This window comes from Stegostoma tigrinum, chromosome 5, assembly GCF_030684315.1.
Source record: "Stegostoma tigrinum isolate sSteTig4 chromosome 5, sSteTig4.hap1, whole genome shotgun sequence".
In the NCBI taxonomy this organism is placed as follows: domain Eukaryota; kingdom Metazoa; phylum Chordata; class Chondrichthyes; order Orectolobiformes; family Stegostomatidae; genus Stegostoma; species Stegostoma tigrinum.
In genome coordinates, this window is record NC_081358.1 from 77,482,310 (window position 1) to 77,554,398 (window position 72,089).

The 72,089-nt window shown below is 42.2% G+C and overlaps 1 long non-coding RNA gene across 1 annotated transcript; it reads right to left on the bottom strand.

Moving 5' to 3' along the window:
- Window positions 1–18,883: 18,883 nt before the first annotated feature.
- LOC125451441 (uncharacterized) lies at window positions 18,884–49,192 on the bottom strand. The gene is made up of 4 exons (XR_007247299.2): window positions 48,733–49,192; window positions 24,878–24,938; window positions 24,393–24,454; window positions 18,884–19,380 (listed from the first exon to the last, which is right to left on the bottom strand). It is a non-coding gene; the product is annotated as an uncharacterized LOC125451441 (long non-coding RNA).
- Window positions 49,193–72,089: the final 22,897 nt, after the last annotated feature.

Sequence of the window (72,089 nt, forward strand, 5' to 3'; positions counted from 1 at the left end):
CTTCCCTGGACTGACCTATCCCCTCCCTACCTCCCCACCTATACTCTCTCCACCTATCTTCTTTTCTCTCCATCTTCGGTCCGCCTCCGCCTCTTTCCCTATTTATTCCAGAACCCTCACCCCATCCCCCTCTCTGATGAAGGGTCTAGGCCCAAAACATCAGCTTTTGTGCTCCTGAGATGCTGCTTGGCCTGCTGTGTTCATCCAGCCTCACATTTTATTATCTTGGAATTCTCTAGCATCTGTAGTTCCCATTATCTCTCCTATGCTTGTTACCTAGTGGGTTCTACCACAAGCTGCTCCAAAAAAAAATCCAGCAGACATTCTGCAAATTCCTTTTCTTGGGATGCTCTTTCAACCTAATTTTCCAAGTCAACCTGTATGATGAAGTCCACTATGATTGCTGCAACAGTGCCTTTCATACATGCCTTCTCTATCTCCTGATTTATTTTCTGCCCAACATCCTAAATACTGCTAGGAGGCCTCGACATAACTCCCATCAGCGTCTTTTTTTCTATTGTGATTCCTCAACTCTACCCACACAGAGCTTACACCTTCCAACTCTATATCACTGCTTGCTATCAACTTAATTTAGATTCTTACCAACAAGCAACCCTACCCCCTTTGCTTATCTACTTGTCCTTTCAATACTTTGCATATCCTGGGATATTTAGTTCCCAGCCCTAATCTCCTTGTAGCTACGTCTCTGTGATACCCACATCATACCCACCAATTTCAATCTACTCTACAAGCTCATTTCCCTTGTCTCGTATATTGTGTACATTTAAGTATAACACTCTCAGTTGACTGCCCTCTTTCTCAAAGCTGTCCCCTTAATTGCTGAGGCTGAAGTTAGATTCCTGATCCTTTCCATACTCTTAGTCCTATTTCTTGTTCTGGAAACTTTAATAACATCAGCTGAGCCCTCTCCCACTTTAACACTTTTGACAATTTTCCATGAAACTTCCACAGCCCTAGTTATGCAATTCACCGGGACTTTGGTCCCAACATGATTCAGGTGAAGTCCATCCCATCGAATTGCCCCGTCATTCCCCAGTAACTGGTGCTAATATCCCATTGGCAATTCGATTGACAATTTGAAATTCAAATCCATTTCTCCCGCACTCGTCTTTGAGAGATGACATTCCTCTTTAATCTTGTTTACTTTGTGCCAATTAACTCATGGCTCAAGGAGTAATCCAGAGATCATTTCCTATTTGGTTCTGCTTTTAAATTTCTCCTTCGCTGCTCATATTTCCTCAGCAAAGCCTCTTTGCTCTTTCTACCTGAATCATTGATAACTACATGGACCATGACAACTGGATCTTTCATCTCCCATCCCAAATTCCACTGCAGCCTAGATAAGATATCCTGAACACAGGTACCAGTCAGACAACACAGCTTTTGGACTCTCACTCCTTGTCACAGAGAACAGTGTTGATTAACCTGGCTATATTATCCCCAAATATAACTACATTTCTCTTTTCTCTCTCCTCCTGAATGGCTCCCTATACCATGGTGCTATGGTCAGTTTGCTCTTCTTCCATACAATTCCATCTCTCATCCACTAAGGGAGCAAGAATATCAAATTTGTGAGATAAACTAAAGGTATGAAGCTCATTAGCTCTGAGATTTGTTCAAGCAACCAACACTACCTACAGATGAGGTCACTACAAACCACAATGGGGTCCGCCAGCTTCCACAACAAGCAGATACAACACATCACCTGACTCTGCCCCTCTGCTTTATCCATGTAGTTCTTTAGTTCTTCTGTAATATTTGGTCAAATTAGTAGCTAGTGCCAAACTATGAACTTACTGTTTGCCAGTGATGCCACTCTCCCTCTTATTCTAGGTCTTTCATTCTGGGCCTCAATTGATCCTACAAAAATGCCTTACAAGCTACGAGCCAAAACAGCAAAGAAAATGCATCTCCTCCCTTCTGCAACAAATTCCTAATATGTGTCCAATTTCCCCAAACTTCATACTTATTCAGGTATGATGCACACCAGATGTTCTCTCTCCTTCCTCACTGTGTGGAGCTTACTGGATACACACGTTTTCAATAGGCCCTTGCTTAATTTGAGGCAAAATGAGGTGAAGTGAGGTGAGGTCAGCTGAGGTGAGCTGACCTGATGTGAGATGAAGTGAGGTGAGCTGAGCTGAGATGCAGTGAAGTGGGCCCAGCTGAGCTGAGCTGAAGTGATAGCCTGGTCATATGGTGACAACAAGCAAAACAAACGTCATTTACAAAATACCTTGCAAGAACTGTGACAAACACTACATTAGACAAACAGACAGAAAGCTAGCCACCAGGATACATGAACATCAACTAGCCACAAAAAGACATGACCCACTATCACTAGTATCCTTACATACAGATGAGGAAGGACACCACCTTGATTGGGACAGCACATCCATCTTTGGACAAGCCAAACAGAGACACGCACGAGAATTCCTAGAAGCATGGCATTCCAACCAGAACTCCATCAATAAACACATTGATTTGGAGCCCATCTACCATCCTCTGAGAAAAAGAACCGGAAATGACATCACCAATGCAGGAAATGACATCACCAACCCAAGGAAACCTATACAGATAAATAGAAAGCGGGACATAACACCAGCACTTCACCAGAGGCTCACTGATGATGTTACCTAGTATGGTGATGAAACATCTGAAAACGAACCTTCCGGCTCAGTGAGCAAACTCACATCCTGAGGAGAGGCGAGGCAAGGCGACGCAACTCACACTACTTAAGCATTAATTGTAACCAACACCTATTGAGGCCCTGTTCAGGCTTCAGCTGATTGACCAGTAATACACCTTAGTCAGCTGAGTCAGATAATTCACCATCTTATTTGCTTTTTAACTAGACTACAGAGTTTTAAACGTCTAAAATGGAGAAAGAAAACAAAGTCAATGCTCCTCAACAATTATAAAATGGAGTCTCCTTGCGAGGGCAATGTCAGTCATTGTGTACTAGATGTAATCATTTTTGTACTTCTAGCCTTCACAGCCCATCTTTTATATTGTTAAAGTTTCTCACCTGGTCCGTCAGAGACTTTTAACATTACTCACAGAGGTCTGATCTGTTTGTGTTTTCACTGACCCTTTAACCAAGAATGCTCGGTAATGTATAATTTGTAAGTGTCAGGTACAATTAATCTTTAGTTCTTTTGAGTCTGCGCTGCTTCTTCCCCACTTCTTACAAGATCTGAATTAAAGTTTCAGCCTGAAATGCTGTTTCTCCCTTGTTGGTCTCACATCAGTGTCTGCTTACTGGTTTTTGTTCAAGTACCTGCAGTTGCTGACTGTGTAGATGGTTCTTAAGGTGATAATATCTTTAAAACTGGCAATTTCTTTTCCTGCATCCAGCATATTTCCCTCATTTTAGCGTGTTGTAGTATAAGCAGCAAAGTTCATCACTGATTACGCGTGTTATTGGCTTATGGTTGTAGAGGAATATCCACTGGTCAATCTTAACAATGAAGGTTCAGCTTAACAAAATGTAGTTTACTGCATGGTATTATTTAGGCACAAGTTGCATTAGCTGGTTATTAAGGTCATTATAATGATATTAAATATCAGAAGACATAGATGAGACATCTTTTCCCTTCAAGGTCAGAGATAATCTGTCTATTTCCCAACCCAAGACTGTGTGACATAATCAGATTTGGTAGTGGTTAATACCAACATTATCAATATTTTTAACATTAAGCCTTTAAGAATCATTATCTTATATAACAGCCTTCAGCCTCAGGGTGAAAGAACATGATGGCCATGAAGCCAAGTTCACAAATGATTGGCAGTTACTGTATGTTCTATGAAACTTTCTAAATCATTTTGGGAGAATGGGTGGAGTGAATAAATGTGAGGACATTCTGAAATTATGTTTTTCATTTTGCTCAATCCCTGGAATTCTAACAATTTGTAGAAAAGCAGCCCATGCATGTTCTTCAAATGCATTAAGTCCTCAGTTATTGCTCTTCCAATGTAAATCAGATCCAGCAGCACTAAATATTTGAAGTTGGATGACCAAGGTATGAGAAGAGCCATTATTACATCTATTAGAGCAAGTTGACCTATGTTTTGAGACTCTCATACGACTGACTGTGAAAATACTATTTGTTCTGCAGTAGCATGTGTTTGGTTAATTCTTCACGCCTGATGGGAAATGTGCAGTGAAGCATATTTTCCATCAGCAGCTATATGCCTCTTATAGAGAATGTTAAGGACACTTCAATGACCTCTTGTTCTCCAAATAACTCCTGTCTGAAGGCAAGACTAATAGCAATAATAGTATCAATCCTCATTTTTGAAGTCAACAGCCATCAACACAGTCTGTTCCGTGCTGCCTTCTCCATACCAAAATAATGCCGTTTGTCAATCCGTATCATTTATTCCTTCCCCATTCATGTACCCATCCAGGTACCTCTTAAATATCTTCAATGTGCCCGCTTCCACCATCTCTTCTGGTAGTGCAATCCAGGCTGCCACCACTCTGCGTGGAAAAACTTCTCTTGCACACCTCCCTTAAACTTTCCCCCTCTGACCTTGAATGTGTGCACCCTTGTAACTGAAACTTCAACACTGGGAAAAAAACCCATTGACTTTCCACCCTATCTATGCCTCTCTTAATTTTGTAACCTCTAACAGGTCTCCTCTCAGTCGTTGACTGAAAACAATCCTAGTCTTTTTAACCTTTCCTCTTAGTCAATGCCCTGGAAACCAGGTGACATCCTGGTGAACCTTCTCTGTACTCTATGCAAAGCTTCCTCATCCTTCTGGTCGTATGGTGACCACAACCGCTCGTAATATTCCAAAAGCAGCCTAACGAGGGTTTTATATAGCTACAACAAGTTTTGCCAACTCCTACACTCCACGCCCTGGGTGATAAAGGCAAGCATGCCATATGCCTTCTTAATCACCTTGGCTACCTGTGTTGCCACTTTCAGGGAAACCACTGTGACTTTAACATTATAATATCAGACGTTATTATACTTTCAGCTGAGATGTTCAAATCAAGGATTCACCTTGTCCACAAAATGGTGATAAAAGATCACATGAGCCTTTTTCTTAGCACAGCAGGGAAGTTTCCCAATGGCCCCAGCCAATACTTCTCCCTAAATAAGAATCACTAAATTATTGGTCATTGCCTGGTCATTATTATATTGCTGTTTGTGGAACCTTACAATCCTACAGGGATTCTCCAAGTCACAGTCAATCTGACCTCTAAATTCCATAAAGGGCATGGAAAATTTTCAAATTTGTGAGCTCTAGTGGTAAAGTGGACACATTGGGTGGAATTTCCCAAGGTTCTGAATGTCATGGGCCATGGTGAGAAATTTGGAAAAATTAGATGAGAACAAAAATCAAGAAGCTTCATTTTCCAACCAAGTCTGAAACGTGGAGATGATATTTTCACTAGTGAGTGGTACTCTACTTGAGGGGATTATCTAACATTAACACTCTCATTACTGCCCAACCTTGCTTTGTTAACTTGCAGGCTCCCATTCTCCCACACACTGCCTAGAAACCATATGTCAACAATTCCTGAAATGAAAGTCTGAACAGGTACCCGACTACACCAGTTTACTGCTTGCTCCTCCAGACCTCCAGCCCCTCCACCTCCAACCTACTCCTGCTGGCCTCACATCCCTTCACTCACTTATGGACCAATGTTTCCTGCAATGAGACAATGGGTGAGATTGAGTATAATGGAAGTGGATACAAAAGCAGTTGATGGTGGTGTGAGCTGTCTCCCAGTGAGTTAATCAATAATGCAAAGGGCAGGGAGGGGCAGTCGTTTTGTAAAATAATAGGGGTGAGAGGTTGTATGGGCATTATGCATGCAATATTGAGAGTTGTAGTCCATGAGCTTTGTTGAGAAATGTGAGCAGTGGCAGAGTTAGGGTGAGTGGTGAGCTTATAAGTGTGAGATTGCAAAAGAAGTTGGTGTCACTTACCCTTGCAAAGTGCTGAAGATTATTGACTTTCTTCCTGCACTGCTAGTCATTCTGTTCCCCAAGGATAGGGCACTAACTCATGCTACTGTGTGTGATCAGGCTGATCGGGTCTGATGACCTAATCTCCTGCAGTGATCAGAAAGAAAAAGAAAAGCCCTCTTCTCGACCAGCACCTCCAGGTCTTTGATTGAAAAACAAAAACTGAGTTTTCCTTTCTTTCCCAAAATGATCTACACCGGCATCTATCTGACAAAATGGAAAATTGTTCAGGTATGTCCTGTACATAGAATGCGGGACAAATCCAACCCGGCAAATTACTGCCTCATCAGTCTCCTCTCGACCGTAAGTAAAGTGACAAAAGGCATCATCAACTGTGCTATCAAGCAACACCTGCGCAGCAATAACCTGCTCACTGACACCCATTTTAGACTCTGCCAGGGCCACTCAGCTCCTGATCTCATTACAGCCTTGGTTCAAACATGGACATGAGCTGAATTCCAGAAGTGAGGCGAGAGTAAAAGCCCTTGACATCAAGGCTGCATTCAACCAAATGTGCCATCAAGAAGCCCAGGCAAAACTGGAATAAATGGGTATCAGGGCAAACTCTCTGCTGGTTGGAGTCATAGCTGGCACATAGGAAGATGGTCGTGGTTGTTGGAGGTTAGTCACCTCTACAGGTGTTCCTCAGGAAAGCGTCCTAGTCCAAACCATCTTCAGTTGCTTCATCGATGATCTTCCCACCATTATAATTCAGAAGGGGGCATATTCGCTGATGTTTGGACAATATTCTCCACCATTCATAAGTCATCTGGTACTGCAGCAGTCCATGTTTAAATGTAACAAGATCTAGACAATATCCATGCTTGGGCTGACACCTGGCAAGTAACATTCACACAACACAAATGTTTTGAAATGACCATTTCCAATAAGAGACAACCTAATCATCGTTGCTTGACATTCAATAGTGTTATCATTACAGAACGCCCCATTATCAACACACCTGTGATTACCATTGATCAGAAACTTAACTGGACTGACCACAGAAACACAGTGGCTACAACAGCATGTCAGAGGCTATGAATACTGTGATGAGTAATTCACCTCTTGACCCCCAAGCCTGTGCACCATCTAAAAAGCACAAGACAGGAGCGTGACGGAATATTCCCCTTTTGCCTGGATGTGCAATCCTTTTGTAAAGACTCAGAAGAACCTGTTTGCTTAATAGTGAGGTGAAGAGTGAATAGGTGATTGAGAAAAGTCGCTCTGAGCCACGGCAGACAAGTTGTCACAAATTTCATTCAATGAACCTCTCACTGAAAGTGAGAAACTATACTATTTACTTCTGTTTCTCTCCGCAAATGCTGCCTGACTTGCTGGGGATTGCTAATGTTTTCCATTATTATTTTGGATTTGAAGCATGTGCAGTATTTTAGTCTTGTACCAATGTTCAAAATGTTCTGACAAAGCGAAATGCTGCAGACCCCGCAGAAGAGAGAGTGGGAAAAGAAACAGAAGTGAATAGGACTGGTTTGGCGAGGCCAAAAGAAGTGGTAATCAGTCTTGAATAAAATCACAATCAGCAAATAAAAAAGAAACAAAATGGATACAGAGATTGTAATCTGTAATTGTTGAACTCAGTGTTGACTCCAGAAGGCAATAATGTGCCGAATCAAAAGATGAAATGCTTTAAAGTTATCGAAGCCTGGTAGCTCGGGTTATGGATGAGGTTGTAGACTTGCTCGCTGAGCCGGTATGTTTGACTGCAGACATTTAGTCATGCTGCTAGGTAACATTGTCAGTCCACCTCCAGTGAAGCATTGGTGTTCTGCCCGTCTTGTTATTTATATGCCTCAGTTTGTTGGGGTGTTTGGTATCACTTCCCATTCTGTTTCCCAATGATTTGTACATAGGGTCTAATTCAATGTGCTTGTTGATAGAGTTCTGGTCGGCATACCAGGCTTCCAGGAATTCCTTGGCATGTGTCTGTCTGGGATGTGTGATTATCAAAATGTTGTCCCAATTGAATTTGTGTCCCTCATTGTCTTTGTGTAGGAAGACAAGTGAGAACTGGCCACATCTTTTGGTGGATAGTTGGTGTTCACATACCTGCATAGCCAATTTTCTTTCAGTTTGGCCTGCGTAGTGTTTCTCACAGTCCTTCCATGGTATTTTGTATTTCACTTGCTGGTTTTGCTGGTTTTGGGTACGGGAACCTTTACGTTCACCAGTAGCTGTCGTAGGGAGGTTGTTGGTTTGTGGAGCACCCTGATACCTCAGGGTCTGAGTAGTCCTGTGGTCATCTTTGAAATGTCCTTGATGTACAATAGGGTGATTAGTGAATCTGGTCATGTTGTGTCTTCCTGTTGTGGTCTGTCTCAGAGGTAACAGCGGATTGTGCTTTTCAGGTATCCATTTCATTTGAAGACTTCGTGTAGGTACTCCTGTTCTGCTTTATGTAGTTCCAGGTTGCTGCAATGTGTTGTAGCTCTTTTAAATAGTGTCCTGATGCAGCTCCGTTTGCGGGCGTTGGGGTGGTTGCTAGCGTAATTCAGTAATTGGTCTATATGTGTGGCCTTTCTACATACACTAGTCTGGAGTTCCCTGTTTTTGCATTCTGCCATTATGCCCAGGAAGGGTAGTCAGTTGTTGTTCTCCTCTTCTTTTGTGAATTTTATTCCAGTGAGGACGTTGTTTATGTGTTGGTGGGTTTCTTCTGGTTTTGTGCATTTGATAATCATGAAGGTGTCATCTACATATCGGACCCAAAGTTTGGGTTGTACAGTGGGGACCGCCGTCAATTCTAATGAAGTGCTGTTTATCAACCTTAGATTGAGCTACATTGGAATGCTGCAGGATGTTGTGGACAGATAGATGAGCATGAGACCAAGGTGGAATATTAAAAAGACAGGCAACAGAAGTTTGATGGCACTTTTTTGGACTGATTGCTGGTGTCTGCAGAGCGGTCATACAACCTGCATTTGAAATCCCCAGTGTAGATCAGAATACATGGTGACAAGTGGACTGGAGTGGCACAGGATGAGCTATCCCTTTCAACTACTGAAATAGGAGAAGAGAGTACAGCAAGCTGTGTGGTAACACCATGCTCGAGGTGGCAGAAAATTGCAAAGGATGATCCATTGAATATGAAGACTGCTGATGATGACACTGAGGAAAAGGGGATTATTATCTTGATCCGAGAAAAGAAAACAGGTCAGAGCTGCAGTCTGAAAAATAGACTGATGTAGTGAAGGTCCATGACAACCATAGTGAGGAGGGTAAGGACAAAAGAAATGTGGGAGAATCCAGAACTACAATCATGGTTTAAAAGTAAGGACGTGTTCATTTGAAACAAAGATGAGGAAATAACTTTTCTCTCAGAAGGATGAGAGTCTTTAGAATTCCTTTCCTCAAAAGGCAGAGGATACAGAATCTCTAAATGTTTTTAAGGCAGGGATAGTTAGATTCTTGGTTGTCAAGGCAATGGAAGATTATCAGGGATATGAGTTGAGGTTAAAAACAGAACATACATGATCCTACCGAAAAGTTTAGCAGGCTTGAAAGGCTAAACGGCCTAATTTTATTCCTTGCTCATATGCTCATAGACATATGAAGCACTGAAATGGATGATTGCAATCGAGGCAGGAAAGCTGAGAGAATGTGATGAGGGAGTAAAAAATTGGATAGCCATGTCGTATAGGAGGTGGTTAGGCCAAGAACTGAAAAATGGTAACATGACAGAATGCATTAGACCAAAAACAGCTGCAGATGGAAAGAGACTGATTAAAGAAGAGATACAACAGAGTTGAAATGTGAGGAAATCAGCTCAATAAGGCAAGGAACAGAACCAGGGCAGTCCTATTTGTGAACTGAGGGAAGGAAGTAGAACTGACATTTTCACTGTTGGGAGGAGTCCATGGAAGGACGAGGAGGTGAAGTTAGTCGCAGTACTGGAAAAGAAATGATTTGTTGTTTGTTGGTAGGGTCATGGTCCAGGTACATTCTAGGAAAGAATCAGAGAATTGCCTTTAATCATCTGCTAGGTAGACATTGCTCCAGCAGCGAGCAGGTGGACTACCCTTGTCAACAGATTTGATGATAATGTTAGGATTGGACCTAGAGAATAGAATGCAGAAAGTTCAAAGGGAGACGAAATCTTTTTGACTATTTTTCCATAAAATTGACAGAAAAATCTGTGCAATCTTGTATTTTAAATTATATCAAATTCCTACAAATTAAAAGAATGAATAAACTGCCAATAAGCGAAATTTTACATTGATTTCTCATAATCTGTATATAATAATCAACTCAGTATCCTCTCTCTGTAATAAGTACAAAGCTTTACATCCATTTTGTAGGAAGGTTTTAGACATTTTCTAACTGTGAACAATATAGCAGCTATAAATAGAATTTGAACAGAGAAGCTGCTGAGGTAGAAAAACCCAGAAAAATTCAAAATGGGACCGGAACAATACAGCATGTTCTTCATTTTAGCTATTGCTTGCCTCTTTTTACATCCATTATTACAGCACTAATATTTCAAAAACTGCAGTTTTATATCTTCTTCTTCTGTATGATTGAGCTGATAAAATTAATACTTTTCCCTTGGCCTAATGGCTCAGTGCATCACATAGCATGATATTGAACAGTAGCAGAAGAAAAATTACTAGTTTAATTTGCTCCATGTACTGATTTAGCAGAGCTCAGCCAGAGCAGCTGCAGTCGCATTGCTCATGGGAGCAAAATATTTATCTGGGATTTCCACTAGTGATTATTAACCAATGGTCTACGCTGTAAAGCTTACATGTAACTGTCAAGTAAAGACAGGGTCAGGTTCAATTTTAGAAAAGTCTGCTGTCACTCACACATGAGAACTTACACAGGACTAATGGTCTATTAGGCAAGGTTCTAGGTAGGGATTTATGGTTTTCTTTAGAAAATATCAGTTCAAGAAAGAGAATGAGAAAGTTTTGTTTACAGATAAAATGAATATTGTAAAAAAATGACAATAAAATCATCCCATTTTGCAGAACAGAGCATAGCTGTTTGCGTGAATGTAACTTGCCTAGGTTTATTAGTCCACGGGTGCTTGTATAAACAACTTCATCCTTTAAAAAATTAGCCCTAATTGGTAACAACAGCTATGTAGGCCCAGAGACCACTGAAGAATCCTGAATGGAGCAGGTTCAGATTCCAATTTCACAAAGGGTCCTGAAAAAGATATTGAACCCTCAATTACTGTCTAAAGGACTTAACATCAGTTTTATTGGTAACCAAAACTGCTTCAAAAATCGCCATATTGAGCCAGAGAAGTTTCTGGTATTCAGGAAGTTGTTCCCTGAAATAAAATACCGTTACACCAATTTTATGAGTACAAAATGTTCACAAGATTGCTAAATGACACCAGGATGCATCCGTCTGGGCTTGTTGGCCCATAACTTCTTCGGTTTACTCACAAATACTTCCATAGACATCATAAATTCACCATGAACATTTTTCTCTTATAGTCCTGGCTTACAGGTATTTCTGGGATTTCTTATTCTTGTTTCTTTGATTCTACTACACATATCCTCTTTCCTCATTAGGAGGATAGATGTATCCTTCTAGATTTTGCAAGGACATAATCAGGTTTTTTTAAAATCAGCTTTACTGCACGAGAAGTAGAATTATAGAAGTAGGATTGCACCACTCAAAATTCCACATAGACAAATGGCAGCACATAAAATTGCACAAGGTTCATTTACCATTGGGCAACTATTCAAGAAATGACATCACTCAAATTGCTGGTCACAGCTACATCATTATCTTAATCTATTTAGCTCTATTTAATATTCAACAGAAGGTTGCTTCATCTTCACATTGATGACTCAGTCATATTAAAAGTATTTAGCTAATTTATATTTTCAATTGGAGCTTTTTTAGGGGAATTAGGAGAAAACTGATCCCATCTTCTAGGGCAAGGAGGGAGGATTAAGAGAGTTGGCAAAAGTGAATAAGAACAACAAATAAGATAATCATGTGTAAATCATGAAATCCTCATTGGTATCAGTCAAAGCAATCAACACCATCCAAACATTCAGACCTGGAATTTTCCACCCGTAGTGGGTGCGCAAAGGTAGGAAATTGCCTGTCTTGCTACACCCATCTGAGTGAGAAAGTATCCTAAATGGTGGGATGATTGTTTTGGAGTCACTGGTGCAGGATGGAGTCAGGACTACAGGCCCCACACCTAGATCCGTAGCACCCACAAGAGATGCTAACTCTCAAAACAGCTGTCTAAAAGAACATCCTCTGTTCTCTGTCCTTTGTTCCAGGTTTTTTCTTAGATATTAGCTGTGTAATCCTCACCTGACACTGTAACAATCTCATCTACTCCCCACGTCCCTATATGCTAGTTCATGCCAACCCATGACCCTCCTATTCACAAGGCCCCTTATAGGCCCCAAATAAACAAATAAAATATGACATATGTGTAGAAGTAGTCCATCCACCATTCAATAACATTATAAAGAATCCCTGCAGTGCAAAAGGAGGCCATTCAGCCCATCTGTTTGTGTTTTGAGTCCCATATTTCCAACAAACCCTAATACCATTTGATTCCTTTGCTCATCAATAGTCTATCTAACTCTGCCTTCAAAATATGTAATGAATCCACTACCTTCACTTTTAAAATCAGACAGTTCCAAAGTCTGATCATACGCAGAGATAAAACAATCCTCATTCCTGTCCTGCTAGTGGATCCTCAATTTGAAAACAATGCCCCTAGTTCTGGGTTAATCCACAAGAGGGAATATTCTTTCCATGGCTAAATTATGAAGACCAATCAACATCCTATACACTTCAATTAAGTCACCCTTCACCCTTCTAAACCCCCGGAAATAAGCCTAGCCTGCCCAACCTAAATGACAACACATTCGTTCCAGGTTTTAATTGAGTAAATATCCTTCAAACTACTTCTAATACAGATATATTCTTCCTTAAATGTTGAGACCAAAGCTGCACAATACTTGAGACGTGCTTCACCAAAATCCTGCATAACTGAGGCAAATTCCTGTCATAATAAAAGAAAGCATCCTATTAGCCTTCTTGATTACCTACATATTAATTTTTGTGACTCATACACTGGAACACATAAACCCCTCTGCACCTTAGAATTCTGCAGTCATTCTCCATTTAAAGAATAACTGGTTTTTCATTCATCTTGTCAAAGTGGACAACTTTACATTATCCACTTTATACTCTATATGTCCAACCTTTGCCAATTCACTCAATATCAATACGCATCTGCATGTTCTTAATCTCAATCACAATGTACTCTCCTACTAATCATGGTGTTACCAGCAAATTTAGCTCCCGTGCCTTTTACTCCCCGTTTCAAATCATTGATGTAACTTGTGAAAAATTGAGTACCCAGCTCCAAGTCATGTGGGACTTGTCACATCCTGCCAAGCAAACAAAAGACCCATTGATGCTTACTCGCTGCTTTCTTCCAGCCAGCCTAATTGCAATCCATTCCATTATTATACATATTAATTTTAGAGGCTCATGATCACACTACCTAACATTGATAGTTCAAAATATATTGCAATTTCTAATAGTTTATTACATTTGAGAAGAATCATTAGCTTAAAAATGATACATTGGTTAGTTAGATAAAGCAAGTACCACAAGTGGATAAGATCTAAGCTCTGTAGTCCTGCTACATCCAGTTCTCCAAATGATGGAGGGCAATTAAACAACCCACAGGAGATGGAGACTTTACAAATATCCTCATCTTCAATGATGCAAGAGCCCAGCACATCACTGCAAAAGATAAGACTGATTCACAGCAATCTTCAGCATGACACACCGAGTGGATTGCTCCATCCTGGCCTCCTTCACTGATCCCCGAAGTCATAGATACTAATCATCAGCCAATTCAAGTCACTTCACATGACATCAAAAAATGGTTAGAGGTACGGGACACTGCAAAGGCTATAGGCCCGGATGACATTCCATCAATAATGCTGAAGACTTGTGCTTCAAAACTTGTCTCTCCCCTGGCCAAGCTCTTCCAGAACATATACAACACTGGCATCTACCTGAAAAGGTGAAAATTACCCAAGTATGTCTTTGCATAAGAAGCAGGACAAATCCAACCTAGCCAATTACCTCCCCTTTGGTCTACTGTCAATCATCAGTAAAGTGATGGAAGGTGTCATCCACAATGCTAAGAAGCAGCACCTGCTCAGCAATAACCTGCTCAGTGATGCCCAGTTTGGGTTCTGCCAGGACCACTCAGCTCCTGACCACATTACAGCCTTGGTTCAAACATGAACGAAAGAGGTGAATTCCAGAGGTGAGCTGAGGTGAGAATGACAGCCCTTGACATCAAAGCCACCTTTAACAGATTGTGGTATCAAGGAGCCCGAGCAGAACTGGAATCAATGGTAGTCAAAAAGCAGACTCTTCACTGGCTGGAGTCATATCTGGCACATAGAAAGATGAGACAACATGGTGTAGAGCTGGATGAACACAGCAGACCAAGCAGCATCAAATGAGCAGGAAAACTGACATTTTGGGTCTAGACTCTTCTTCAGAAAATGGAAGGCATAGGAAGACGGTAGTGGTTGTTGGAAGTCTGTCATCTCAGCTCCAGGACATGTCTGCAAGAGTCCCTCAGTGTAGTGTCGTAGGCTTAGTCATTTCCAGCTGCTTCATCAATAACCTTCCCTCCATCATAAAGTCAGAAGTGGGGATGTTCATTAATGACTACACAATGTTAAACGCCAATCGCAATTCCTGAGGGACTGAACCAATCCATGTTCAAATGCAACAAGATCTGGGCAATATTCAGGCTTGGGCTTATGAGTAACATGCATGCCATATAAATGACAGGCAATGACTAATTCCAATAAAAAATAATCTAATGACTGCCCCTTTCATTCAATGGTGTTACTATCACTGAACCCCCTTACTATCAACATCCAGAGGGTTACCATTGACCAGAAACTCAACCAAGCTCACCATTTAAATGTAGTAGCTACAACAGCATGTCAGAAGCTAGGAATATTGTGGTGAGTAAATCACATCCTGACTCCCCAAAGCCTGTCCACCATTTAAATGGCACAAGCCAGGAGTGTAACGGAATATTCCTATTGCCTGGATGGGTGCAGCTCCATTAACACTCAAGAAGCTTGACACCATCCAGGACAATGCAACATGCTTGATTGGCACTACATCACAAGCATCCACTCCCTCCACCAATGATGCTCATTAGTAGCCATGTGTACCAGCCACAGGATGCACTGCTGAAATTCACCACCTTCCAAATTCACAACATCGCCAATCCAGAAGGACAAGGACAACAGATACATAGGAACACCACCAGCTGCAAGTTCCCTTCCAAGTTACTCACCATCCTGACTTGGAAATATATCACCATTTCTTCACTATTGTTGGGTCAAAATCTTGGAATTCCCTCCCAAAGTGTATTGTGGGTCTATCGATAGAACATGGACTACAGCAGTTCAAGTAGGCAGTTCACCACCACCTTCTACAGGGCAACTAGTAACGGGCAATAAATGCTGGCCAGCCAGCGATGCCCACATTCCATGGATGAAGAGGAAAAATAGATGTTAGGTTCACTGATATCAGAGAACAAACAGGCTGTTAGTATGGAATGTTTCATTCATTAAAGGTGAGGGCGGCCTCCTGCTTTCTTCCTCTCCCACTTCTGGTCTATCTTCCAACTACCTGCTGAGGGCTGCTCCATGAAGCTCTACGAAGAAGAATCCACCTCTGCCTCAGCCTGGTTCCTCCAGTGCAGAAATGGCTTACTCTATTTTTGGTCCCTACGCAGGTCCTCCAGCACAGATTTAACTTAGCCCAGTGTGGTTATTTTAGTGCGGAATCTGTGTCATAAGCTCTCTTGGCCCCCGTGTGACTCTTCTAGCACAGAATTCGCATACCATCTGCAGGCTTCCTCCAGGGTCTCCTATTCTGCGTACTCCTCTCCTAGCCTGGCACTTATTATTAGATCAGATTTCTACAGGTAGGTAACTTACATTCTGTCAATCAATTGTCGAACTTTTCTTGTCAAAGACCATAGGGCAGTCACTCATGACATTGGATGATCATTGTTCCTTTGCCATGCCTCATCTGAGGGTTAGTTTACTCTTCTTTCTAAGTTCATTTTCAAAAACTGCTCACTGATAATAGAATGTGTTTGGTACCAAATGATTTGTTGACACAGGATTAATGTGCATTTTGACACCTGTGTTTTTTCGTAATTCTTTGCTTTGTTTCGATATGATAGAATTTTGCAAAGTTAATAAATGCGGTAAAAGCTTTTAAATGTAACCCCATGGTACTCAGTAAATACTAGAAAAACTCTGTTTTTAAGGGACTCTGATATTGAGCTCAACAATGAGCTTCTATTTTCTGTAATAACCTGAGATGTGACATCTTATCAAATGCCTTCTGAAAGTCCAAGTGCAATATGTCTACAGGCTGCCCTTTATCTGTAGCACACATCACTCCTTCAAAAAACTCTCAAAGTGACTTCTCTTTGATAGAACTATGCCCAAACTATTTGACATCTACTCAGTTACTTTGAGCTTTTCTATATGTGTGGTTATAATTTCTTTCATTTGTAACATGTGAATGTAACAGCTTGCCTATGACAAACATCACAATAACTGGCCTATATTCCCTGCTTTCTGTCTCTATCTCTTCCTAAGTAGAAAGGGGATTGTTGCTACTTTTCAGTCTGATGGAACCTTTTTTAAATTGACACTGATGCATCAAGTATTTTATTAGCAATCTCTTTTAGGGCAGTCAGATGATGTCCAATAGGCCCTGAGACATTTCCATCTGCTGCTCCAACAGTTTGCTTCATAATCCTTCCATTGGTTTCATACTACTTCCTTAATGATTGCAGTTTCATTAAATTACACTCTTCCTTCTACCACCGGGTTTATAGTGATTACTAGAATGTATTTTTATATTCTCTATAAAATTAATGCAAATATAGAAGCAAAGCATGTGATTTGATTTACTATTGTCACATGTACCAAGATGCAGTGAAAAGTGTTATTTTGCGTGCTAACCAGACAAATCATAAGTTACACAAGTATATCAGGGTGCCAGAACAGAATGCAGAATACAACGTTACAGTTACAGAGAAGGTGCACAAAACAATCATATGAGAGTTCCATTCATAAATCAGATAACAGCAGGGAAGAAGCTGTTCTTAAATCTGTTGGTACATTTCATTCAGCATTTCCTTCTTATCTACTAAATTCACCATTCTCACTCTCTAGAGAATCAAAATTCACTTTACTTACACTTCTTTTTAAGTTCCTGTAGAAATACTTGCCATCTTTAAATGTGTTAATTTTTTTAGATTTCTTCTTCCTGCTATACCATTTTCTGACTGTGCCATTATTCTCTGGAGTTTAGAAGAAAGAGTAAGGTGCATTCACAAATGTCATCAGTACCCTGAAACTTTACGATTAAGATTGGGTAGATTTGGTTTTGGAATTAAGGCAGCCTATGTTGAACAATTACTATTTGTTTTGTAGATTGTCTCCAGACTTCTGGATAATTTGCTGGATGCCAGTTGCAATATTGCTTTTAGGAAAATTTAGAACATGGCACAGCTGCCAATGACCCCAGTTTTCACTGAGATCAGACTTGTGACTGTTCAACTCAAGAAGTTGAAAGCATGCCTATCATGAAGATAAACTATGATGGTAAATTTCTGAGGTCAGCCAAATTTGAGGTGGGTATTCCACAAGCCTTTATGGTTGAGGGAAGCTTTACTGATGTGGAAAAAGACTAAATTGTCATTGGTCATTGTCAATATGCCGTAAACTGACTACTCTGCAAGATCGGGGCTTTGGCCCCAAATATTCACAATCTTTTTCACAGGTTTTTAAGTGGAGACTAATTGTAACTTTTCCAAATATGAAGCTGAAACTTGGTGGGGAATATAAGTTAAGTGGGGGATGCAAAGAGGTTTCTAGGGGATTCAGACTGTGCAAGTGCACGACAGTAAAAGGAATATAACGTGGTGTCTATGAGGTGTCCACTTTGGTAGGAGAATCAGATGTGCAAAATGGGCCTAGGTGTGTTATATCTCGGTGTTGATGTCCAAAGGGACCTAGGTATGCTTATTCATACATCACTGGTGGGTGAAAACTGTAAATTTCCCGGGCACTGGAAGAAGGCAATTGAGGAAAAACTTTGCAAAGATCTTCCCTGCAGCAGATAGCAAGGGGTTTGCTCTATAGTTACCACAATTGGACTGGTTAAATTCCTGAATATAATCACAATCAGTGCATCTGTGATCACCCACCATGTGTTCTTCTCAGGTGAGAGATATGACTACATCTGCAGTTTATTGCAGAATTTCAGCAAGAATTGAAGCTCAGTATGGCCTATAGCACAACGTTTCACAATGAGGAGTATTACAGCATTTGGTGGAAAAGCATCAGTTTATAGGCTAAATCAAACAGAAAGGGAAATCAGAAGTTTCAGCCAGATGCAATTCATTTATTGAATTATTGTTGCAGTATTAGAAGTTGTGATAAGGGTGTATAATACATTATTATTTGGAAATGTGGATTTTGAAGCACATCTAAAATAAATTTGTGATTTCATTTCTGAACGGGTAACTTTTTTTTAGAACCCAGAAAGTCGTTTGAAACAGTGAGCTAAACATATCATTTCTAAGATACCATTTGAACTAAGTACCTAGCCAGATTCATGTGGTGTTAATTGATAACAAATATACAATGCTGTGTTTTATGAATTATAGAACAGAATAGAAATTAGAATAGAAATTTATTGTCACATGTATTTTTACATGGAGAATACAGTAAAACACTTGTAAGTCCCCATACCTGTATTAATGACAGAGGTCACACATAATAATAAATGTAATATTAAAACAAAATTCATCACAGCTCAGTTAATGGCTCCTGGGCTATGGGAAAGCAGAATAAGGAATGCTGGAGTACCCTGAAGATGCTGCTGGGAGGGGACCACCATTCCGAGACATGCCAGGACATGATTGCCATGCTGGGCCACTGGAATACTGGGCTGGAAGCCTCTGCCAAAGAAGACCATCATGCCAGGCTGCTGGAACTTGCCTCGTTGCTGAGCCAGGAGAAGCCTCTTGTTCCCCATCTGACGATCCTCCAGACGCTGCTGCCAATTCACTGTCTCTCCTTTTCACTGATGCTTCTGATCCTTCAAGTGTCAGGACCTAGCTGCGGTCCAGCCTACAAGCCCAGGCCAGTGGAGTCAGCCTAGGGCCTGTTCCTTGCTAGACAGGAGAGCCCGGCCTGGGGTGGAGGCACGTCCGACTTGTCCTGGTGTTTCTGCCACTGCCACTATAGGGCTCCTCCTTCATCTACCACTTTCCAAGCTTTAAAGAAAAGAAAACGAAGAGAAAACAAAAATAACAGAAAGTTACACAAAAGTAAAAAGAAAAAAAGAGAAAATAAAGCCGTTTGGAATGGAAGTGCCCTAGGCTTATCTCCCCTACTCCATTGCCTTTTTTGTGTACTTTATATAAAATGATGTATAAAACAAAAAACACTTCTTTTATACAGGTATTTCTGCTTTAATGTGTGTTTCGTTAATGCGAATTGGTTGTAATGCAATTGATGAAAAGTGGACACTCTTTGGAAAACGCAAACTTTCTGCTGTACAGGTATAGTGATTTTCTATAAAACAAGGTCATGCAATAATGCAACTATCGTGTCATAGAAGAACTACCTGTATTATATGCAGAGATAGTAGGAACTGCAGATGCTGGAGAATCTGAGACAACAAGGTGTAGAGCTGGATGAACACAGCAGGCCAAGCAGTATCAGAGGAGCAGGAAAGCTGACATTTCAGGCCTAGACCCTTCTTCAAAAAAGGGGGAAGGGGAAGGGGATTCTGAAATAAATAGGGACAGAAGGGAGTGCAGACAGAAGATGGATAAGGGAGAAGATATGTGGAGAGGAGACAGAGAGGCCAGGGAGGTGGGGGTGGAGCCAGTAAAGGTGAGTGTAGGTGGAGAGTTAGGGAAAGCATATGTCAGTCCAGGGAGGACGGATAGGTCAGGTGGGCGGGATGAGGCTAGTAGGTAGGAGATGGGAGTGGGGCTTGAGATGGGAGGAGGGGATAGATGGGAGGAAGGACAGGTTAGGGAGGCGGGGATGAGCTGGGCTGGTTTGGGGATGGGGTTGGGGGAGGGGAGATATTGAAGCTTGTGAAGTCCACATTGCTAGCATTGGGCTGCAGGGTTCCCAAGCAAAATTTGAGGTGCTGTTCCTGCAACCTTCGGGTGGCATCTTTGTGGCACTGTAGGAGGCCCAGGATGGACATATTGTCTACGGAATGGGAGAGGGAGTTGAAATGGTTTGCGACTGGGAGGTGCAGTTGTTTATTGCGAAACGTAGGTGTTCGACAAAGCGGTCCCCAAGCCTCCGCTTGGTTTCCCCATTGTGGCCTCCACTACATCAGGAACAGCAGATACAGTATACCACATTAGCTGATGTGCAGGTGAACATTTGTTTGATGTGGAAAGTCTTCTTAGAGCTGCGATGGCATTGAGGGGTGAGGTGTAAGGGCAGGTGTAACACTTCCTGCGGTTGCAGGGAAAAGTGCCGGGTGTGGTGGGGCTGGAGGGGAGTGTGGAGCGGACATGGGAGTCATGGAGAATGGTCTTTCCGGAAAGCAGGTAAGGCCTGACTGTTCGCCCTCAGTAAGGGGGAGGCCTGGGTAGATGGTGAAGACCCGGCAGGGCTAGGTAAAGAGCCCAGTAAAAGGCTCATCTTTGTCTCCCTCCACCTGAACAGCAACAAATACTGCTCATGCTTGGACGTTGAACAGTTTTTCTACTGCATCCACCTCCGTGCTTACTTCTTTAACCGTGAGCCTAACCCTCCCTCTACTGACCCCTTCTCCTGCCTCCAACACACCGCTTCATCCTGGATACCACCCTAAGGCCTCCTACCCTCCCTCAACCTCTTCATCTCCAACTGCCGTCGAGACATCAATCGCCTCAACCTCTCCACCTCTCTCACCCACTCCAACCTCTCCCACAGAACGTGCAGCCCTCTGCTCCAATCCCAACCTTACTATAAAGCCCAGGGACAAGGGAGGCACAGTTGTAGTATGGTGCACTGACCTCTACATTGCTAAGGCCAGGCGCCAACTCTCCGAAACCACCTCCTACCACCCCCCTTGATCATGACCACACCCCCAAAAGCCAAACCATCATCTCCCAAACCATCCACAACCTCATCACTTCAGGTGACATTCCACCCACAGCCTCCAAACTCATAGTTCGCCAAACCTGCACCGCCCACTTCTACCTCCTTCCCAAAATCCACAAACCTGACTGCCCTGGTTGATCTGGTCCTGCCCCACCGAACTTATCTCTACTTATCTCGACTCCATTTTCTCCCCCTTGGTCCAGCAACTCCCCACCTACGTCCATGACATCACCCACACCCTCCAGCTCCTCCAAAACTTTTGATTCCCTGGTCCACAACTCCTCACCTTTATCTGGATGTCCAGTCCCTATATACTTGCATTCCCCATACAGATGGCCTAAAGGCCGTCCGCTTTTTCCTGTCTCACAGGCCCAACCAGTTCGCCTCCACTGACACCCTTATCTGCTTAGCTGAACTCGTCCTTACCCTTAACAACTTCTCCTTCCATTCCTCCACTTCCTACAGACAAAGGGGGTGGCCATGGGTACCCGCATAGGCCCAAGCTATGCCTGCCTCTTTGTAGGTTACATGGAACAATCCCTCTTCCGTACCTACACTGGCCCTAAACCCCACCTCCTCCTCTGTTACATCGAAGACTGCATCAGTACCACCCCATGCTCCCACGAGGAGCTCAAACAGTTCATTCACTTCATCAACACCTTCCACCCAACCTTAAGTTCACCTGGAGCATCTCTGATACCTCTCTCCCCTTCCTGGACCTCTGTTTCCATTGCTGGCAACCAACTGGAAACGATGTCTATTTCAAGCCCACCGAATCCCACAGCCACCTAGAATACAATTCTTCCCAATCACCTTCCTGCAAAAACGCCATCCCCTATTCCCAATTCCTTCGCCTCTGCCACATCTGCTCCTAGGGTGAGGCATTCCACTCCCGAACATCTCAGATGTCCTCATTATTCAAGGACCGCAACCTACCTTCCACAATGGTCGAGAACACCCTCAACTGTGTCTCCTGCATTTCCCACAACTCATCCCTTACACACCTTCCCCACAACAACAACCAAAACAGAATCCCTCTCACCCTCACGTACCACCCCACCAATCTCCAGATCCAAAGCATCATCCTCAGACACTCCCGCCATCTGCAAACTGACCCCACTATCAAAGACATTTTTCCTTACCCACCCTTTTCTGCCTTCCAGAGGGACCACTCTCTCCATGACTCCCATGTCCACTCCACACTCCCCTCCAGCCACACTACACCCAACACTTTTCCCTGCAACTGCAGGAAGTGCCACACCTGCCCCTACACCTCCCCCCTCACCCCCATTCCAGGCCCCAAGAAGACCTTTCACATCAAGCAGATGTTCACCTGCACATCTGCTAATGTGGTATACTGTATCTGCTATTCCCGTTGTGGCCTCCTAAAAATCAGGGAAGCCAAGCAGAGGCTTGGGGTTAAAATTGTATCAGGGATAATGGGAACTGCAGATGCTGGAGAATCCAAGATAACAAAGTGTGGAGCTGGATGAACACAGCAGGCCAAGCAACATCTTAGAAGCATAAAAGCTGACGTTTCAGGCCTAACCCTTCATCTGAAATGGTGGATGGGGAGTCTCCCACATTTCCCGCAACTCATCCCTCATACCCCATCCCCGCAATAACTGCCAAAAGAGAATTCCCCTTGTCCTCTCATACCACACTCCTAACCTCCAGATCCAACACATCATCCTCCGACACGTCCATCATCTACAATCTGACCCCATCACCAAAGACATTTTTCCATCCTCACCCTTGTATGCTTTCCGGAGGGACCACTCTGTCCATGACTCCCCTGTCCGCTCCACACTCCCCTCCAATCCCACCACGCCCGGCACTTTCCCCTGCAACCGCAGGAAGTGCTACATCTGCCCCTACACCTCCTCCCTCACCCCCATCCCAGGCCCCAAGAAGACTTTCCACATCAAGCAGATGTTCACCTGCACATCTGCCAATATGGTACACTGCATCTGCTGTATCCGGTATGGCTTCCTCTACATCGGGGAAACCAAGCGGAGGCTCGGGGATCGCTTTGCAGAACACCTACACTCGGTTCGCAATAAACAACTGCACCTCCCAGTCATGAACCATTTCAACTCCCCCTCGCATTCCTTAGACGACGTGTCTATCCTGGGTCTCCTGCAGTGCCACAACGATGCTACCCAATGGTTGCAGGAACAGCAACTCATATTTCGCTTGGTGGCACGGCGGCTCAATGGTTAGCACTGTTGCCTCACAGCACCAGGTATCCGGGTTCGATTCTAGCCTCAGGCGAGTGTCTGTGTGGAGTTTGCACATTCTCATCTGTCTGCGTGGATTTTCTCCAGGTGCTCTGGTTTCCTCCACAGTCCAAAGATGTGCCGGTTATGATGGATTGGCTATGCCCATAAATTGCCTGTTGTGTCCAGGGATGTTTGGGTTAGATATGGGAAATGCAGGTGTAGAGGAATGGGTCTGGGTGGGATGCTCTTCGGAGGGGTGGTGTGGACTTGTTGGGCCGAACGGCCTGTTTCCACACTGTAGGGATTCTGTGATCTAACCCTGCAGCCCGATGATATCAATGTGGACTTCACAAGCTTCAAAATCTCCCCTCCACTGACAGCATCTCAAAACCAGCCTAGCTCATTCCCGCCTCCCTAACCTGTCCTCCCACCTATCCCCTCGTTGCACCTCAAGCCCCACCCCATCTCCTACCTACTAGCCTCATCCTGCCTCCTTGATCTCTCCGTCCTCCCTAACTCCCCACCTACACTCACCCTTACAGGCTCCACCCCCACCTCTCTAGCCTGTCTGTCTCCTCTCCAATTATCTTCTCCCTTATCCATCTTCTATCTGCATCCCCCACTCCCTATTTATTACAGCAAGTAGGAAATATTCCATCACACTCCTGATTTGTGCCTTGCAGATGATGGACAGACTTTGAGGAGTTAGTAGATTAGTTACTCATTGTAATATTCCTAAGCGTCTGCCCTGCTCCTGTGTACTCTGTATGTATATGGGTAGTCCAGTTTAGTTTCTTTGTGAATGGTAACTCCCCGCGTGTCGATTATGGGGGTTTTGGTGATGCTAATGCTGTTGAATGATCTCCTTTTTTCCTATTGATTCCAGTTTTGCCTGAGCTCCTAATGTTATGTTTGGCCAATAATAAGGGCAGTCACTCTCACCTCACCTCTCAATTTCAGCTCTTTTTTCCAGGTTTTGTCTACTGTCTCTGTACAGTATTGGCATGGGCTGGGATCAGAGCAAAGTAGAAGAAAACAAATTAGTAGTGCTCTCACTGAGCTACACACACCTTTCTGCCAAAAATCACCCTTAATCCTGGAAATATTTTATTTAATTTCTTCAAAATGCTCCAGGTCCCTTTTATTCAGCCTTTTCATCACAGGTGTTAATATTTATTGAGTTTAAAGAATATTTGATTCATTACAGCTTTCAGAACAATCAGCACTCATCATAATACTATTATTAAGTGAAAGGTTTTATTTCCAAAAGTATATGGAACGGTTTTAAAGGTAGCAAAATTTTTGAAGACGTATGCAGTTGTAATATGTTACTCAGGAATGCATGGATGTAGACAGCGTAATATTTTTTCAAGAAACAACAGAATTATTTCTGGGGACAAAGGGGATTGAGTAATACATTTAGGAAACTTACTCAGGGTAATCCTTGGGGTGAATAGTCCCGTAATGAACCTTCTTCATTCACACCAAGTTCGCTGACAACAGAAGGGAGGATGGCAAAAGGAAACAATAAAAGATTAGGAAAGGCGAGGTCTTTCTGCGCTGTGTGGACTCCAAAACTAAGTCCAAAACAATTATAAAGGCAATAAAAAACTAAGTTATCAAGGATTCTGAAAAAATTAGTGGATTATTTTACTGGCACATTAATAACTATTGATTTACCAATATAACAATATGGTTCCTAAGAGTTAATACAATAACCTCAGGTCATGACAGTGAAATGGTATAAATACAAAATAATTACTATACTGGCTATTTTGTACAAGTGTGTCAAACATAAAATTTTGAAAAACCCGTGGTGGTGCCTGAGCATGGTGACTCTTTGTGAGGTGTCCTCAGCAGATTATAGCCTCACATCTTTTCTAATTGTTCTCCACTTTTAAATTTCAATTGTGAGTCCATCAGAATGACTAATAATGTTTTATTAAATCTACTTACAGGCTGGCAATCTTTCAACCTGTGGAAGCAACACCCCTGCCGCAACCCCAGCCCAACTGGATCTGACCCAACGATGATCAGAACCTCCTGGAGCACTCGACTGTGTGAACTGACAGGGCACAACTGCTGATGCTGGGACTGTGACCATGGCAATAAAATGAACAGCCATTTTCCAGCTTCTCAAAGTCCTGACCTGAATGTCAAATCGGTGATCAGATTCCATGGAGTAGACCTGACGTCCTACCTGACATTGGCGAGACCTGACCAGACAGAGAACAAGATTCTCCAGAGCACCGGAGGCTTCAACTAATGCTTAGGGCTTCACTGGATGCACCCACTTACCTCCCAGAACGGCAGACCATCTGCATCAACCCCTGGGCCTGACCAGAAGCAACCACTAACTGGCAAACATGGGAGATGCACTAGTCTGCAAGTGAGATTGAAATAACATGGTTTCAAGAACCAGCCCCACCAGCACCAACCCCCCATCCCAACATACTCTGAGGATCTGGTACAGGAAGTTATCCAGTGCTGGTGTATGGTAATGAATGAACTTCTAAGACACTGCTCAGAGTCAGCAGACTGGACAATATTCAAGAACTCAGCAGCCAACCTAAATGAATATGCCTCTACCGTCACAAACTTCATCAGAAAGTCTGTACAAGCCTGTATGCCAAAGAAGTTGATCCGAATGTTCCCAACTAGAAACCACGAATGAAGCAGGAGATCCACTCCTTATGGAAGTCAGGGTCTGAGGCATTCAAGTTAGGTGACTCTGACCTATACAGGAAATCTAGATACGACCTTCACAAAGCCATCACAGATGCCAAGAAATAATCCCAGATTAGAGCCCCAGACTAACCATGCAAACACATCAGTTGTGGCAAGTCTTACATGATATAACAGGCTACAAAGTGAAGTTGAACAGAATTGCTGGCAACAATGCATCCCTCCCCAGTGCTCGTTTTGAACAGAGAGCTGACTCCTCAGCTTTCTGACGCATAGGCTGCAGTGAGGATAGGTAACTGCATCTCCTCCACACTAACACGAAACACTGGAGCTGCCAAAGGATGCGTCGTCAGCCCCCTGCTGTACACCCTGAACACCTACGACTGTGTTGCCAAATTCTGAATGAACACCATCTACAAATTCACTGATGACACCACCGTAGTGGGACAGATATCTAACAATGACAAGTCAAAATACAGAAGGGAGGCAGAGGGTGTGGTGATGTGGTGCAAAGAAAACAATCTGTCTCTCAACATCAGCCAAACCAAAGAACTGATCATTGACTTCAGAAAGAAAGGAGGAGACCACACCCCCATCTACATCAACTGAACTGAGGTTGAGAGAGTGAAGAGCGTCAAGTTCCCCGGAATAATGATAATCGATGACCTGCCCTGGACTTCCCGCGTAATTATGACAGTCAAGAATGCACAACAACCTCTTCTTCCTGAGACAGCTCAGGAAATGTGGCATGTCCGTAAGGTCCCTCACCAACTTCTGCAGATGCACCATTGAAAACATACTGTCCAGGCGCATAACGGCCTGGTACGGCAACTGCTCTGCCCAGGACCGTAAGAAACTACAGAAGGTGGTGTGCACAGCCCAGACCATCACGGGAGCCAACCTTCCATCCATGAACTCTATTTACACAGTTCGCTGCCGTGGAAAGGCGAACATCATCATCAAAGACCCATCCCACCTTGGTAATGATCTCCTACAACCTCTTCCATCAAGCAGAAGATACAGAAGCCTGAGTGCGCGCACACAAGCAAATTCAGGAACACCTTCTTTCTAGCTGTTATCAGATTGTTGAATGGACTCTAGCCTCAAATAATGTAATCTGCAAAGTAACCTGTATGCTTCTAAGTCTTTTGTGATCTGTAATCCTCTTCTTGCTGTGATCTGATCGTAAACAAAATTTTTCACTGTGTTTTGGTACACATGATAATAAAGCAATCAATTAACCCTTACCCAACAGCCTCGGGTGCACCTGTACCCACAGTTACCACCACAGATGACAAATTGACCTTCTAGAGGGTGGACCCATGGAAAGTGATTGACCAGAATGAAGTCACAGAGTCATAGAGCATAGAATCAGACCCTTTGGCCCCACCACTTCATGCCAACCATAATCCCGAACTAAACTAGTCCCACCTCCCTGCACTTGACCACATCCTTTCAAACATTTTGTATTCATATACTTATCTAAAATTTTTTTAAACATTGTAACTATAGTCACGTCCATCACTTCCTCAGGAGGTTCATTCCACACATGAACAACTTCTGTGTAAAAACAAATACCTCTCATGTCTTTTTCAAATCTTCCTGCTCTCACCTTAAAAATATGTCCCCTCATCTTGAAATCCCCTGCTGTAGGGAAAAGACACCTGCTATTAGCCTTATCTATACCCTCATTCTTTTACAAAACTCTGCAAGATCACATCTACACTCCAGTGGAAAAAAGTCACAGCTTTTCCTTTCAACACAAAATGTCCATTCCTGACAACATCACATTAAATCTCTTGTGAACATTCTCCATATTAATTATATCCTTTGTATATCAGGCTGACCAGAACTGGAAACAGTACTCCAGAAGAGGCTTCACCAACATCTTGTACAACCTCAAAATAAAGTCCCAATTCCTATATTCAAAGGTCTGAGCAAAGAAGGCAAGCATGCTAAATGCCTTCTTAACCAGTTTATCTGTATGTGATTCAAAGAATTATGTACCTGAACCTTGATGTCTCCATTCTACAACACTGCCAGAGATCCTACTTTTGTTTTATTCACTAGTGGGGCACGAGCGTCACTGGCTGGCCAGCATTTATTGCCCATCCCTAGTTCCCTTTTAACTGACTGGCTTTCTAGGTCATTTCAGAGGGTGGATGAGAATCAACCACATTGCAGTCCGTCTGGAGTCACATGTAGTCCAGACCAGGTGAGGATGGCAGATTTCTTTCCCTAAAGGGCATTAGTGAACCAGATGGGTTTTTCCCAACAATCAACTATGGTTTTATGGTCACTAGTTGATTCTTAATTCCAGATTATTATTGAATTCCAATTCCACTATCTGCCATGGTAGGATTTGAACCCAGGTCCCCAGAACATTACCTGAGTTTCTGGATTAATAGTCTAGCAATAATACCACTCAGCCATCGCCTCCCTCGGAGGGATTTACTTTTAATTGTATAAGTCTTGTCTTTGTTTATTTTTCCAAAGGTAATACCTCACATTTATCCAAATTAAACTCCATTTGCCACTCTTCAGCCCATTGACCCAATTGCTCAAGATCTCTTTGTAATCTTAGATAACTTTCTTCACTGTTCACTGTATGACCAAACTTGAACTTCATCCACAAATTTACTCATCATGCTTTTTATATTCTTATTTAAACCATTTATATAAATGACAAACAAAAGTGGACCAGCACTGATCCCTGTGGAACATCACTGGTCGCAAGTCTCCAGGCCGAGAAACAACTCTCCACCATTATTCTCTGTCTCCTATCATTAAGCCAATTTATTATCCAATTGACAAAATCACCCTGAGTCCCATGTGATCTAACTTTACTAATTAGCCTACCATGTGGAACCTTGTCAAAGGCTTTATTAAAATCCAAGTAAACAATGTCTACCACTCTGGCCTCGTCAAACTTCATGGTTACTCCCTGTAAAAACTTAATCAAGTTTGTGAGACATGATTTCCCTTGCACAAAACCATGCTGACTATCCCTAATCATTCTTTGCCTCTTCAAATGTGTATAAATCCTATCTTTCAGCATCACTTCCAACAACTTACCACCAACGAAGTCAGATTCACAGGTCTATAGTTCCCAGGCTTCTCCTTATATACCTTCTTTAACAAAGGCACAACATTAGCCACTCTCCAGTTATTCAGCACCTCATCCATATTTATGGAGGATATAAATATTGCTGCAAGGTGCCAAGCAATTTTCTCCCTAACCTCCCAAAAGTCGTGGGATGTTCTAGATCAGGTTCTGGAGATTTATCCATCTTTATATTTTCTAAGACTAGCAGTACTTCCTCCTCTGTAATGTGAACTGTTTTCAAAACATTAATTTTATTTCCCCGAGTTCTGTAGCTTCCATTTCTTTCTCCAAGTAAAAACTGATGCAAAATATTCATTTAATATTTCTCCCATCTCCGGAGGTTCAGCATAAAAGGTGGTCTCTTTAATCTTTAAGGGGCCCTATTCTCTCTCTATGGTTGTTCTCTTGCTCTTAATGTACTCGTAGAATCTGTTTAGATTATCCTTAAACTTACTTGCCAAGGCTATCTCAACTGTTCTCTTTGCCTTCCTGATCTTCCTCTTAAGAATGCCCCTACACTCTTTGTACTGTTCAAGAGATTAATTTGAATTCAGTTGCTTATATCTCATTGATGATTCCTTTTTATTCTTGACTAGGACTTCAATATCTTTATTCATCCATTGTTTGCCAATCCTACTAGCCTTGCATTTTACTCTAACAGGAACATAATGTCTCTGAACTCTTGTCATCATGCTTAAGTCTCCCATTTTTCAGATGCCTCTTTACTTGCAAACAAACAGTCTACTCCAATCAATTTTTGAACATTCTTATCTCATACCATGAAGATTTGCCTAACTCCAATTAAGAACTCCAATTTTTATGGAAAAAGGCTTATCCTTTTCCACAGCTAGTTGAAACCAAACAGAATTATGATCACTAGACCCAAAATGTTCCCCTGCAATCACTTCAGTCGCTTGGCCTGTATTGTTACCCAAGAGAAGGACAAGTTTTCCTCCTTCTCTAGTAGGAACATTTACATACTGATAAAGAAAATGTTCTTGAACATTTGACAAACCTTCACCATCCAAATCTTTAGCACGATGATCATCCCAGTCAACGTTTAGAAAATTAAAATGACCTACTATTACAACATTGTCATGCACTCAAATCCTGCATGGACTTGCTGGCAGGAGTATTTGAAGATATCTTTAATTTCTCCTTACTCAAATGTGGGGTTCTCACCTGCTTCAAGAAGATCTCTATCTTCCCAGTGCCAAAGAAAACTCAGGCAACGTGTCTTACTGACTACTACCCAGTGGCTCTGGTATCCATCATTATGAAGTGCCTCAAACGGTTAGTAATGGCTCAGATCAACTCCAGACTCCCAGATTGTCTCAATCCACTACAATTCACCCACTGTTGCAATAGTCCACTGCAGATGGCATCTCCTTGGACTACACTCATCCCTGAAACATCTGGATAACAAGGACACTTACATCAGACTTCTATTAATTGACTCTAGTTCTGCCTTCTACATCGTAATCCCATACAAACTCATCTCCAAACTCTGAGGCCTAAGACTCTGCTCCCTCCTCTGCAACTGAATCTTTGACTTCCTGACTCACAGACCACAATCAGTAAGAGTCAATACAGTGTGGAGCTGAAGAACACAGCAGGTCAGGCACCTGAAATGTTGGCTTTCCTGCTTCTCTGATGTTCCCTGACTTGCTGTGTTCATCCAGTTCCACTCTGTATTTACGTTGACTCCAGCATATGAAGCTCTTGTGATCTCCACAATCAGTAAGGACAGGTGACAACACCTTTGCCACAATAATCATCAACAGGCCTGTGAAGCAGCCCCTTACTACATTCCTTGCACTTTCACAACAGTGTTCCAAATTCAGCTCTAACTTAATTTACAGATGTGGGTCAGATCTCAAGAAAACTGAGAAAGAATACAGGAAAGAGATAGAGAGCTTGGTGGCATCATGTAAAGGCATCAATCTCTCCATTAATGTCAACAAAATGGAGGAGCTGATCATTGACTTCAAGAAACAGTGTGGAGGATGCACCCCTGTTTGTATCAATCGTGCTGAAGTGTAGATGGTTAAGAGCTTCACATTCCTAGGAGTAAAAATCACTACCAATATGTCTTGGTCCATCCATATCAACACCATGGTCAAGAAAGCACATCAATGCTTCTACTTCCTCAGAAGGCTCAGGAAACTCAGCATGTCCCCGATGACATTTAATAACTTTTATAGCTGCACCATAGAAAGGATGCAACAATCTGGATGCATCACGGCTTGGTACGGCAATTGATCTGCCCAAGGGCCAAGAAATTACAGAGATTTATGACTGTAACCCAGTCCATGATATACACCAGCTTTCTTTCCACTAACTTTGCCTACATTTCCTGCCTTAGGAAAGCAACCAACATAATCAAACACCCCTCCCACCCCAGTTATACTCTCTTCTATCCTCTTCCATGAGGCAGAAGATACAAAAGTTTGAAAACATGTACCAACAAATTCGAAAATAGCTTTTCCCCCCCCACTGTAATTGAAGAGCTGCAAGATGTAATGCTAATGACTGTTACTTGCTGCTTAGAATGTTATTAAATTTATGAATGGACCTCTCACATATTAGAGTTGATCTCTTCTTGCACCTTCTCTGTAGCTGTAACACTATATTCTGCATTCGGCTCTATTACCCTGACAACCAATGTGTTTTCTGAATAGGAACGGGAAGACAAATTAAGTTCACAGAACAATATGCTATTTAGTTTAATGTCAGTATAAGAAGGGGATTCATAGCTTTATTCAAAGATGTTCTGGAAAATATTCAAAAACTGAAATACAATAAGGTAGGCAGCATAATTTCAAAAGAGAAGGTCATGCTTGGTAACTTTGAAGAAGCAACTGAAATTGTGGAAAAGGGCAATGTAATAAAGTTAATACATTTGAACTTGCAGAGGTTTTACAGAAGCAAGTAGCAGGACAGATATAATGGGAACTGCAGATGCAGGAGAATCGAAGATAATAAAGTGTGAAGCTGGATGAACACAGCAGGCCAAGCAGCATCTCAGGAGCACAAAAGCTGACGTTTCGGGCCTAGACCCTTCATCAGAGAGGGGGATGGAGTGAGGGTTCTGGAATAAATAGGGAGAGAGGGGGAGGCGGACCGAAGATGGAGAGAAAAGAAGATAGGTGGAGAGGAGAGTATAGGTGGGGAGGTAGGGAGGTGATAGGTCAGTCCAGGGAAGACGGACAGGTCAAGGAGGTGGGATGGGGTTAGTAGGTAGGAAACGGAGGTGCGGCTTGAGGTGGGAGGAAGGGATGGGTGAGAGGAAGAACAGGTTAGGGAGGCAGAGACAGGTTGGACTGGTTTTGGGATGCAGTGGGGGGAGGGGATGAGCTGGGCTGGTTGTGTGATGCAGTGGGGAGAGGGGATGAACTGGGCTGGTTTTGGGATGCGGTGGGGGAAGGGGAGATTTTGAAGCTGGTGAAGTCCACATTGATACCATTGGGCTGCAGGGTTCCCAAGTGGAATATGAGTTGCTGTTCCTGCAACCTTCGGGTGGCATCATTGTGGCACTGCAGGAGGCCCATGATGGACATGTCATCTAAAGAATGGGAGGGGGGGTTGAAATGGTTCGGGACTGGGAGGTGCAGTTGTTTATTGCGAACTGAGCGGAGGTGTTCTGCAAAGCGGTCCCCAAGCCTCCGCTTGGTTTCCCCAATGTAGAGGAAGCCACAATGGGTACAGCGGATGCAGTATATCACATTGGCAGATGTGCATGTGAACCTCTGCTTAATATGGAATGTCATCTTGGGGCCTGGGATAGGGGTGAGGGAGGAGGTGTGGGGGCAAGTGTAGCACTTCCTGCGGTTGCAGGGGAAGGTGCTGGGGGTGGTCGGGTTGGAGGGCAGTGTGGAGCGAACAAGGGAGTCACGGAGAGAGTGGTGTCTCCGGAAAGCAGACAAGGGTGGGGATGGAAAAATGTCTTTGGTGGTGGGGTCGAATTGTAGATGGCGGAAGTGTTGAAGGATGATGCGTTGTATCCGGAGGTTGGTAGGGTGGTGTGTGACAACGAGGGGGACCCTCTTTGGGCGGTTGTGGCAGGGGCGGGGTGTGAGGGATGTGTTGCGGGAAATGCGGAAGACGCGGTCAAGGGCATTCTCGACCACTGTGGGGGGAAAGTTGCTGTCCTTGAAGAATTTGGACATCTGGGATGTGCGGGAGTGGAATGCCTCATCGTGGGAGCAGATGCGGCGGAGGTGGAGGAATTGGGAATAAGGGATGGAATTTTTGCAGGGGGGTGGGTGGGAGGAGGTGTATTCTAGGTAGCTGTGGGAGTCAGTGGGCTTGAAATGGACATCAGTTTCAAGCTGGTTGCCTGAGGTGGAGACTGAGAGGTCCAGGAAGGTGAGGGATGTGTTGGAGATGTCCCAGGTGAACATCAGGATGGGGTGGAAGGTGTTGGTGAAGTGGATGAACTGTTTGAGCTCCTCTGGGGAGCAAGAGGCGGCGCTGATACAGTCATCAATGTAACGGAGGAAGAGGTGGGGTTTGGGGCCTGTGTAGGTGCGGAAGAGGGACTGTTTCGCATAACCTACAAAGAGGCAGGCATAGCTGGGGCCCATGGCCACCCCCTTTGTCTGTAGGAAGTGGGAGGAATCGAAAGAGAAGTTGTTGAGGGTGACGACGAGTTCGGCTAGGCGGATGAGGGTGTTGGTGGAGGGGCACTGGTTGGGCCTGCGGAACAGGAAGAAGCGGAGGGCCTTGAAGCCATCTGCATGAGGAATACAGGTGTATAGGGACTGGACGTCCATGGTGAAAATGAGGTGTTGGGGGACAGGGAATTGGAAGTTCTGGAGGAGGTGGAGGGCATGGATGGTGTCATGGACGTAGGTAGGGAGTTCCTGGACCAAAGGGGAGAAAATGGAGCCCAGATAGGTGGAGATGTGTTCGGTGGGGCAGGAACAGGCTGAGACAATGGGTCGACCAGGGCAGGCAGGTTTGTGGATTTTGGGAAGGAGATAGAAACGGGCCATGTGGGGTTGAGGAATAGTAAGGTTGGAGGCTGTGGGTGGGAGGTCCCCTGAGGTGATGAGGTCATGAATGGTGTTGGAGATGATGGTTTGGTGCTCGGGGGTAGGGTCGTGATCAAGGGGGCGGTAGGAGGTGGTGTCGGAGAATTTGTGTTTGGCCTCGGCGATGTAGAGTTCAGTGCGCCATACTACCACTGCGCCACCCTTGTCTGCAGGTTTGATGGTGAGGTTGGGGTTGGAGCGGAGAGAGCGGAGGGCTGCCCGTTCTGCAGGGGAGAGGTTGGAGTGGGTGAGAGGGGAGGAGAGGTTGAGGCGGTTAATCTCTCGACGGCAGTTGGAGATGGAGAGGCCGAGGGAGGGTACGAGGCCTGGGGGTGGTGTCCAGCAGGAGGACTTGTGTTGGAAGCGGGTGAAGGGGTCAGTGGAGGGAGGGTTAGGTTCCCGGATGTGGAAGTAAGCGTGGAGGCGAAGGCGGCAGAAAAACTGCTCTACTTCCAAACGTGACTGGTATTCATTGATGTGTGGTTCTAGGGGGACAAAGGTGAGCCCCTTGCTTAGGACTAACCGTTCGTCCTCAGTCAGTGGGAGGTCTGGGGAGATGGTGAAGATTCAGCAGGGCTCAGTGTGGCTGTCTCCTCTGGGGTTGCTGGCTGTGGAGGTTGTGGACGGAGCGATGAGGTTGTCCTCTCCACTTATCTTCTTTTCTCTCCATCTTCGGTCCGCCTACCCCTCTCTCCCTATTTATTCCAGAACCCTCTCCCCATCCCCCTCTCTGATGAAGGGTCTAGCCCCAAAACGTCAGCTTTTGTGCTCCTGAGATGCTGCTTGGCCTGCTGTGTTCATCCAGCTTCACACTTTATTATCTTAGCAGAACAGATAGCAAGGTTTACAAAGCAGAAAATGTAGATCATAACAGCAACTTGTATTTATATAACACCTATAACATAATAAAATATTCCATTGCATTTCACAGTAGCATTTTTAAATACATTATGACACCAAACAAAATCAGAAAATACTTGAGCAGATAATACAAAACACAGCCAAAGAGGTTGTTTTTAAGAAGTGGCTTAAATTTGTAGAGTGAGGTTAACAGTCAGAGGAGCTCAGAAATAGAATTGAAGATCTTAAGGCCTCAGGGTGCTTAAAGACATAATCAGCAATGGTGGAACAAAGAAAAGGCCACAGCTGGTTGTGCACAAATATCTCAAAGAGTTGAGAAGCTGGAGGAGATTTTTTAAAATGATGAAGTTACTCAAACATGAGTCAAAGTTTATCTGCAACCATAAACAGAGCCAATGTGTTAGGACATGGATAGCTGCTCTTTGAATAGCATTAAGTTTGTGATAAAATCTAGAAATAACCAAAGGTATGATTGAGAATCTCAGCAGCCAATAAGCTGAGCCAGGGTTAGTGTCGTGTGATGCTATAACGGTTGAAATCAGTGATGTTAATGATGGCACAGCCTGGGATCAATTCAGCCACAAATATCACAAACAACTTGATTCATCTTATATAGTTGCCAGAAAGAGGGATGGATGCTGCCAGACCCGCTGAATTTCTCCTGCTCTTTCTGTTTTTACTTCAAATTTTCAGCATCTGCAGTATTTTGCCTTTATAAGACAGGTCTATTCGGTGCCTCGAGAAAAGAATTTGTGGAGACCAAATACAACACCTTCAGTCTTTCCAATATTTAATTGAAGGACATTTCTACTCTTTTAGCACTGGATATTTGTTATTTTAGAGGTGGTGTCAGGATCGACGCTGGGGTTGATGAAGTTGATGATGGTTAACTACTGGCATAAGGTGTAAAGCTGTGTTCCACAAAGATCAGTTCTGGAACCACTGCTGTTCATCACTTATATAAATTATTGCAACTTGGAATTAGAACAGTTTCAAAATTTGTGGATGACCCCAAAATGACAGATGAAATTAATATGAAAAAGAACTTTGACAACATATCAGCTCTATCAAATTGGCAGGTGAACTTCTATATGGATAAGTGTGATGTTTACATTTTAGTATGAAGAATGAGGAGACCACACACTCTTTAAAAAATATGTATAAATGAGGTAATAAGAAAGAGCAGAAGGATCAAGCAGTTCAAATCCACAAATCAAGAAAGGAGTAATGTAGATTAATTAGGACATTAAAATCAACGATTGGAGTTAATTTGTAGACAGTTAGAATTAAAACCAGAGGAGTTATGTTAAATTTATATAGAACTTGGTTCGGTGAGTTTTGGGCACAATGTTATAAACAGGATATGGAGGCCCCAGAAGAGATATTTTAAAAAATTGTCAGAATGGTACGAGATTAGTTTAACAGAAAAATCAGGATGGATTGAATGGGCAGTGTTCCTTTCTCTCAAAAAGAGGTGGAGTGATAGAGGTCTTTAAAGTTATGAGAGCAGAGTGAAGGGCCATAATGATAAGATAGTCACAAATATATCAAATAAGTAACTATGGAAGAACATCTTTACCCAGTGTGGGGTTAGAACGTGCAACTCGCTATCAGGTGTAGTTGAGGCAATTGGCATAGATACTTGTAAGGTGGAAGATAGATAAACACATGAATTCAAAACAAGTAGCAAAAAAATCATGTTCATATGTAAAAGAATTGAAGGAGGCTTCTGCAGACCATAAATACAGCATTGACCTATTGGGCTGAATGGCCCGTTTCTATGCATAAGTAAAATAGGTAATGTACTGCTGCAAAAAAAAATCACCTGTCATCTCAGGTACTATTCTTGTGCAAAAAGAAACAAGCATATAATACAAAGAAGCTTGAGCTGCAGCTAAAAACATCGCAGAGCGCGCATTGCTATATTTCATATTGAAGTTTGAAAATGAAAGGGAACATTGAGAAGATGACCATCAAGTCCCTAACATGAATTAGAAAGCCCCAGATGCCATATCTGATTTTAGCCTTTTTAAACTAAGGACAGAGCTAAGCTTCTTAAATTTAGTATTACAGAACTAAGTAAGCAAACAGTTAAAATAACGAAAGGCATTGGAACTGAGGAGGCATACAGAGTCAACAATGCAGGCAAATCTCAAAAAAAAAATGACAGCGACCCTGCCCTCTAAGAAACTTACTAGATTATTAGGTTTCTGTAAAAGTAATGTTTACAATTCACATCTAGAGCTGATATCATTACCCAAGAATTCGTTGATAAACTTGCTTGGTTAAGCGTTAGGATTTATTGCTCAGAGACTGAGCTGTCAAGTGGACAATGACACTGGTTATAGTTTCAATGCCTATCAAAGCTTTCAAACAAGAATTCTTGAAGGAAAGAAAAGGTGGCATCAGTGCCACACTGATTAAAGATGACAGAAGTATGAAGCCATTATAGCAATATCTCCAGGGTTATATGCACTTACTTGCATTGGCACAGTGGCCAGGGAGGGGAAAAAAAACAAGAAATGTGAATTAGAAGCAGATGTAGGCATTTGGCCCTTTCAACCCAACTCATCAAAGCACCTAAGCAGTGACACGCTTTCATTCCCATTTGACAAGAACCTTATCTACCTCTGCCTATATCTAATGACCCCATCTCCACACATTGTGTTTCAAAGTCATGCAATCCTCTGAAAGAAAACCATTTCTCTTCATCAGTGATAATGAGAACTGCGGATGCTGGAGAATCCAAGATAACAAAGTGTGAAGCTGGATGAACACAGCAGGCCCAGCAGCATCTCAGGAGCACAAAAGCTGACGTTTCGGGCCTAGACCCTTCATCATAGAGGGGGATGGGGAGAGGGAACTGGAATAAATAGGGAGAGAGGGGAAGGCGGACCGAAGATGGAGAGAAAAGAAGATAGGTAGAGAGGAGAGTATAGGTGAGGAGGTAGGGAGGGGATAGGTCAGTCCAGGGAAGACAGACAGGTCAAGGAGGCGGGATGAGGTGGTAGGTAGGAAATGGAGGTGCGGCTTGAGGTGGCAGGAAGGGATGGGTGAGAGGAAGAACAGGTTAGGGAAGCGGAGACAGGCTGGGCTGGTTTTGGGATGCAGTGGTGGAAGGGGAGATTTTGAAGCTTGTGAAGTCCACATTGATACCATTGGGCTGCAGGGTTCCCAAGTGGAATATGAGTTGCTGTTCCTGCAACCTTCGGGTGGCATCATTGTGGCACTGCAGGAGGCCTATGATGGGCATGTCGTCTGAGGAATGGGAGGGGGGAGTTTAAATGGTTCGCTTCATCTCTTCATCTCTGTCTTTAATGTATAACCCCTAATATTAAAATATTGTCCTCCAGTTTTGGAATTCCTCATGGCAGTCATCATATTTTTCCACATCTGACTTGTCAAGACCCTTTGGAGACTTACCACTTCTTCAAATAGTCTTTTACTCTTCAAAACTCCAGTGAAAACAAGCCCAGTCTGTCTAATATTTTCTCATGAGAAAAGATGCTGATTGAGAAATCAATCAAGTAAGCCTTCTCTAAGCCACCTATTTAAAATGCCATTCACGTATCAAAAAAATGTAGAGGGCTTGCACAACGTTAATTGTGAAACATAGCCATGTAAAGTGTGTTCCCACTTTTCAAAGGATGGGATTCGCCCAGGTGTGACAGAGAGCCTCAGAACTCTTCTTAAAACTGCACCTCATTCAAGCCATTTATACATATAACATATGATTGGTGGTGTTGTGGGTGGTAAGCACTGTCCTCTGTGGTCCACGGTGTGCCATTTCTCTGCATTAAATTTCATTTGCCACTTATCTGCAGTCTCTTCTTCCACATGCTTTGTGTCCTCTCGTGTCTTCACTGTACTGCTCACAGTTCAATAATAATTCCAGCTTTCATTAATTTTGTCCTGGATTAGTATTTCAAGACGCTTTTCCACACCAAGCTTAAATTAATGGGCATGTAGTTGCTGGACCTACATCTTTGTTCAAATAAAATGTAAGGATAACATTTGTAACTCTTCAGTCCTTTGGCACTGCTCCTGTATTCCCGGAAGATTGGAAGAATATGGTCACAATAATTTTCATCCTTAATTCTATCAGTGTCTATAACTCCCATACTCCTGACATGGTCATTAAAGTCCTTTTCAAATAGCACTAGCACATTACCCTGCAAGGACATTGGAGTCCATTCTGTTTCAGGGGCAACCAGTCTGTCCTATGCAGCTCCCATGTCCTCAAGAACTTATCCCAGCATCCCAGCAACAAGAAGCACCATTTGTCTGAACACTTTCTCATCTAGCTTCTCCCTCATTTCAATTCTCATTCACTTTTCTATGTATGTTGCTGGTACTGATATGGACAAATTGCTGGTTGCTCACGTTTCGCCCTCAGTGTGGTCATCATCCTCTTATGACATTCCTGATGTTAGAGAGGCAATGCACCATTCTGAATTCACTGCCATATAAAAATATTTACTTTTGTTTTAATCACCAAAACCCTTAGAACAATCGTTTTTCAAATGTTTCTCCTTCTCTGTTGTACTACTGAGACAGCCATTATGCCATGGGCTTTTAGAGAAAAATTGTTAGAATGTAGAGAAAGAGCAAATTTGTGGAACTACTTGGAGAGTGCCATTAAAAACTGTCATTGGTACATTGGGCCGAATGGCTGCTTTAGATGGTATGCTTCTCTGAATTGCTGTTGGTACTACCTGGACCTTTGTCATTCTTCATGGATATACCTAGGTGATGGATTTGATGGACTGTTCTGTAACAAAAGCATCGAAAGCAAGTCACAACTATGTACAATATCCCTAGGGAGGCCTTTCAAGGGGATTAGGGACAGGAAACCATGTTTGGTTTTCACCCTTGTTATTTCAAGTCACCAATAATATCATAACACCCATCTTTTTTCCCCAGTCACCTCACACAGCATCCAGAGATCAGATTTTTGGGTTGTACCTTGTTAGCTTCATGATGAGCATGTTGAATTGAATCTCAGTGGGTGAAGTGAAGACACTGAGGTCGCTTTGCAGTCTCCAGTCAAATACCTTTTTTCTGTCTGAGAAATGCAATTGATATAATGGAGAGATACTGCAGAATTTTTTGACCTGCTGTTATATCTTCAAAGGGAGATAGGCAGAAAATCCACCAAAATGGTATGAATGTGGAAGTGAAAGTTTTTTTTAACCCAGTGAAAGAAAAAGATCTATTTAACACATGAAGCTGTTTGATCTACTCCTGTATCAAATGTGATATTTCATCATGTTAATCGAGAATAGCCTATACAGTGGTCCCCTTGACATCATTCAATGAAAATTGTCTGTTGATATCTAACAGTCAGCAAACATGTAAATTAATTTTTGGCATGTGACTGCCTTTGTGTTCATTTTTGTTAACAGTGCTGGTTTCATGGCCTAATTAATATTCTGTGTGCATGTTCAGATGGATTGGTAACTTTTTACATCTTGAAGTGTCAAAACTATTTCCCATTCCTTAATTGCAACAGCAAGTGACTGGTATAGAATTACAGAGTGGAAGAGGATAAGAAAATGGAAAAGTAATTCAAATTGTCACATTTGTCAGAGGCTAAGAGTTACTCACTTTTTTAATTCATGAGATTACCTCCTGACAATGTTCCAATGCAAGATCCCCTACATTAAAATAAATGCTTTCCAACCTTGCCGAGCTCACTTATGTCTTGACTATATACGTTCTTCCTGCCAGACTGACTTGGCTTTTCTGCCACATTTGTCAGTGCATCATCCACTGCTGTACCTTCACTCATTCCCCATTCCCCTGACAAATTATTTTTGAAACACCACCAACAAAACTAACAAATCCCCTCCAAGGTTTTTGGTCCTCTTGCATTTCAGGTACAATATGTCAGAACATGGTCCTGGAATCTAAAACCTTGCATCCTGCATCAACCTTTCAATTGCATCTGTCTACTTCTATACTCATTAGCTTGTGGCACCGGGGATTAAGTAGAAATTGCAACCTTTGAGGTCCTGCTTTTCAATCCAACAGCACTATGATAATAATCAACACACAAAATTCCAATACATATACACATTAAGAACATCCTAGTGTGAAGTCTAGATCTCCAGATGGTTTGCCACCATAAGATCCAGAGTTTGTTAAGACATATGTGGTTTGACAGACTTTTATACTCTTTACACATAATCAAGAATTTTAACATGTTAAGTGTTGGAACTAGCTAGTACATACATATTTTCAACTCTAGCAATCTGTTCTTGTCTTGGAAAACAAGGGATATTGTGTTATGGTACAGTAGACAATGGGATAATTGTTTCCTTACCAGTTTCCACACTCCTTGAATCTGAGATCATCCAAACCTCTGCTTCTGTTATCCTAACTCATACGTATCTCGTGTTCGCCTGTCATTCCATACATACTGACCTAAACTATCTCCCAGTTTGGCAACACCCAATGTTAAAATGCTTGACCTTTTTTAAATCCCTCCAAGACTTCAACCCTCTCTCTATAACCTCCTCCAGCCACACACCCTCTTAGATCTCTGCGCCTCTCAAATTCTATCATCTTAAGCACCCCACATTTTAATCACTCCATGTTTTCTGGCCATATTGTCATGGGCTGGGTCTGCCTGGGTGCTGAAACTTTGAATTCCTTGCCTCAATGTCCTTCTCTCTGTATTTTTTAAACATTCTTCTTATAAACTACCTCCTTAGGTAAACATTTCAGCATCAATCATAAAGACCAAGATTCAGCTGTCTGTAGCAGAATGATGTTGCTCCACAGAAGGTATCCACGAAAATTTTGATTTTATTTGATTTATTATTGTCTAACGTACCAAGATACAGTGAGTTTTGAGTGCTATTCAGACAAATCATATCTTACATAAGTACATTGAGTTATTAGGGCAGAATGCAGAATAACATTTTACAGCTATAGGGAAGGCGCACAGTAATATCAACTTTAATATATTAGAGGTCTGTACAAATCTGGTAACAGAGGGGAAAAAGTTGTTCTTGAATCTATTGGTACATGTTTTCAAACTTTTGTATCTTCTGTCTGATGGAAGAGCGTGGAAGAAAGATCTCAGAAAGCTCATGCTGAGATACCTAGTGTGCAATCTGTCCATCCCAACATTAATTTCAATTTCAATCTGGTGTTAGCTATATGGGATCCTGAGCAAAAAACAACAGTGATGAGTGGTCTCTTGATAGCAACCACAGAATAATTTTCAGACAAAAGATGCTACCTAAGCTATTGTGACAGAGAAGCAAGCTCTGACACTGGAAGACTTCAAAGCTTTTAAGTAGAATTAGTTGGAAGAGCTATCAATAATTACTTAAAGTTGATAAGCTTTAAGGACAGGACCAATTATGATCCATCCAAAATTTTCTGAGTGATAACAAACTCAGAGTTATGATCAATGGATTTTTTTTTGAGAAAGTGAGTGTTTATCCTTTAGAAAGTGATTCTGGGGAATTAATGATGGAAAATAGGGAATGGCAGTTAAATTGAACTAATATTTTGCATGAATCCTTAATAAAGTGGATACAACTAACATCCTAGAAATGGGTACAAATCAGGAAATGCAAGGGAGAAATGAACTCAAGAAAATAAAAGTCATCAAGGAACTGGTGCTCGGCAAATTGTTGGAGCTATGGATGGGCAAGTCCCCAGGTCTTGATGAACTTCACTGTCAGGTCTTGAAGTAAGTAGCTAGCATGTTAGATAATGCACTGATTTTAATTTTCCAGAATTCCTTGGGTATAGAAAGGTTCCACTGGATTGGAAAATATCAAATGCCACTCCTTTATTCGAAAAGGGATATAGAAAGTAGGGAACTACAGGCCAGTCAGCTTAATATCTCTCAGAAGTTTTTAGAAACTATTGTTAATGCCATAAAGTAGGATACTTACAATGGCTTAAAATAATGAAAGCCAGTATGATTTTATGAAAAGGAAATCAGTTTTTATGAGGACAATAACTGGAATCAGTAGATAAGCTGTGCATAGATATCTAGAAAACATTTTGAAAATGCCAAATCCAAGGATGTGCAGGTTAGGTAGATTAGCCATGGGGAATGCAGGGTTACAGGAATAGGGTAGGAGATGGGTCTGAGTGGGATGCTCTTCAGAGGGCCGGTATGGACCAGTTGGGTCAAATGGCCTGCTTTTGCACAGGAGGGGTTCTATGATTCTATGAATCCATGATTCTTTGGAGTCAAAGGCTATTGCAGAAAATCAAAGATGTAGGAGGTAAATCTATTAGCGTGGCTGGAAGATTGGCCGACTAATATAACATGAAAATGACTCATTTATGTTCTAAGTTATCAAGACGCAATGAATACTGTGGCACAGGGATCAGTGCTATTGCCACAGTTTTTTATAATTTATATAAATGGCTTGGATGAAAGAACTGAAGGTATGATTGTTAAGTTGCTGGTGACAAAAGGTAGGAAAATAGTTGTGTAGAGGACAAAAGAAGACTAAAAAGGAATATAGATAGGTTAAGTGATTGGGCAAAGATCTTTTAAATGGAATGTCATGTGGGGAAAGTGTAAAATTGTCCATTTTGGAAAGAAGAATAAACAAGCATATTATGTAAATTATGAGAGATTTCAGAACTCCGAGACGCATAGGTATCCTGGAGTATGAATTGCAAAAGGGCTGTAGAAAGATACAGCAAGTAATTAGAAAAGCTAATATCATTATTTTCTGTGAAGTGGATTGAATACAAGAGTCGGGAAGTTACGCTTCAGTTGTACAGACTACAACTGGAGTGCTGTGTACAGTATTTCTCATCTTATTTTAAGGAGAGATGTAAGTGTGTTGCAAGCAATTCTGAGAATTTTTGCCACATTAAAACCTCACTGCACAGGCTGTCTCAGGAAGAAATGTTTAACAGGCTAGCCTATTGTCCGCTGGAGCTTAGAGGAGTAAGATGCAACTTGATTGAAACGTACAAGATCCTGAGTGATGTTGACAGGATTCATGGGGAAAGAATGTTTCAACTTCTGGGAAAATGTAGAACTAGTGCTTAAAAATAAGAGATTGTCCCTTTAAGACAGAGAAAAGGAGATTTTCTTTCATCCAGAGGGTTGTGAGTTTTTGAAACTCTCTTCCTCAAAAGGTAGTGCAAGCAGACTCGTTGAATATTTTTAAAGCAGAGGTGGATGGATTCTACATAAGCAAACAGTTAAAAGATTATCAGGGATGGGCAGGAATATGGACTAATCAGATCGTCTGTGATCCGACTAAATGGTGGAACTGGTGGGGCTGAATGGCCCACTCCTATTCATAGGACTGTACAAACATATGAACTACATCCACATTTGGTAAAACACAAGGAGCCAGAGGCAGGTTAGTAGGTGGAATGGAATACCTTATCTATACCTGGCTCATGACCGTGTTCTGAAACATTATCACAAATAGGCCGGATTCCTACAATGAAAGCCAGGGAAACATTATGAATGCCATTGGACAAATACCCCACATCCTGAAGTGACAGTTCCACTATATGGACCACTTAGCTAAAGATCTCTCCACCTCTCACTGAATTGCGCCCCCAACTTTAGAGTGTTCTGCTGCATATTCAATAGTCTCACTGTCATTAATGCACAGATGCTCCTCAATTCCCCTCTTTTCAATTTATCTGCCAGGCACTATCTGACATCCTCTTGGCCGTAATCCTGAAATAATATGTTATGATCCCAAACCAGGTGCCAATTTTATGTTATGATCCGGCTAGGCAACAGCAGCATTTTTGTTTAAAGTAGACAAAGTTTGAGATTCCAAATATGTAACGAAGAGTGTAAAGACACACACATACATATAAACATATATGCTTACATCCAATGAAAATAAACCTGAGTAAATATGGGTAACAGTCACACTGGGTGGAATCTTTCCAGCCTCTGAATGACTTTGGCATGGTGAAAAACTTGGCAAAATCATGAGAGATGTGCAGCAAGGCTTTTCTCAATGTCAAGTCCAAAAAGTCCCAGTTTCCAACCAAATATTGAATTACAAAAGAAGATTCTCATGCATTACCTGCAAGAAGCCTCCTAGCTTGTAAGTTTGCTCATTAAAGTTTGCTTGTTATTAATAAAGCTCACCAAATTAGTATGCAGCATGTCATTGTCCCACTATCCAGATAGAAACTGAAAGCCAAGAATGCCCAATATGAAAGTCTGAGTAGGTACCTGGCGACTCCAATTACCTGTTTGCTCCCCTAGATTTCCAGATGGACACTTGGCACCAACATTTCAGGGCACACTCCACAGAAAGTAACAATACACACACTGTGTCCATCAGCATTGGCATCCACACATATGAGCCTCACCTTATGAGCATGGCACATCTCTGATCCATTTACAGTATATCTTTGTACATCAATGCTGCACCTTGGAGCACACTGGCACCCCTCATTGGAATGCTGCTGCAAGAATATTTTGCACCCAGGAACAGAAACCCAGCTAATGGATTCGATCAAGCTACATTGGAAGACTACTAACTGTTCTCTTAACACTTACTCATTTTGTATCTGTTTGAATGCTCACAGCACTGCTACCTTGCCTCGCCTTATTGTGCTTTGTCCCCTCAGCCACACTTACTGCCTCACAGAAGTTCTGTCCAGACTCATTCCTTAGAGCAGATGAAAATCAAGGTATCTTGTTCTGGTCATCAACAGTCACCAGTTAAGAAGTTGCTGTATAGCTACATCAGAGTTACACCTGCATCACGTGCCAACCAAAAACAGGAAATTCTCTTTAAGCCTTAGGGGAGGTAATGGCCTAGTGATATTACACCAGACTATTAATCCAGCAATCTAAGTAATAGCCTGGGGACTCGGGTTTGAATCTCACCATGGCCGATGGTGGGATTTGTATTCAGTAAAAATCTGGAATTAAGAGTCTAATGATGACATGTTGATTGCTGGGGGAAAACCCACCTGGTTCATTGATGTACTTTTAGGGAAGGAAACCTGTTGTAATCGCCAGACCCACGTGTGACTCTTAAAATGCCCTCCGGGCCATTAGGACAATAAATGCTGGCCAAAGTCTCTTGAATGAATTAAGAGAAAGCAAATGACTTTAATTTAAAGGATAAGAGTAATCCTCAGTTAAGTCCAAGCCTCCAGGCAGGGGGCCTCATACTGTAATTCAATGACAGCCTTCAATATCAGTCCATGGATTTGGGTACTATCTGTCCACTGTTCAAAGTGATCAGGTGGTCCATACCACTACAGCCAAGGAAATGTGTCATCATTAGCACAATGTATCCAGTGCAATTAGTTTGGGGATCACCGGAACACAGAATGACAGTTAGGCGCTGCAGAAATAACTGTTAACTGTCTTCTGGCTGTCCAGCTAAGTCACCCAGGCAGGTGGAGCATGGTCTGACCTGGAGGTATATCCATTGAATATCAAAAATGCACAGTTATCAGCAGTATTGTTGCAGGAGAGATACTGGACAACTGTAATTTTCCGAATTGCAGACAGAATACTGGGATTCAGAGAGGATTACAATTGATGGGGGAACAACTCAAAATGTAAAGGGGGGAGAAAATACAGTATTAAACGGAAATGAGTAACGAAGGAGGGAGGAAACCGATCATCAACTATAAGCAGCACTTTGTTTTGAGTTGTGGGACAGAGGACTACTTGATTTGGTTGAGGATCGAATGCTATTTCCTTATATCATGCTATAAATAACAAGTTTGCAATGGAGATGTTTTTTCTCCCCCTTCGAGGAAGGTGTATTTCAATTTCAAGCGATGTGAGCTCGTTCAAACAAAACAGTAATACATAAATATCTATACACTAAAGATGAGATACATCTGAAAGCACTACAGGTAGTTTTCGGCTTGCGAATAAGTTCTGTTCTTAAGTCAGTTTGCAAGTTGATTTGTGCGCAAGTCAGAATAGAATGCCAGACAGTATAAAATAGCTGTTCGCAAATGCCAGAAACGTTAGTTTTTAAAACAAATCCTATTTGGCATCGAATTCATAAATCGATCATTTGTAAATTGGGGACCCCGTGTCATGCTATCTGAACCGTAGGCATTACGTATTGTGTACAATCCTTGCCTACAGTATGCTTGACCATATCATGTAACATTATGAATCAATACCACCACTAGCTGTCATGCACTAATAATGTTTTGCTACCCGGAAAAATTGACCCTGGTTGCCAAAGTAAAAATCAGTTGCAATTTAATCGATAGTCTGCACAGGATGCAGGATTTGCTCACTGCACCAATTGCACTATCAAACATTGTCTAATACTGTGGATGGCTAGGCTGTATATCTTCAATGGTGTAGATGTGACTCAATAGATAGTTGCACGCACGGATGATAATTTATTTACAGTCATATGTCAACTGTGCTACATATGTCCCTCAGAAAGTCTTAGAATCATAGAATCCCTACAGCACAGAAACAGGCTATTTGGCCCATTGAGTCTTCAGCAGTCCTCCAAAGTGCTTCCCACCCAGACCAAAATCCTATCCCCATAATCCCACACCTACAATGGTTAACCCCCGGACACTACGAGGCAATGTAGCATGGCCAATCCAACTAACATCTTTGCAGTATGGAAGGAAACCCCAGGGCACCCAATGGAAACTGTTGCAGACACAGGGAGAACGTGCAAACTCCACACAGACATCCAAGGCTGGAATCAAACCCAGGTCCCTGGCCCTGTGAGGCGCAATGCTAACCACTGATCCACTGTGTCTTCTCTTTCTTTTCCTTCCAGTACAGTTCCTTTCATCAAGCTCATAGTGCATGTCTCCAAGCTCTAATCTCACTCAGCTCCACAAATTAAATAATGCTTATTGGCTTTCTTTACTCTCGTTCTCAGCTGCACCAAAATATTAATTGTCCAACTCCAATAATTTGCTGCACCTCCTGGGTCCCCAGACTTCTCTTGCATCCTAACAGTTCAAAATCTGCTGCATTAGTGGAATGGAGTCTCCCTGCACCAACCACCGAATTGACTAACAACACAAAAGTAGCAATCTTCTACTGTGAATGTCCCTGTCCAGCTGCCTAACATTGGACTGTTCTGTAAGACTTGAACTGAATGACCTTTTGAAAATCTTTCAACAAGCCCTGCTTTTAGTGTTAAGCAGCATTGAATGTAGGAATTTGGAATAATTAATTGAAGCAACCACTTGGAAACCTTTGTCTTCTGAACTTGCCGGTTTTCATACATTACTGATTTGCAAAGTACAAAATGAATACAAAAAAGGATTTCATCACAATGTCATTGTAAAACAACTTTATCCAACAGTAACACATTTAAGTGGAACCGATCCTACTTGTGTATTTTCTTAACGGCAGTAATGCAAATGCTTTCGCCTATGCTAATGCTTCTATGCAGTGCTACACCAGTACAGGGATTTCTGCTATAATGCAGTAGTTGCATTCCTGCACAACACCATGTTATGGGAAATAACAGGACCTATGGGAAAAGCAGAGTTAAGGGCAGACCACAGATTTCTCAGAAATCAAACAAAAGCCTAACACAAAGAATAGCACTGTTTGAATAAATGTTTAATTCATTTCTAATAATGAGAGAAAAGTAAATTTAGCACCTTATCTCAAAAAAAATGTGAAGATGACTTGATGAGGGAGGAGGTCTTGAGGCTACTCTGTTGTTAATGCGGTGGCTGTAGGTTGTCAACTTCATCACCAGCACCTTCAGGAATCAATGGAATCGTGTTATAGCCAACATAAGTTTGCAGTTTAGAAATAGAGTTCCCCGATTCATAAGTCACACTATAACCAATTTGTGTTGCCAGAACACATATTATAACAGACCCCCTGCAACTGCAGCTTGGTGATGGAAGCCTGTTGAATTTATTGAAGAAATCTGCAAATGGCCTTACATGACTATCCGTAGTAATTCTGAACCTTATGTAACCCTCTCTGAATTGCTCCAAATTGGCATGGGTAGCTATAACCTGAGCTGATCTTAATGCAAGGCAATAGCAAAAGCTTTGGCAGAGGAGCTGTGGTGGGAATAATAGTGTTAACACCCTGAGACAGGACAGCAGATTCTGCTCCAAGGAATGGTTGACACTCCCTCACACCAGCATGTCAAAAGGTAGATTGTTGTACTGCAGCAGGAACATCTGTACCCTTTTGAGCATTGGGCTCTGCAGCCAAGATGGTTGATTCGGCATGGCACCAAGCTATATTTGCACAGCAAAAAGTATTGTCATAAAACAGAGGTTGACCCCTCTCCAAGAACTAAAACCGAAACACCCAAAGAGCAGCACCTTGCCCTATAATCTGGTAAAAAGGAGTGTGAAAAGTGGTTTAACCTGCCTTTCAACAGCTTTTAGTGGTTAACTAAAAGAACTCTCTGACATTCACTTTAAAATTAGCAAATAACAGTTTATTTATCTAACTCTAACAGTGAACAAATTAACTAATCTATTAACAAACCAAATAAACCCCTTTCCAACTATTAATTATTCCCAAATAAATAATTATCCCCTAATGGTATGCAGCTCAAATAAATATAAGTTCCAACTTATACAAAATGAAAATAAAAAATATCATTTAGTCTTTTGAAATTACAGTTAGATTATGTGCCTTCTGTGTCGAATATTCTGTCAGAAATGACTTCTCTGTCGATTCTTCTGTCAGGAGAATTAACTAGTTGTGCCGTAGGTACCTTTGATTTAGATGGTGCTTTCTCTAAAACTTAGAGAAAACTCAGAGCCTGTGATTCTCACGAGAACAGAGAGCTGTTAATTCTGGCAGATGGCAGTTCACTCGCATGTCTTTATCCAATCCTTTATACCCTTGACTATCGATTTCTTACACTAGGCTTGGCCCTATGTTTTCAAAACTGTCAGACTTAAATTTGATTGGTTTTTGGTATCCAAGTGCCTGGCTCAAATCAATAGGCTAAATTCCAGCTATATAGTCTTTTGATACAAATATTTCAATTTGGGTATTTTGTATGTACTTTCAAGCTGCTCACAGACACTTTGTTTAGATCTCTAAGCATAGCAAAAGCACAATCTTTTAAACAGGCCACACAATGCTTTCCCCCATAACGTTTCATAAATGCCAATATTTTACAAGCATCAAATTCTAACGATCTGCTTCCCAATCCACAAATACTCTACCTAACTTCGCAACAGTATCTCAGCAGAAGGCAAAGTAAATCAATAAAGGTAACCAGAATGCACAGCTAAAAACTTTTAAGTCTAGCAAAATAAAATAGCATTCATCTGCAGTTGATCTAAGTTTCAGGCAAAGCAAATAAAGGGGCATTGCTTTTAAGGCTTTTCATCATGCAACATAACAATGACCTGAAAGCAGCAATGAGGCAGTGCAGAATTGAAAAGCTTTAACATAAGAAGAATAAATAATTATGTTCAGAAAACTAGTAAAAGAAATTATATTGCCAGAAAGATTTAATTTCAGAGTTGGACCAATGTAAAACAAATTGGATATCCTAGTGAAAACAGTTCTTAAAATACAGAATCTGTTCCAAACTAGACATTAAATAACAAGCTGAAAAAATAAACACAATTTTGTATTTGTTTGGGACTTTGGAGATGATTTTATAGCCAACCAAGGTATAAAAGAAAACATGCTTACCTTTGATGATCATCTACAAGCTTTTGTCAATTATTTTAAAATGATGACAAATAATAGTCTTGAAAGAGAGAAAATAGAGGAGAATTCAACATTCGTGAGAAACCATGGATAACTTCATGAATGATTGCAACAGATTAGTATAAAAATGTGATATGAAGCTTTGAAATCAGAATTTGTAACAAACATAATTGATGTTGAAATTACAGATGATTCTTTCAGAGCCATTAAGTAAAAAGAAGATTGGACCTTGGAGAAAACCATTCAGGTGGTGAGTGAAGCACAAGTCCGGAAGCAACACAAATTAACCCTAAGAGGAGAAGATAAATCTTATCACAAGAGAGTTGCATAATTTAACAATTTATAAGATATAAATGTCCTAAAGAATGTCTGGGAATCCAATACAGTCAGTAGGCCAGGTAACAGATAGTAAGAATCAGTCCTTGAGGAATATAGAGAAAGTAGGAAGGAATTCAAACAGGGAGTTAAGAATTGTCCTTGGTAAGCAGGGTATCCCAGGATATTTTACACATACATTAGGAGCAAGAGGGTAGCTAGGGAAAAAAATAGGCCGACTCAAGAATAAAGGTGGGGAGGTTATGTGTAGAGTCAGAGGAAATGGGTGAGATCATTAGTGGAATACTTTAATTTGGTTCACCAAAGACTGGGATGTGACAGATGTTGAGATGAGGGAAAGGTGTGTGAATATCCTTGGGAAGGTCAACATAATGAAGGAGGAAATGCTGGGTGCCTTGGAATACATTAAGATAGGCAAATCCCTAGGTCCAGACAGGATCTATTCGAGGATACTGTGGGAGGCAAGGGAGGAAACAGTTGGGGTCTTAACAGATATCTTTGCATCCTCTTTGGCCTCAGCGGGGTTTCAGAGAACTGGAGAATGGGCAATGTTGTTCCTTTGTTTAAGAAGGGAAACAGAGATAATCCAGGTAATTACAGGCCAGTGAGCCTAACACCAGTTGTGGGGAATCTATTGGAGGAGATACTGAGAGAGAGCATTTATTCATGTTTGGAAGCAAATGGACTCATTATTGATAGGCAGCATGGGTTTGTGTGGGGAAGGTGATGTTTCACTAACTTGGTTGAGTTTTTTTTGAGGAGGTGACAAGAATGCTTGATGAAGGAGGGACAATGGATGTTATCTATATGGACTTCAATAAAGCATTTGATAAGGTGCATTATGGCAGGGTTGGTACAGAAGGTAGAGTCTCATGGGATCTGGCGAGAGCTGGGTAAATGAATACAAAACAGGCTTGGCCATAGAAGACAGAGAATTACGATGGAAGGGTGCTTTTCAGAATGGTGATCAGTTACTAATGATGTTCCACAGGGATCAGTGCTGGGACCATATTTATATTGATCTGCAGAAAATGTAGGTGGTCTGATTAATAAGTTTGTGGATGACACAAAAATTGGTGGAATTGGGGATGGTGAGGAGGATTGTCAAAGAACACAGCAGCATGTAGACAGATTGCAGGTTTGGGCAGAGAAGTGGCAGATGGAGTTTAATCTGGATAAATGTGAGATGATATATTTTGGAAGATCAAGTTTAGGTGCAAATAATACAAGAATGCAGAACCCTTAGCAGCATTAACCTACAGAGGGATCTGGGTAGAGGCCCACAGATCCCTGAAAGTTGACAACACAGGTGGATAAAGTGGTCAAGGAAGTATACAGCACATATGCCTTCATCAGCCAGGTATTGAATATAAAACTTGGCAAGTTATGTTTCAGCTGTACAAAACTTTAATTAGGCATTAATTTGGACATTTGGAATATTGCATGCAGTTCTGGTCACCATACTATCAGGACATGGATGCTTTCGAGAGGGTGCAGAGAAGGTTACCTGGTCCGGAGGATTTTAGTTATGAGGAGAGTTTGGATAAACTCAGATTGTTTTCACTGAAAAGATGGTGGGTAAGGGGTGACCTGATAGAGGTCTACAAAATTGTGAGAGTCATAGATAGGGTGGATAGATTAGGTGAAATTGGTGACCCAATCAATTGGTTTTGGAAGAAGCATTTTATGTCAATGGAAATCTTATTCATATTTAAGCTCAGTTCGAGGGCAAGTAGAATTACAGCCAAAATTTTATAGGGATCTGAGTGACTTGAACTATGGCAAGATTTGTGGCAAAATTGGTTGTTAAGTCCAGCAAGGCCCATCTTGACATCAGGTCAATCTCACTCTATCTTTTGTGCTTTTGACAAATGCAAGCACTTTCTCATGACGCAGCAGCAAGTTGCCAATTAAGGGAAATTTTTACTTTTTAAGCACCGTATTTCCATATCAGTATTAAGCTACCTTGCCAAATGTACTAAACAAGCTAGACATTGAGAAAACGCAATGTAGAAACTGAAGTGGGTACCTGAAAGATTCAGCTCGCTATTTGCTCTTGAGAGTCTCCATGGTGACTAGGACCAAACTGCATTGCAGAGCACAATCGTCAAGCACCAATCACATGTACCCTCAGGCACAGACATCAGCATCCAATATTTGGCAACTTCTCACAACCATTATGGCGCCTCCAATACACTGGCATGTCGCTTAGAAAGCACAGACCTGCATTAAAAAAACCAACCAATACTAGCATTGAAATATACAGCCAGGGTGCTTTGTGCACAGGGACAGTTCTCTGGCTCACGTATCGAACTTAACTGCAACTCAGGGCTGCTTGCTTGCTCTCGTAACACTCGCTCACTTTGAACTTACTTGAAAGCTCACCAAATCTATGCCTTGCAATGCATTGCCATGCTATACCTTGTCTGTATTCACACGTTACAGCCAAAGAATATTAGTACTATTGTATTGAGGTGCTGTTTGGCACAGACAGACACAGTGGTCACAATACCCACGTCCCATGAATAAATGAAAAAAAAACCTTTCCCATGCTCTGCCCATGGAAAGCATTTAAGCATTACATCTAATTTCTCCTTTTGTATATGTACACAAACCTGGTTGCTTCAAACTGTTATAGAATGCAGAAATATTCAACCTGAATTTCCCTCAAACCACCCAGGAGGTAAAAGTGTAAGCTGCCTGAAAATTTGAATGCTGTACTTCCTCTGCCCTGGCCACTCCTAATGTCTTTTCACTCAGGGGATCTACAAGGTTAGCTCAGTCAGCTGCCTGAAGCAAGTAGGAATATCATTACAGTATTTAAAACAAGATACTGAGAGATCATGGGTCAACTAGCTCAGTTGGCTGGACATATGGTGTGCAACACAGAGTAATGCCAACAGGCTCCTTTCAACTCCTAGCTGAGGTTATCGTGAGGTTTCTCATTTTCATCCTCAGGTATGATGCTCCTTAGATTAAACCATCACTGGCCATCTCCCTCTCTTTCTCTAACAAGAGCAGCCCTTAGATCTGGTAAGACTTTGGCACTTTTACCTTATTTATGAATATACAAGAACATGATTGTAATTTTAAGATATGAAGGTATAGATCACGCCAATCAAATGAATTTGATAGTAAGCATCAAAAAGACATTGGGATATTATTTATAAGGTAGGCTGGGATTTGTCTGTATACTTTAAGGTTGCTGGTACAGACCTGGTCTTCTCAAAGCCCCTAGGATTGCTGCACTTTCACAAGTTTAAACTTGACCAATTCAATGTGGGAGTTAGTTAATTGTATATCTTCCTGGAATCAATGAACTGCAGAAGGCACCCATAGATCATCAGTGGAATGGAATTGTGACCTCAACCGCAAAATGAGCTTCCTACCTTTAGAATGTGTCTCCTGGTCTTTCTTCATTGGTAGTTCAAATTGGTCCTAATCTACCACTAGCTACTTTGGCAAGACCTAACTTCAACCTCAGAAAAAAGTTTTGTCAGACATTTTAAATCTCCTGAAAACTCAATTTTCCTTAACAAATTAATAAATATTTAATAAATAAAATAATACAAAATATTTCTTTGACCAAATAATCAAAAACCCAGATTTACCATTTACTGTAGAATGCTGAACTGAATGTGATTGTTTTGCAATATTGAAAGAACTTTTTTTGTCTACAATTAATCCAGATTTCAAAAACTATGCACAATGAGAGCCTCAGTTCATGTCTGTATCAAAGGCTTAGGAACAAACAACCTATCCATTTAAGGATAGCGCATGGTATGTGGAGAAATGTATGGATGAAAGAATTTTATAAATGTAAGTGCACAGTATTTAAACTTAAAAAATTTAATTCATTTTTTACTTATTTTATTGTGTGAACATTTCAACCAGCTCATTTATCACAGAGAATTGTAATGCATAACAGATAATATGAATTAAGTTCTCAGGCATTAGTTTTCTCCTGTGAAAATTTTCAGAATTTTTTACCATTGGCTCCCTACATATTTAACAATAAAATTAAAACCAAATATTAAACTCAGAGTCATATTTATGCAACACAGATACAGACCCTTTGGTCCAACTCATCCATGCCAACCAGATATCTTAAACTGATCTAGTCACATTTGCCAGCATTTGGCCCATAACGTCCTAAACATTTCCTATTCATTTACCCATCCAGATGCCTTTTAAATGTTGTAATTGCACCTACCTCCACCACTCCTCTGGCAGTTCATTCCACATGCCAACTCATCAAATTTCAGTTATTTTTATCCATTATTGCAGCTTTTATAGTTCCTTCCCTGCTTTCATTATGGAATCTTAGATTTCAAACATTCATTGGCAAAATAAAATCTTTCATCTCTTCCACTGCTGGAAACAACATGGCCTATTGTTCAACAAGGAAACTAATTTAGTACTTCTGCATCTTTACAAGGCTTTCCATGACATTTCTTCACATTTCTGATACTACTCAGTGATCCTTGCCATGAACATTTAGGTGCACCTTACTTTACAATACTTACAGAATTTGTAAATGACTCTCCAATCAAAGTTTCCTGGACTCGCCTGTTAGTGTTCTCAATAAGATGCACCTGTTTCCAACAAGCACAGCAACTGTTGGAATTAACTGGTCATTGTAGAAGCCACAAGTCCTTGACAGAGAAAAGCTGAAAGTTCTTTTAGTGAAGACTTCAAGGTAGGAGAAACACTTCTTATATAACTTCTACTTGTTTCTCAGGTGTTTTTGTCAAGCTGTACACCATGAACAATTCAACATAAGGGGTTTGCTGAATATCTGAAATTCAACCTCAGAGAGTTCTGGGAACTAGATCACTGAAAATATTTGCAGAGGAAGTAGACAGATTTTTGAACTGCCGTGTTTTCAATAGCTATGTCTTAACACGACAATCACCTGGAAACTGTTCTTAACTTCCACTTTCCCAAACAAGTTGAAGGAAGGCAGTGTAGAAAATAAAAATAGGAGAACATGTTCCTCCTGGGAGCAAGAGGACAAAACTAAGGGATGAAATGTTTTGGTTATGGGATGTTGCACAGGCATGTTAAGGTTTTTGTACAGGTTCTCAGTGGCCGGGGACAGCAGAATGGATGCCAACTTCAAAGTCTTCCATGATAAGTGATCATTGCTCCCCACTGAATTATCCTGGTCATCAAAGGAGGTGAGTGTTTATAGATGCAGGAACTCCATGTGAAAGTCTGCTTTGAATGAGTTCTGTATGGAAATTGAACAAGCAGAGAGATAAATGAAAACAAGGCTAAACTTTAAGAAGTATGTAGCAGGCAGTATGGAAAAATAAGATAATACATGGTGTAAAAACATTTAAAGTGAAGGAAGATCATTATGGAAACCCAATGTTTTGCATTTGGAAACTGTTTATCTATAATACAAGGTAGTCAATTCTAGGAGTACTTACCTAGAAAGATTGAAGGAAACCTTTACTAAAGAAGCAGATATTTTTAAAAGCAGGTGAATGATTAAATTAATTAAAACATCCAAAAAAGAGAAAAGGTTCCAATCCACTGACTTCCTCATTTAAATCAGATGCATTAGACTGCTTGTGTGTAACCTGCTCAGGGGATAAAAATTGTCTATTCTCATTTGTTCATTGCACAATTGCAGCACCATTTTAAGAGCATGTATTGACAGGTTTTATAGGCTTCCTCAAACTTGCTTTTCAAAGTGAAGAGAATGTGAAGTGATGAATTGTATAATTTAAAAATAATGCAAATATTCCAATATATTTGGAGAAATGTAATTGTATATAGAGTATTTGTAGGCCTGCTGCAAACATGTAACCTGTACCACTGCTTTTCTTAGTTTATGGCAGCCACTAAACACATTACTTTGAAACATGGAATCAGAAATCATCTAAAGCTGAGATTGAGGGCAGGAATCTTCTCCTCTGAGAGATGTGGACTATGGCGAGATTAATGGCAGAGTTGGGCAGGACATCCAGTGAGAGCTATTTTGCTCGTCAGCAGTGTCTCCCTCCATCTTTTCTACTTTTCACAAGTGGCGCAGCTAGGTTCTCTCTTGGCAGTGGAAAGTTACGGATTAAGGGAAATTGTAGCCTCATGATGGCCCCATTTGTATCTTGAATATTCAACTTTCTATTTTAACAAACACTCCAAACAAGCTAGACATTAAGAAGTCTCAACATTGGCGACAAAACAGGAGCCCGCCACACTCAATTTGTTACTTCTGCTAAAAAAGTCTTATACAAAAGTCAAAGTTCAGGCCATGATCTACAGACACCACATGCGGCCATCCATCTTCCATATATAGTGGCATCTGCTAACCTCTGGCCACCATCATAGCATCTTGCTAATATATTTTCAGGCTTCTTTGAAAACACAGTCACTTTGCAGGGTGCACCAGCAACTAGGTTTGAAAGGCTGCACGGACAAGTGCAAGCAGAGTCTGGAAACCTTCTCACAGATTGGACCAGGGTGCAGCTCCGCACTACTCACTTGATGTCTTAGCACTCGCTCACTTCGTGTCTATTTGCAGCATTGCAATACCTGTTAGCATACTGATGCTTCATCCAGAGCCAAAAAACCATCACAACTGCTATACTAATGTTTATTTATTGCAGATAGGCTCTTTGTCAGTAGGATCTATCTGGGTTTAGGTGAGGTAGAGACATAACTTAACGTATGGTATGCTGGTACGGTATCAATATCACACTATAGCACATATCAGCTACTGTGGACAAGCACACTGTGTGTTCGTTCAAAGATTTGGCCATGTTGGAAACTAATGGAGGCTACTCTTCAGCCCAAGTCAAGGGAGGACCACTGTTGATCAATGAATTCTGGTACCATCTGAGCAGGACACAATATACATAGCATTCAGTGTCTTCGTGGCAGTCACTTGCCCACTCTGGATTGATCATGGCCAGGGGATCTGCCCAAGTACAGTTGGGGTATGTGTAACACTCGGTCTTTTAGGGCCAGCCATGGAGTCATGGAAATTGCATACCATTAGTCGGTAGCTGCAAACAGAACAGCTTGGGGCCTAGTCTATCATATCTTGGGGCTACTTGTCAAAGTAAGTCAGATCTGGGTTAAATACAGTCATGGAGGTCTGCCCATTGACCATTAAAGAGGGTACAACGGACTTGTTGAGGCAGTGGCGGAATCACTGCCAAAAATGATGTGGGAGACAAGGGTGGGGAAACTTGAGTTGAATGGATGAAATGCAGAAAAGCAATAAAGAGCCACAAAAGAGAAGGTAGTTTACTTCCTCCACACTCGGAGGTGCAGGGTGTGCATCATTGAATTGCAATTCTGGGGTTCGCAGACAATGCAGACAAAGGCTGGAAATGGTCTGTTGATCCTTGCCTTCACTTTCCATTTGCTGGATGTGACGTATGGCTAGAAAATGACTGGGAAAATGCCAGGGTGGGAGTCAATGTCAATTTGATGGACCAAAGTGCAGGATCTATATTTGATGGCTACTAAAACAAATTTAGCAACAAATATATCCAATGCCTAGCTATGATTAATCATTTTGTTGCCATTTTGTCATGCATGCAGAGAAAGGTTTTAGGGGTCAGATGATGGTCATAGGCAATTTGCACCATGCCATTGGTGTTTGTAAATTGAATATAGGCATCTCGATGATTTGAAGTTAGTGACAAAAACATCGCTAAAGTCAAGCGGCTGAAGGGGAACCATTAGTCATGCCATGCAACTTCCAAAAGTCCTGTGTGAAGTCACACTATATCGCATCCACTTTCACATAACTGTGATGATAGTCTGTACTGAATGCAATGAGAAGTGATCTGTTAGCCTGTAAGTCTGGGATAGGAAAGGTGTCAGAATGCTTTAGGCATTTCCTTCCCAATGACGTGGTCATCTGACATTCAGAGCAGCCCCTTCACCAGGTTGGTGCACAGGGTAATCCCAAATGTGGATGGACAATGGAAGTATGCCACTCGTACGGCATGGAAATAGACCCTTTGGTCTAACTTGTCTGTGTCGACCAAGTTTCCCAATGCCCCATTGTATCGATGTGTGCTCAGCCCAGCTGAAGGATAGGCCATAATGAAATTTCAGAGATCTAAGAACCTTTCTCCTTTTGTTCCCAATGTCAGTCATTTCCGCTAAATTCCCTCTGCCTTGCTGCTGGTGAGATGTTGGTTGCCAAAACTGTCTTCCCAAGGAGGTGAAGGCAGTTACAATGGACCAAGCCTTAACACACATCCTGGAGCACGAGCAAGCTATCACAGAGGATAAGGAATTAGCAACTCAAGGGGATGTCATTGTTACAGGGCGCCCCGGGATTGATGGAGTGTGCCAGAGGCACAGAGCTTTTCAGCCTTGGCTCATTTCCTGGGGATGAGGGAGGCACAGTATTGAGGCACGATGCCCCAGATCACTGTGAAGGAACTTTGCCAGATGTTGGACCAAGACCTGAAGACTGCAGGAGTGCAAGGCTATGATAGCTGTGAAGGTGATAGCTACACTGAACTTTTACCTGACTGGCTTCTACCAGCGAGCAACCAGTGACCTATGGGAGTCATGCACCCACCAATAGTATCTGTATAAGGTCACAGCAGTTCATTTTGCTTCTCCCTGATGAGGCCAGTGCTGTAAATGGGCAGTAGGATTTGAGAAGATAGGTAGCTTCCCCAGATGCAGGGAGCCATCGACTGCACACAAGCATGGTAGTGAGAGGGGCATATCACAACATTGGAGAATTCATTAACAGGAAGGGGTTCCATTCCATTAATGTGATATGTGATCACAGTTTCCACTTCCTGGAGGTGTGTGCTCATTTCTCTGGCAGCTGCCATCTGTCCTATATCCTAGAGCACTCCCTCCGTTACCTGGTATGTTTGAGGTCCAAGTGCTTTACAAGGCTGGTTACTGGAGGACAAAGGCCACCAACTGCAGCCATAGCTTATTGCCCTCCAGACTAATGTGGAGTTTCAGATACAATGGTGCCCATGCTTCATCCAGGGCCATGGTGGAGCAGATGATAGGGCCACTGAAGATGTGGTTTTGCTGCTGTTCTATTCCAGGAGTGCCCATCAGGATCGTCCAGTCAGGGTGTGCCACGTCATCCAGGTGTTCTACACAGTTTGGACAGGCAGTGAGGCAATGTGCTGAGGAACTGTGAATGTGCACAATCTTCCAGGGGCGGAGTCAAAGTCATTCAAGAGGAAAAAGTTTTCCTTGTGCATCACAGAGCTCAGTTGCATTGGGCACTTCATGCCAGAAAGAAACACGTTGACACCCACTTCTAATAGATGAGAACTGGGTGCATCAACAATTATACACTGAATATATTTGTTGGTCATAATGCTGAAATCTGGTTTGCATGATGGGAGTGAATTTCAACCTCAGTTGTTTTTGTCCATGTTCACATTTGCTTTCTGTAAATAAAAACTCACGTTTGGATTTGTCTGATTTTGTTTTCCTGGATGTGACGTTCCCTATTGGACAGTAGCATGCTACGAGTCTGCAGTGGGCATAGGAGGTTGGTTCCAGCCCCACATGGGAAAACGGAGGATTTTTGCTGGAAATCAGGAGTCGTGACTGCTGACAGGAGAGGTAGTTATCAAGTTTAGGGGAGGATTGGGGAGGATTTGTACTGGCTGCACATGGCATTGGCAGGGGAGAAGACAATGCTAGGTTAGGTTTGTTGGTCTTCTCAGGGAGCTCAGATCTGGCAGGGGTGTCGGGTTATTGGTCAGATGGGAGAAATCAGTTTAAATGTTACCAGGGTGGTAAAGCAGGTTTTAATTATTTCAACGTTTCCTTGGTAACACTGAATTAAGTCAGTCAGGACCCTTGAAGTCACCAACTCCATGTCAGAATTGTGGACATTTTTTAGAGAGTTCCAGAAGACACGCTATTGCCTGGTGGAAGTCTCAACTAACAATGTAATTTCCAAGGTATCAGTTTTATGTGGGCTTTTCAACCGAACACACTTTTACCTACACTGCTACACTGCTACATTTTACGTTGGATGTTCTGTGTCATTATCCCTGAGGAGATTAGAAAAGAAATACAAGCAAGCCATCAAGAAATTAAGGAAGGCGAGAGAAGTATTCTACTGACCAGACATGAGCACTACTGTTCTGAGTTCTGGGAATTAAGCAGATGATATCAGTGACTACCAGAGAGTTTGTAGAATGCCTGAAAGCACACATTACAGTCAGTACCACATCCAGACATGGTGATGAGTAACAATGGCCCTCCATTCATAAATGATTAAGAAATTTAACACCATATATCACCAACACAATGGAAAGGATAAGCCAGCAGAAAAAAAATAGCCAAATGGGTCATAAATAATTCAAGAAAATCTAGAAAATGTAGAACATAGTTCTAGTGTAAAGAAGTATACCTGCCGAGCACATCAAAAGAGGTCTCTTGCCGCCAAACCCAAACTGCACTTCCTAGGGTGAGAGAAGAAACTACTGAAGTCAGAAGTAGCAACAGGAGAGAGTGACAAAATGAAATGCTAGAAGACCAATTTCACTTTGAGGAAAAACCACCAAATCATTGACTGGCCCTTCAATGCTCAGTTCTAGCAAAGTGAAATGTTGAACACTCATCAAGAGTCAGCTCATGTGGTAATATAGGACCTTGTTACTGTGATCATATGTTGCGAATGACCAGCTATCTCATCTTAACTGCAGGCGTACAATGTATTTGAATTTTAAATTCTGTTTGAGGGGGAGACAAGTAAATCGGCCATTATCGTTTTTAGCTTAAATAAGAGAGATTATGAGGGCATGTAAGCAGAGTTGGCTCTCTGAATTGATGTAGTTTAAAATCCAGGTCAATAGAGATGGAATGACAGACCTTCATGGTAATGTTTTTGAATGTGCAGAATAGATACAAGTCAACGAGCAAGAAAAATTCCAAGGGACAGATGCATTCTCAATGGTTAACTGAAAACATTAAATTAAATGAAAAGAAAAAAAAATTAATTGTGCAAAGTCAGTACACATTGGAACAGAATAAACAGCAAAAAATTACGAAAATGTTAATAAAGATGGATAAATTAGCACAAGAGACAAAGTTAGACAGAAGTATAAAAAACAGATAGCAAGACAGCCAATCTGGTACCATTATTCAAGAAGGGCGAAATGGATAAACCAGGAAACTCCAGGCCGTTCGGTCTGACCTCAGTGCTGGGGAAACTATCAGAAGCAATTCTGACAGAATTAATCTGCACTTGGAGAGGGAGGGATTAATCAAGACCAGTCAGCGTGGTTTTGTTGAGGGGAGGTCATGCCTGATAACGTCATTGAATTTTTGCAGAGATGAATAAAATACATTTAACGTTGTCTACTTGGACTTCAGCAAGGTTTTTGAGAAGCTCTCAATTGGGAGACTGATAGTAAAGATAAGTCCCATGGGATCCAAGAAAATTGGAAGGATTGGATCCAGAATTTGTTGACAGGCAAGAAGCAGAGAATGATGGTCAAGGGGTGTTTTTGTGCCTGGAAACCTGTATCCACTGGGTTTCTGCAGTGATCAGTGTTGGGGACCTTGCTGTTTGTGTTATATATAAATGATTTAGACTTGAATGCAGACCAGTAAGTTTGCTTATTGGTGGGGTGGTAGAGAGTAAAGAGGATAGCCTTAGTTTACAGGAGAATAACTAAAGTTGTCATGGGCCTAACAGATTGTACAGCTGCTCCCTTGTTAGAGAAAGGCAGCTGGTGGTGATTTAATCTGAGGATCAACACAACTCAGGCAAGGGGAGAAATTGAGAAAGGAGTGCCCTTCCTGGTAACCTCAGCTGGTGTGGGAATTGAACCCATACAATTGGCATCACTCTGCATCACAAACCAGTTGTCTAGTCACCTGAGCTAACCCAGGATATTTCCCAGGCGGGAGGGTTTTATTTACGAAGAGAGAGTGGGTAGATTGAGGTTGTTTTCTTTGGAGCAGAGGAGTCTCAGAGGAAGGGACATGATTTAGATGCATAAAATTATGAGTGACGTAGATAAGGTAGACCGGAAGAACTGTTTCAACTTGGTGAGGGGATAAACGACCAATTCACATATTTTAAGGTAAGGAGCAAGAGGTTCAGAAGGGATATAGAGAATATATATGACATATTTAACCCAGAGGATGGTAGGAATCTGAAACTCTCTGCGTTTAAGGATAGTTTAGGCAGAAGCCGTCATAATATTGAAGAAGGATTTAGATGTGCACTTGCGATGCCAAAGCATACAAAGCTATGGGCTGAAAAATGTGATTTAGAATAATTAAGTGCTTATTTTTGACTGGTGCACACTCAATAGTCTGAAGGCCATTTTTCTATACATTAACCTTCTATGATTCTGTGAGTTTCTATTACTGGCTAAAAAAGAAAAGAGCTAACAAAGTGAGGCGTTGGTCCTCTACAAACAGCCGAAAGAACTGCTAAGGGAAAATAGAGGCATCAGATGAAATGAGCAGGTATTTTGCAACAGTCTTCATTATAACATATTATTAACATCTCGAAAGCAGCTATAAATCAAGAAATGGGATAGCAGAAAAAACTCAGAAGAAATGAGAGTTACCAGAGAAATTGCACTGAATAAACTTTAGGAGTTGTTGGCTGAAAAGTGCTCACATCCTGATCAACATTCCTTCTCTTTTTTTTGCTACTGTGCAGACATTCAAGGTCCATCCAGGGCAGTGCCATTCATCAGTACCTAACATGCACATATATTCCTAGTGGCTACAGTCGCGCAATCACTTAGTTTAGAGGAAACATTGAACTCAGTGGAGTGGGCTTCATTCTCCAACCTTAAAAACAGTGATTTAGTGAGATAGGTGATGCATTGGTTTTAATCTTCCAAAATTTCTCAGACTGGGGGAATGATACATTAGATTGGATAATGGCAAATATAATCCCTTATTTAAAAAGGAAGACAGAAAGCAGGAGACTTCAGGCCAGTTAATTTAACATCTCTAATAAGGAAAATATTCAAATTTGTGCCTGGAAACCTGTATCCTCTGGGTTTCTACAGTGATCAGTGTTGGGGACCTTGCTGTTTGTGGTACATATACCACAAACATTTTAGTTTTAAAATCAGGTAGGGGCATCATGGTTTTGTGAATAGACTAATAGTATCTATTAAAAGACATAGCAACAGAAACAATGGACTTACAGGTAATAATTTTCCAATAATCCTAAGAACATACATAGGATTGGAAAACAGTTGATGTAACTCCTTTGTTTCCTTCATTTTTAAAAAATAAACAGGTAACTATAGTCCGGTTAACTTACATTTGTTATTGGGAAAATATCAGAGTCTATCATAAAGGATGCAATAACAGAATATATTAGAAATATGAATGATCAGGCAAAGTCACAACCAGGAAATCATGCAAGACAAATTTACTCATGTGTTTGGAGATAGCAAGTTATGTTCATAAATGGGAAGTTGTGAGTATCATATGTGTTGACGTCCAGGTGAAGCAGCAATTTACCTGTTAACCTGGTAGACCATTAGCACTGCAGCCTCTCAGTGCCAGGGATCCGGGTTCAATTCTACCGTAGGGCGACTGTCCGTGTGGAGTTTGCACATTCTTCCTGTGTCTGCATCGGTTTCCTCCCACAGTCCAATGATGTGTAGGTTAGGTGGATTGGCCATACTAAATTGGCCATAGTGTTCAAGGATGTGTAGATTAGGTAGTTTATAGGGGGATGGGTCTGGGTGGGATGCTCTGAGGGTCGGTGTGGACTTGTTGGGCCAAAGGACCTGTGTCCACACTGTAGGGATTTTATGATTCTATGATTTACTCTGTCTAGTCTACTGTATTCACCACTCACAAGTGGCCTCCTCTACATTGGCGTGAAGGAAGAGCAGACAGGGTGATTGATTTATGGAACATCTTCATACTTTCAACTAATTTCGTACATTTAACAAATTTGGAATTTTTTGAGGACATCACTTGCATGGTGAACAATGGGGAGCCTATGGATGTGGTATATCTGGATTTCCAGAAGGCATTTGACAAGGTGCCACGCCAAAGTCTGCTACATAAGATAAAGTTGCATGGTATTGCAGGTAATGTATTGGCATGGATAGAGGTTTTGTTGACCAGTAGACAGCAAAGAGTAGGGGTAAATGGGTGTTTTTCTGGTTGGCGGTCAGTGGCTAGTGTGCCTCAGGGATCAGTGATGGGACTGCAATTGTTTACAATTTACATAGATGATTTGGAGTTGGGGACTAAGTGTGGTGTGTCAAAATTTGCAGATGACACTAAGGTGAGTGGTAGAGCAAAGTGTGCAGAAGACACTGAAAGTCTGCAGAGGGATATAGATAGTCTAAGTGAGTGGGCAAAGGTCTGGCAGATAGAGTACAATGTTGATAGGTGTGAGGCCATCCAGTTTGGTAGGAATAACAGCAAAATGGATTATGTTTTAAATGGTAAAAACTTGCAGCACGCTGCTGTGCAGAGGGACTTGGGTGACCTTGTGCATGAATCACTAAAAGTAGGATTCAGGTGTAGCAGGTAATTAAAAAGGCAAATGGAATCTTGTCTGCCATTTCTCGAGGGATGGAGTTTAAAAACAGGGAGGCTATGCTGTAGCTGTAGAGGGTCCTGGTGAGGCCACACCTGGAGTACTGTGTGCAGTTTTGGTCTCCTTACTTGAGAAGAGATACACTAGCACTGGACGGGGTCCAGAGGAGATTCACTTGGTTGATTCCAGAGTTGAGAGGATTGGATTATGAAGAGAGACTGAGTAGACTGGGATTATACTCACTGCAATTCAGAAGAATGAGGGGAAATCTTAGAGTCATATAAGATTATGAAGGGAATAGATAATGTGGAGGCAGGGAGGTTGTTTCCACTAGCAGGTAAAACTAGCACTAGAGGGCATCGCCTCAAAATAAAGGGAAGCGGATGTAGGACTGAGGTCAGGAGGAACGTCTGCACCCAAAGGGTTGTGAATCTGGAATTCCCTGCCCAGTGAAGCGGTTGAAGCTACCTGGCTGAATTTTTTTTAAAGACAAGGCTAGATAAATTTTTGAACAGTAAAGGAATTAAGGGTTATGGTGAATGGGCGGGTAAGTGGAGCTGGGTCTATAAAAGATCAGCCGTGATCTTACTGAATGGCGGGGCAGGCTCGAGGGGCCAGATGGCCTACTCCTGCTCCTAGTTTTTATGTTCTTATGTTCCCATGATAATGACCCTGAGCTTCCTGTTGCCTGCCACTTCCACACACCTTCACATTCCCTGACCAACATTTCTGCCACAAGCCTGCTATAGTACTCCTGGAAGGCTCAATGCAACCTACCTACTTTCCCCATTATCACCTCTTCTTTCCCCCTGCTTCCCATAATCCATCCCTTTGTCTGCCACTTGACTGTCTTTCCCTCTGGACTCTATTTCTGCCTATTGCTTACTCCTTTAACCTGCCTCCTTCACCTACTGTCTTCCACATTTTATGCCAGTTTTAACTAGCTACTTTCTGAAGAAGGCTCACTGGGCCCTAAACATTAATTCTGCTTTCTCTCCATAACTGCTGTCAGACCTACTGAGTTTCTCTAGCAATTTCTATTTTTTGTAAAGAGAAGAAAAGTTCTCCATTTAAATGACAAGGGATCTCTCATTTAATACGTGGATAAGGAAGAATTGTTTCTCATGGGGAATTGTCAGTCTTTAAACTCTTTTTGTCCTGAAATGGCAATGGAAGCAGTGTCTTTGAATATTTTTAAGGCAGAAGTGGATGGCTTCTTGATAAGCAAGGGCTTAGATGGGAATGTGGAATAATCAGATCAACCATGATGTTATTGGATGGCACGACAGGCTCAAGGGACAAAGGGACATAATCCTGGTCCTGTTTGCCAATGCATATATTTGTAAATACTTGCCCTTTTTTAAAATCTGTTAGGTCAGTAAATCCCTTGCTGCTTTGAAGCTAGGAGCATGATTCAAAGCTGATATCGTTGATTAACTGCAGAACCTCCCAGACTCACCTTTATCCAGTAGTAGATTTCTTCTTTACTTTGCCGGAGAATAATATCTGTCTGCATCTCATCAATATCCCCAGCAATACAAGAAGTGAGCTATCATTATTACTTGGCACATCCTGTAATCATTCTGAATACATCATCAAAATTCTTCCTTATATTCTTCAAATTGCTTTGGATTCCATCCATGGATTAGGCTTTTGAGTCCTGGTGATGAAATCACATCGATACCACACCTGGAGTAAGATGACAATGAGATCTACAATAGTATATCACAGGAAAACTTGCTAGTAAGGAAAGAAGGAGACAGGTGTGTATTATGTGCCTTGACTGCCCTGTGTTGATATGATGCTCTTTGTGGCACTGATATATAGTCCTGGGGATGATGGATTTGACAGTCATTGGCAGCATCATCCTCTTCCAGATGGCATGAATAATAATTCTGGGTAGCTTGTTGGCACTCTCACCCTATACTGTCTTTGTCCTCCCTTCAATGCCCCCAAGGGTGAAATTGTGCATATTTCATCCCTTCCTTGTCTTGCTACCCTCTGGGAACAGATGGTACTTGAATATTCATAATTCTGTCCAAATCGAATAAAGAGTTTCAAAGGAGAGGGAATGGAGACGGAAATAAAAGATTCAAGCAGCATTCCGGACATAATGTTGTTATAAGCTAATGTATCAGCATAAAACATAAGTGAAAATGGCTAATAGAGTGGCCTTTATCTTCAGTGAATTTATGTACAAACAGGTAGAAGTGGGCAGGTAGGAAGTATGTTGCACTCAAATGTTTGCAAGTTCTCAAATATTTGCAAAGGAAGCTATCACGGGAAGGAGGGGAGTTATGGGGGGAGATTGAAGAGTGAACTCAGTTGCCACAAAGGAATGATACCTCCAGTATTCTGAAAGGGATGGGAGAGGAAAAGATTTGTTTGATACTAAAATCCCATTGGAGTTGGCACATGTTACAGAACTTATTCTGGTATTGTAGAGGGAGATCATAGTTCTGGGAGAGAGGACACACACTACGCCTGTCTCCATTCCCCAAAAGGTATAAACCAAAAGAAAGCCATTTGCTGCTTTCTTGAATGGATACCAGCCCGACTCCATCCACCACCTTACTTGACTTGACTCAACTTGTCCTAACACTGAAAAGATTAGAGATAATGGGAACTGCAGATGCTGGAGAATTCCAAGATAATAAAATGTGAGGCTGGATGAACACAGCAGGCCAAGCAGCATCTCAGGAGCACAAAAGCTGACGTTTCGGGCCTAGACCCTTCATCAGAGAGGGGGATGGGGAGAGGGAGCTGGAATAAATAGGGAGAGAGGGGGAGGCGGACCGAAGATGGAGAGTAAAGAAGATAGGTGGAGAGAGTGTAGGTGGGGAGGTAGGGAGGGGATAGGTCAGTCCAGGGAAGACGGACAGGTCAAGGAGGTGGGATGAGGTTAGTAGGTAGCTGGGGGTGCGGCTTGGTGTGGGAAGAAGGGATGGGTGAGAGGAAGAACAGGTTAGGGAGGCAGAGACAGGTTGGACTGGTTTTGGGATGCAGTGGGTGGGGGGGAAGAGCTGGGCTGGTTGTGTGGTGCAGTGGGGGGAGGGGACGAACTGGGCTGGTTTAGGGATGCAGTAGAGGAAGGGGAGATTTCGAAACTGGTGAAGTCCACATTGATACCATATGGCTGCAGGGTTCCCAGGCGGAATATGAGTTGCTGTTCCTGCAACCTTCGGGTGGCATCATTGTGGCACTGCAGGAAGCCCATGATGGACATGTCATCTAGAGAATGGGAGGGGGAGTGGAAATGGTTTGCGACTGGGAGGTGCAGTTGTTTGTTGCGAACTGAGCGGAGGTGTTCTGCAAAGCGGTCCCCAAGCCTCCGCTTGGTTTCCCCAATGTAGAGGAAGCCGCACCGGGTACAATGGATGCAGTATACCACATTGGCAGATGTGCAGGTGAACCTCTGCTTAATGTGGAATGTCATCTTGGGGCCTGGGATAGGGGTGAGGGAGGAGGTGTGGGGGCAAGTGTAGCATTTCCTGCGGTTGCAAGGGAAGGTGCCGGGTGTGGTGGGGTTGGAGGGCAGTGTGGAGCGAACAAGGGAGTCACGGAGAGAGTGGTCTCTCCGGAAAGCAGACAGGGGAGGGGATGGAAAAATGTCTTGGGTGGTGGGGTCGGATTGTAAATGGCGGAAGTGTCGGAGGATGATACGTTGTATCCGGAGGTTGGTAGGGTGGTGTGTGAGAACGAGAGGGATCCTCTTAGGGCGGTTGTGGCGGGGGCGGGGTGTGAGGGATGTGTTGCGGGAAATACGGGAGATGCGGTCAAGGGCATTCTCGATCACTGTGGGGGGGAAAGTTGCGGTCCTTAAAGAACTTGGACATCTGGGATGTGCGGGAGTGGAATGTCTTATCGTGGGAGCAGATGCGGCGGAGGCGGAGGAATTGGGAATAGGGGATGGAATAGGGGAATGAAAAGATTAAACTTCTTTATGTGTTTTGACAGAAACCTATAGCCTTTCTACCACTTTAGCTACAGTCATAGAGATAACAATACAGAAACACACCCTTCAGTCCAACTCCTCCATGCTGACCAGCTATCCTAAATTAATCTAGTACCATTTGGCCCCTATCCCTGTAAACCCTTCACGTTCATGTACCCATCATATGCCTTTTAAAAGTTGTACCAGCCACGACTACTCTGGCAGTTCATTCCTTACAGGCATCCACGTCTGCATGAAAAAGTGGTCCCTTTTAGTCTTTCTCCTCTCACCTTAAACACATACCTTCAGTTTTGGATTCCCCTAACCTAGGGAAAAGACCTCGACTATTCATGACCCTCATGGTTTTATAAATTTCTGTAAGGCCACCACTCAGCTTCCAACACTCCAGGCAAAACAGGCCCAGTCTATTCAGAGATAGTAGGAAAGGCTGAAGCTGGAGAATCTGAGATAACAAGGTGTAGAGCTGGATGAACACAGCAGGCCAGGCAGCATCAGAGGAGCAGTTTTGGGATGCAGTGGGGGAAGGGGAGATTTTGAAGCTTGTGAAGTCCACATTGATACCACTGGGCTGCAGGGTTCCCAAGCAGAATGAGGTGCTGTTCCTGCAACCGTTGGGTAGCATCGTTATGACACTGCAGGAGGCGCAGGATGGACATGTTGTCTGAGGAATGGGAGGGGGAGTTGAAATGGTTTGTGACTAGGAGGTGTAGTTGATTAGCGCGAACCAAGCGTAGGTGTTCTGCAAAGTGGTCCCCCAGCTTCCACTTGGTTTCCCTGATGGAGAGGAGGCTTGGGGACCTCCTTGTCCAGCTTGTCCCCACCTCTCTAACCTGTCCTTCTTCTCACCTATCCCCTCCTCCCACCTCAAGCCCCACCCCAATCTCCTACCTACTAACCTCATCCCATCCCTAGACCTGTCCTCCTCCCTGGACTGTCCTACCCCCTCCCTAACTCCCACCTACACTCACCTTTACTGGCTCCACTCCTGCTTCTTTGACCGGATTATCTCCTCTCCACCTATCTTCTCCTCTATCCATCTTCTATCCGCCTCCCCCTCTCTCCCTATTTATTTCAGATCTCCCTTCCCTTCCCCCATTTCTGAAGAAGGGTCTAGGCCCAAAACGTCGGCCTTCTTGCTCCTCTGATGCTGCTTGCCCTTCTGTGTTCATCCAGCTCTATACCTTGTTATCCCATCTATTCAGTTTCTCCTGATAGATAAAACCCTCCCAATCTGAACAACATCCTTGTAAATCTTTTCTGAACCCTTTCAAGTGTAACAACATCTTTCATAAAGCAGGGATTGCATAGAATGAATATCTTTTGTTCCAACCTTATTCACCTCTTCTCATATTTTTATGGTTGATCAGGACTATATTACCTGCTATTGCCCAATCTGTAAAAAAAAGGGTCAGCTATGCTTCTAACTTTCAGCAGTTGGTGGTGGGGTGGAGTTTGGGTATAATATGAGCGGCTGAGGATCCTGGGATTGTATTCATTAGAGTTTAGAAAGTTGAGGGGAGATCAAATAGAAATTTACAAGATAATGCATGGCTTGGAAAGGGTGGACACTGGAAGGTTGTTTCCATTAGGCAGGGAGACTAGGACCCATGAGCACAGCCTTAGAATTAGAGGCTGTAAATTTAGAATGGAAATGAGGAGACATTTCTTCAGCCAGAGACTGATTGGCCTGTGGAATTCATTGCCACGGAGCACATTGGAGGCTGGGGCGTTAAATGTCTTCAAGGCAGAGATTGATAATTTCTTGATCTCACAAGGAGTTAAGGGCTATGGAGAGACCGTGGGTAAGTGGAGTTGAAATGCCCATCAGCTATGATTAAATGGTGGAGTGGACTCGATGGGCCAAATGGCCTTACTTCCACTCCTATGTCTTATGGTCCTATGGACATGAGTTAACCTGTAAGCCCGTATGAAGATCCAGGTGGGATCAGAATCAGGTAGACAGTTTTAGTTAAACAATAATCATATAAGTTATTTAATAGTCATCTTCATTTACTCCTCTTCAAGAAAGTAGTCCAGTTAATGGAAAGTTTAGTTAAACTGCCTGAACAAGCTCAAATGCTGATACAGCAGGCAGACAGTATTTCTGTGAAAATGCAAATTGGCTAAACCAGTATTAATCCTGAGGTCTTAATTAGAAATGGAATGTGAGAATGACCCTGTGTCACACCAAGATAGACTAAACCAATGAGGCTTAATCAAGGATGGGAATGAAGCTAGAGCCTTGGGTAATACATAGGGAGTGATGTGACTATTAGGAACAGACCCGTCGCCACTTTTGAAATATGTGAAAAACAAGGCATTTGTCTAAAATGCACCATTTTGGAATTTGGGTAATGTACTGTCTATGTGACTTACAATGTAAAAATATCTGATAAATCCTCATTGAGTCAGATCGCTACCTGGAAATGTTTTCTCGGATAGGCTTTCCCAACATTGGCTCAATAAATGATCATTGACCTGTATTGAAGCTGTTCTAGTGAAGCAAATTT